The sequence below is a fragment of the Ambystoma mexicanum genome, chromosome 4q, assembly GCF_040938575.1.
Source record: "Ambystoma mexicanum isolate Mex_15411 chromosome 4q, UKY_AmexF1_1, whole genome shotgun sequence".
NCBI classification, from domain to species: domain Eukaryota; kingdom Metazoa; phylum Chordata; class Amphibia; order Caudata; family Ambystomatidae; genus Ambystoma; species Ambystoma mexicanum.
The window spans coordinates 791,430,002-791,502,090 of record NC_090928.1 but is presented as its reverse complement, the minus strand read 5'-3'; the positions used below and the strand labels follow the sequence as shown (position 1 = coordinate 791,502,090).

The window sequence follows — 72,089 nt, the reverse complement described above, 5'->3', positions numbered from 1 at the left end:
TCAGTTGGATGTTCCTGTTTAGGATCATCAGAAGTGTGAGCTCCTGTATAGTTGTACAATCTCAACACTGGGGCAACATGGATATGAATCATACTTCCTGAATCTAAATGATCTCCAATCTGGCTGAAGGTGACATTATAACTGCTAGGGGTTCAATGATGCCTTTAAAAAGGAGAACGTAGAGAGCGCTAGTCGTTGTTTTGGGCCTTTTCTGTGATGATCCAACCAAGGATTTTCCAAAGAGAAATTGCCAGACAAGTATGTATGGACCCTAGAGCGAGGAGAAATATCAATAGGCGAACAGTCTGGTATGTCTAAAGCAACTAGATTATATGACAATTTATTGGGCTCTTCTGACAACTTCCTATTGCTTCTTCTGTTTCGATTATGTCATCAACTCTTTTTTAATCAGGACTGAGAGTTTTTCGACATATTAACTATAGGAGGTGTCTGGAGTGTGTTTCCTGTTCCTGGCACTACAGTCTGTCTACCGTTGTTACTGTGGAAGAAGGAGCTAATCATCAAAAACCCCTTGGCTATGTGGAGCGTAGCGGAGTGTGCAGGAGTGTGTTTCCTGTTCCTGGCACTACAGTCTGTCTACCGTTGTTACTGTGGAAGGAGGAGCTAATCATCAAAAAACCCTTGGCTACGCAGAGCATAGCGGAGTGTGCAGGAGTGTGTTTACTCTGTTCCCTGGGGTCCCTGGGGTCCCTGGGGTCCGTGGGGTGCATGGCTTTTTAGCTGTCGGCGAGCTGCAGTTAGCGCCATAGCATCCTATTAGACCTATTTAATTTGACGTGATCCCTGGGTTCCTTTTGCAAGAACTCGTACGAAGGTCAGCTGGGGACAGCTTGCCGACTAATATATGCAACTGGATACAGAGCCCGCCAGAACCTCGTTAGTAATGAGGACCGGCACGCGTGTAAAAACACGAGCCCAAGCAAAACGATGACAGAATGTGGCATTATACACATTAAGTGGACAAGCCCTAGATGGAAAACTCCAAAGCGAAACTACACAAGAAACCACACAAGAAATCCCCCCGTCGCTCATTCTACCTCGCCACGCCTCCTAGCAGAACAATCGCTGGCTCCTGGTGAATCGAGCAGGGGGCGAGACTGGAACTCTTCTACGCGGACACCGCCAGAGGTTGTTGAGTCGACCGAAGAAGGTGAGAGCATGAGTGAGAGTGATTGCGAGGTGGTGGAGGAGGGGGAGGAGGATGTTGTGGGGCATGTAGAGAAAGAGCCACCCACAACAGAGGCACTATCAGTGCTCTGCGACGAGGCTGTGGCGAGAAGCGAACAACTGAGCAATTTGGGAGGGACTACTATTCGTAGCAAACTCTTGTGCTCCGTACTGATACACTGCGCCCCAATATCAGCAGGCTTCCTGTTCCCCGCCACTACTGAATTGAGAGTGGAAGGAACGCAAGAAACAAATATGTTCAAACCGGAAGAGCGTGAGATTTCTGGGTTGATATCAGGGAAATTTTGTGATCCCCAGGGCAATCAGAAGGAACAACGGAAAAAAGGCTTCAGAACTGGGTATGCTGCACAGAACTCTGAATCAGAGATATTAACATATGCAACAAAAATGATCAACCCTTAAGGAGCCTGTTCAACACCTTCAAGGTTGATCAGAAAGGAATTAAGTTGACAGCTGCTCAATCAATAGTGCCGACGTCACCCCCAAATGGTGCAATGATAATAACGGTTCCTGCAGCTCAATTGAAGATGCCAGAAGAGCCGAGTACATTAAAACTATTAGCATGGCTAAAAGTTGCTGAGCTGCATAAGCCAGATGTGAAAAAAAAAGAGCAGCGACCACGAAGACTAGAATGCAGGATCAAATCCTCCAGGAGACGGTGGTAACGAATAGTAGTCAAATACCGACCCTAAGAAAAGTGAGCGTCATATCCAATGAGAAGACAGAAGAAAGAGCTGCCGACTGGGTTACTCCGATGTCTGGAAAGTGAGATCGGCTGAACCAATTGTAATGCAACCTCCTCATCGTAGAGATTCACCAGGGATTGCGGACAAGGTGTTAAAAGATCTGACGGAGCTGAACAACAAAATAATGCACCTGAGGAGGCCATCTCGATCGAGTGCTAGTGGAAGCTCAAGCCCCAGCCTGAGCGGATGCAAAATATGGATAGGGCATTCGTGAAGTATTGAGCCTGGAATGCAATACACCTATGTTTGATGCCAGGAATGATGAGATCCTGGCCTCCCAAAAAAGGAACAGGTGTACAGTAAGTCGAGATGATGAAGTCAGAGGGTGCCCTAAATGTTTTAAAGGAAGAAGGAACGAGGGTGCAACTGATCAAGATGAGGTGGATGATTCTTTAACACCTAAAACAACTAGAGAATGTTTAATTGGCTCGACTTCCTTCGAGTCAGAGGACATTGCTAGTCCTGCCTCAATAAGTAAGAAAAATCAACAGAGCTCGTATTTGAAACGAACGAGAGAAGTAAGGAGTGCAACGGACATAGCCGCCCTCCTGGATAAGATCATTTCAAAATTAAGTCCAATCCGGATGTCAGCTACAATGATAGCGGTGGTGCTGTTGATGAAACTATATGAGAATCTAAATGAGAACTTTAGAGACCAAACAACTTTGATTGCTCTACTCAACTCCAAGATGGTAAAATTGGAGTTGATTTGAAAGAAATGACGTCACAGGTTGTAACGACGAGGAAAGGCAACGACATATCACTAGTAGCCTTGAAGGAGTCGATAAAAAACAGTTCTGAAGATAAGAGACTCCTGGCAGAAGTCACGAGACAGGCTCTTTTATTGTTGCAAAAAGACCCTGATGGCAGGTGTGTAAAGGACCAGAAATGACAGTGCAACAACAATTTCCCCCCTTGTAGAAACAGTGATCGAGATAGATCCATCCACAAATCCAATAAGTGCGAGAAGTCAGAAACATTTTCCTGAAGACGCGAGAGCGATATTTAAGACAAACTTAGGGGAGAATTGCTGCTACGAAAAAGATTTAACGATCACCGCTGAGGTATCGAACAAGTCAACAAAAGAGAATGCCCAAGAGGAAAGATCTAATCAGGTTAGCATGAGCAAGTCTAGTAGTCCAAATATGCAAACTGCAATTGAGGAGCTTCTGGACACTCCCTCGACCGCAAAAGAAATAGGAACAATTAACATGTTGCTAAATGCTTCTATTGGTAGACAAGGAGCTAGTGTCTCGCAAACAACAACACAAGAAAGCAAATCTGATGCTGACGCAAATAAAACTAAAGAAAGAGAGTGGTTTGATATTTTTGAAAAACCCAAATTACAGCTGGGTGCTACAAAGATAACTAATAGGTACAAAGTAAACAAAAAAACAATAAAAAAGCCAACGAACAAACTAACACAAAGAAACAAAAATCCTCAAAGCTCTGCAAACTTCTTCAGAAATATTAAAGCTCTAAACATCACAGTGAATGCCACTGAACAAAGGAATAAAAAAATTATTGAACAGGTGAATGCAGATCAAGCAATAAATGTCCATCTGAGTGAAGCGAGAAGAGCAAAGTCCAACGCCGTCCCGGTTATAATCGCAGATGATGATGATGAAACCAAGGAGTTACTGAATATGTCAATTTACTGTACCACCGGCGAAGATGTGATAGAGGATGACAACATGATAAATGCAAAACAGATAATCGATAAGAATACCATTCAATGCGATCAAGATGATAACCAACAACCTCCACGGACGCCTCCACGAGATGGCGAGAAGGAGAGAGGAGAAGGCCTGATAGGAAAAAGGATTTTGGCCAGTAACACCAAGGAAAGTTCTCTCCCCAAAGAGGAGTGAAAAAGAAAATGGTGGAGAACCCAAAATCTTCCTCACAATAGAAGAGAAACAAGAGTTGAGCATACAGAAAACAAAAAAAAGACTTAGGTTATCTACTGTAACAAAGAAGAAGAACTACGAAGAATTTGAACAAAGTACTAAGAATGATGATTCTGGGAAAGATGATTTGGGTACAGCGAAAGTGTCAGAAGACCCTATTATGAAAATAGCAAATAAAGGTGACGGCCAAACGGCTAACTCACTAGCTTCGACTCAGAAAGCTGTACCAATAATACAACCGTTTAGAATTTTTGTTGAAAGAATTGAGAACAGGAAAAGCGATGCCCCTCTGAATAGATATTCCATCCTGCAATTGTTTCAGACAATTTCCGTCCTGAAATCCATAAAGAGCTTGCAAATCGACAGAGTGGAGATTACACCTGATTCAAAAGAAAGATTTGTGCTGTTACACATCAACAACAAAAAGGTTGTGCTAATGATAATGATGTGTGAACGACAACTGCTGAATGCAGGATATCAAATTTATGAGGCGGACAACGTACTGCTGGGGGACAAGCATGAAAATGCAAAGCCCGTAAAATCACCACAAAAAAATGAGAAGGAACTCCAACATTGTTACAGAGACCAGAAACCAAGGCTAATGTAAAGTTGTCTCTAGAAGCGACTGAAGATAAAACAGCACCCTCATATGAAGAAATAAGATTAAAGAAAATTAAAATAACAGTAGAGAATACTTCGTGTAGGAACGCAAACTGATCAATTAGCGAAGAAAAGAAAAACAAACTGGACGAGTGTAACAACTGGGCCTGAAGAGAAAAATCTTTAAATGCACCAAAGAAGAGTTAACGCCATGACAAAAAGTCAAAATTGGTGATAGCCACGTGGAACACGATAGGCCATTCCCAACTCCTGTGATCGACACCAGAGACCCTAGTAAATGCTGACGTGATATGTATGCAAGAAACTTGGCTTTCAAAAATGCCATGTGTTGAGGGCTTTGAAACCATACTAAATCCGGCTATCAATAAAAACAAAGAGAGCCCAATGTCATGGCAACTAATCCTCGTTAAGAGAAAAGGCGGATTAAGAATTAAGTCAGCAGAGTGTATATCCTCGTTCCTCCAGGCAGTCCTCATTGAACCAGTAGAGAAAAACGTGATGGCATCTCCATCTTTCCATGTAATAAATGTATATTTGAATGCAATATCAAAAACCCATACAAAATTTGAAGATGACCTCCTCAATGTCATTGATAATATCTTTATAGGAGACCCGAAAGCTTTCATTATACTATGCAGTGACTTCAATATGAGACTAATCGAAAATGAACATTCCAAGACGCTTATAAACCATAAAGAGAGGTGTAAAAGTGAGAGCTGGTTGGAAGAAATGTCAAACAGAAGCCTAATTATGCTGAATGGTGTTACAAAGGGTGATATCCATGCAAAGCCAACCTGGGAAAGAGGCCCCCCAAAACTCGATATTAGACTACATATTTGTCTCTGAAGAGCTATCAAAAGAAATCGAGTCACTGAGGGTTACTGAGTCCATCCAAAGTGATCATAATATTGTTTCAATAGATTGGAATAGGACGAAACTACCTGAACGCGAACAATGGAAGCACCAGCTCTCGTTGGAACCTGGTAGGAATAGGCTACATTTAAAGAACAAGGATATTATAGCAGTAACCATTTATTGAGACCGCAGGAGTCTGATGGGAAAACAGACCCGATTGAATATCAACAACTGTTAAATCTACAAAACCAAAAAGAAGAACGCTCAAAATAAATCTAATTATCAAAGGCACCAGTACGATCCTGAGGTGACCCGAAAAAAAAGAGAGATAAGGAAGCAAATAAGTGGAATTATTGCGTAAAAAAAAACGGAATGTAAGATTATGATAAAGAAAGTGAAAAACCAATATAACAACTGGTGTAAAGAACGTAGAACGAGAACGGAACAACGAGATGCTGAAATAATGTTGATGGCGCTGAACCAAAAGAATTTTAGAGGCTTCTGGACAATAATAAACGAGTCGACGAACAAAGAAAAAGCTATTTTAACGAGTATGGTACCTGAAAAAGAGTGGGAAACCCACAACACAAATTTATTCAAAAAGGTGGAAAAGTCAAGTTTCGTGAATGAGCCTCTAACAAGTCCCTGGGAAATAAAGTTTGATCGAGATGATATTCGGTCTATCATCAAAAAAAGTAGTGCCTCGAGGGAAGCAGGACCGGATGGTATATCCAACGCTGATCTGAAAGAGAATATTTAGAAGTGGACCGAATTTTGTAACACTTTGTTCCAATTAATAATCAATGAAAGAAGGATTCCATCATCCTGGAAATCCGGGATAATTGTACCAATTTACAAGAAAAAAATGTGTAACGTTGCTGCAAATTATCGGCCCATTGCTCTAATTGACGTTGTGGGGAAAGTGTTTGTAAGTTTGTTACTTACCCAACTCACAACATCGATCAGCCAGCAGAAGATCTATGACGTTTGACAATCTGGTTTCATCAAAGAAGTCGGATGCATTGTTAATCTCTGCATCTTGAATCTGTTGAAAATCGATGCCATCAGAACAGGGCAAAACGTATATTTGGCGTTTATCGACATGGCAAACGCATTTGATGGTGTTGATAGAGAAACGCTGTGGTCCAAACTCAAAGAGCGAGGGTGTAACGAGAGTCTAATTCAAGCCATCAAAGAATTATACTCAGACACATATATTAAAGTCTGTCTAGACAGTGATGGAAACCTGACAAGCCCTATAAGAACGGAAAGGGGTGTGAAGCAGGGGTTCCCCCTTGGAGCAACGCTCTTTAACTTCTATATAATGGAAGTGGTAATGTTCCCACCGCTGATAAATGGAGTGGAGGTACACCACATTTTGTATGCTGACGACATGGTTATTTTGGATTGTACACCCATCGGCCTGCAAAGAAAATTGTTAGCTCTGAAAACCTTTACTGAAGATCTGGGTTTAGAGATTAACGTGACAAAGTCTGAAATCCTAGTCCTAGAAAACCAAAGGGGAAGGATGAAAAGCAACCGAAAAGCAACCGAAGACTAAGTTGGGCTCTTGGGACAAAGAAATTGAACAAAGTTTCTCAAACAAGATATCTAGGAACAATTATTAATTCCAGCATATGCGATGAACCCATGAGAAGAAAACTGCTAAGCATTTGTAAACAATGAACAACTCAAGGTGTAATAATACAAAAATGGTACATTTTCCTGCTTGCCAATAAAAAGATTCTATGAAAGCAAAGTAACTCCAACTTTAATATATGGAGCGGAGAATATGTTTGGATGCGACGCAATGATTTGGACAAGATGTGAAGGTTTCTTCTGGGAAAAAGTCCTGCAGATTCCACAAAGTACGCCGACTGTCTGTGTTCTGTACGAAGTGGGGATCTCCTCCCTAAATGCGAGAATAACATGGAATAAGCTAGCGTTATTCAGGAAAACCTATATAGAAGCAAATTTACCACCTTTGAACATTCTTATGGATAATAATACGAGAAGGAAATCAGCACTAGTCGATTGGAAGCAACAATGTAAAGACATTTTGAACCTGCTGTGTTCAGATGAAAAAACACTCTGGTATACCCCAGAAGTAGTAAAAAGAAAGTTTCTAGATCTTGATTGGATTGATATTGGTGAAAGAAGAACAAATCAGAAATCTGTGCAAAATTCTCCACTGGAAGTAAAAAAAAGTGGCATCCTGCCAAACTATTTGACTATTGCACCCTGTAAATGCCTAAGAAGGCTATACTTAAAATTTCCTTTAAATAGCTTTGAAACTAAAGAAATATTGAGAAATAGTTGGCTGATTTCACCAGAAAATACAAGGAGAAGATTCTGTGCATTGGGAGAAGAAAATGTAAAACATCTTGTGCTTACATGTGTCGAACTGAATGACCAATGCGAGAACTGTTTAATGAAAGAGATGACTCGATACCAGACATATAATCTGGAAGACTGGTGGAGACAATTACATATCACCGAATGCAAATCACTGCTAATAGCAATGATGCGATTCTTAGACCAACTTCAAACTCTGTTAGAGTCGACCGCAGTAAATGGCACCTGAAAGTAGATTGAGTAAATTAAGAAGTAAACTTGAAAAGAGTGTATTGGCTTACTATAGTAAACCAGTATATATTTAGGTGAAAGTTGGATTTTACTATCCTTTTTTTTTAAAGTAATGGAAAAATAAAAGTTAATTTTGAGATGAGTATTAACTATTAAGTATGTGTGTTGAGTTTTATATTTCAAAAGTTTGTATAAACTAAATTAAATAATAAAATAAATAAATCATTTCCATGTTGCTCAGTTTATGTTTGACAGCTTTTGCATTAAGTAGTTTTAATATTTACCAATTTTCTGTCACATTTGGAATTGTGCTGTTCACTTGCAGCTACTTTCTTTGATGCTCTTTGAATTCCTTGATACAGATGGATTGCTTTTTTATATTTTGATCGTTAGGCCTTCCATTTATGTATTTTTATTTACTTCTATCCAAGAGGAACTGTGCTTTTTTGATCACAAAAGAAATAGATAAGAACAAATTTGATGGGATACAGTGAGATTCTTACAATGGGGTGAGTTTGAGGGACATTCTGATCTGGTTGTGGAGAGGAGTAAATGGAACTGTCTCCTGGGTCAATACATAAGTAGACCTACATAGATTAAGAACAATGAACATTGGACATTTCTATGTGCAGGTAGGCATTATGGTCAGCTGTGCATGGGATGTGACCATGATGGTTGAAGCGCTAGAGTGGAGGCAGTGGAATTGAGGGACAGGTTAGTGGTGAGGGAAACATTTTAGCTAGCAGGCAGATAAGAGGTAGGCTAAGAGGGTAACTTAGAGGAGAGGAAGTAGGCTTTTGGTATGGTTTTGAACACATCCGTGTTGAATGTTTCTCGGATGTCCAGGGGAAGAGAATTCCATGCAAGTGGAGAGAAAAGAGAGAAGACGTGGAAGCCAGAAGAAGCACAAGGAGGGCGAGGAGCCACAAGGGTAGTCAAGGTGGCAAATTGGAAATTACGAGAAGGCTTGTAGAGTTGGATAGAGGAGGATAGATACAGTGGTGCCTTACCGTAGATAAAATAGTGAACAAGGTCCTGTTTTGCATTGTCAGCCATCCAGCCTGGTGACAGTATGAGGAAGTAGGTGTGTAGTTTGGGAGCACAATGAGAGTCCTGGTAGCAAAGTTAACAATCTTATCGTTCGGACAGAAAGCATAGTTGGTCAGACCAAAGAGGAATCTGGCACATTAGTCCAGTGTAGAGAAGGCAAGAGTGGTTAGGCAGTGTTTGGCGGTGTTGAAAGGAAACAGGTGTTTGATTTTCCTAATATTTAGGAGGTTGAGGCAAGCTGCTGTTGCAGTTTTGGAGATGAAAATGGAGAAGGTGTGAGAACGGTCATAGATGACGCAGAGGTTTCTAGCTGAAGAAGGATAGGGAGAGTGTCAGGTTGGAACTGGCTAGTGAAGGCAAGTTCCTTTATATGCACATTCTAGTGTGAATACAACCTTCTGGGGAAATAAGCCAGGAGATAGCTTTGCAATTATAACAAGGTTTAATATTGCAGAATACAAATACCAGCAAAGGACTCTGCTGCACGAAAACGTTCTGGTTAGTCTGAGAGCAAGCAGAAGCTCAAAAAGCCATGTGGCATCATCATATACAGTAAAAACTGGTGCCACTGATTGGCAAGACCAAATACATGGGCCTGCTCCATAGTGGATACCAGGCTACTATTGGTTAGTTTCTTTGCCATCTATCAGGCTCCAAATGGGTCAGCTGGGCACTTCCCGCTAGTCTGGTGCAGGTCGGGTTGCTCATAAAATACAATGTTACATTTATACTAATACGCTAAACCTACTTGTTCCATCACTGTGGCATGCACCTGGGCGGCTCTGGGGTTGGTGCCAGGGGGAAGGAAGGATGAACTACAGTTACGCTGACCCACACATTCTGAGCTTCATTGATACCGCACCACTCCTACTCAAGGTCACCACCCTGGGATTGATGTACAATTTATCCCTTCCAGTACCTTGTGTTACAAAGGATATGTTTTCACGCTGGGGGTGAAACAGTCGTGCATGCTTAGATCTTGTATGGTTGCTTGATTTGTGCTTGGATAGGGGGGTCATTATCTTATCATGGAATGTAGGGGTGTAAGGGTCAAGTCAGTAGTGTGGGGCTGGCTTAGGGCTAGCTGGGTGGGGGTTAGAGACCTGCCAGCAGCTTAGTGGAGATGGATAGGCACTGTGCAGAGCCTCATGCTGTCTCACGGTCTGGCAGGGCACATTCCTCTGAACGATACTAAATGTTTGCAACAGTGAAGGGAAATGGGGTAAGAGGACTTCTGTGAGAACTGGTGGCGTGGATTAATTCTGCCTGAACAAAGTTGGGCCAAGTGAAATCTTTCCAAGGAGCACAGCTGGTGCAGCACAGTTATGCAAGCCTGTGCTTTTGTCATAAATACAAAATAGCATTTCTTTCTATGTGTCTCCTAATACCATGCATCTACTGTTTGTGCTATATTGTTTTTCACACCGAGTTTCCGAGTGCAGTTTCCTCCCCATTACACACTACACTATCTCATAGGGGATTTGCCTTACCTGAAAGCCCTTATGGGAATGTGATATTCTCATTGCCATCCCAACAACAGGCAGTGGAAGAGATGAGAGAGTGCCTTTAGCAGGGAAGAAGAGCACCTCTGTTTTTCTAGAGTTTAACATCTGAGTGAAAAGCCATCCAATGCTTAATGACAGGGAGATAGTTTGCAATTTTGATAGAGAGATCCGAGGAGAGTTTAAGAAAAATGAAGAAGATTTGGGTGTCATCCACGAAGTGTTGTATGACAACCCAAAGGAGGAGATTAGTGCTCCAAGAGGTGTGGAGTTTTAAGAGGTGCTGACCCAAGACAGAGCCTTGTGGAACACCAACAGTTAGATGTTGCGCAAAATGCATAGTTTCATTTTTGAGTATTTTCCCGTATTCACCAATATTTTTTGCACATTTAGATTTGTGTCGGTCACTGTTTTTCACTGACAGCTTATCTTACACTTCACCATTTTACAAAATAGAATAAAAGAGATTGTAAATGTCCTTGTTTTCCCTTTGAACATTTATGGAAACAAAAGACACTCTTAAAATCAACATTTAACAACTCTCTATCCAGATTAAAGAATTCCACAAACTTCTTCAAAATGGCCACCACTATAACAGTGCTTTCACCACAAAATAGCTGATAGACACCAGGGTGCTTCTGACATGTATTTTCAAGATCTCTGGCAGAGATATAAAACTTTCTCTAACTAGACATACACGTGAGGAATGACTGTCAGCAAGCAGCTAGCAGCAAATAATGCAGAAACAAAATAACTGAAGGGTTCCCATAGTCAGAGCAAAAATAATGAATGAGGGGAAACAGGCTCCCATCTATCAGGAGAACAAGAAAAAGGTCCAAGAGTGCAGCAAAAACTGCTGGGAGTCTTACAGGTAGAGGGGATTTTAAACAACATTGAAAAATCTCCTTAACACAGATCTAAGACCGGTGACCTGCCAATGTACTTTAATGGTGTTTGGATTCCTTTCCAGAATCCACATCTGAGTCAAATCTCAGGAAGACGCTTGAGGAAATTGTGAATATGGTGACACTTTGTGATTGGGGGTGAGCCAGCCTGATTGATAAAATAATATGAATCCAATGCCGATATTTCATATTTAACCAGAGTGTGTTTTTGCTGCACCACTCCCCAACAACAGCATTTAACCTTTGTTCTGACCCAAGATGTTCTTCGGTGGTTCCACTCCAGACCAGCTCATCCGCAGAGCTTCTTCATAACCACAGAATCTGTCAGTGCATCACCTGAGGTCGCAAACCACCACTATAGACCTCCAACCTTACAAACACTAATATTATCAATGGCCAGCCTTCCATAACACTCAAAGATTTCTGGTCAAGTGTACTCCCATTTGAGCGGATACTATTCCCAAGTCCAACTTTCTACTAGATAGACCTATTTGATTTTGGATATTGCTTGTCAACCTTACAGGTAGGTGATGGCACTAAACTTTAAAGAACAGCCTTTCCAAAAATGTACTATACCTTCCCACATGATCCAGAAATACGTTATTAACATCCCTTTGTGGATATTTCTTTTTTCAATATTTTAAGTGTTACACTTTACCTTGAAACCCCACTGAAAGTGTTAGACTGTATCTTCAAATTAAGAGTTGACCTTGACTATTTGGACATTGCCTCATCGAGGTGAGCCAGATAAAACTTGCAGGAAATGCACTATCCTGACTATGGGTCAGTGACTCTCATCCCCTTGAACACAGTTTAATACCTAGTTATATCCTACATCCCAACTCTCGATACTTCAGCCAATTTGACAGTGTCCGCTGCAAACCAGACAGACGGTAGATCCAGAAGAGACTAGTGTGATATCTTCCCAGAACCGTTGAGGGTCTGATGCCTGAGCAGATAAAGAATCACCATGTGATTACCCTATGGAAGTGGTCATGAAAACATTTGTATCCAAAATATAATAGGACATAGACCTTTTCTTAGATTAGGAAGAAAATGTAGATGTGGTGCTAGAGAAAACGTGAGGCACCAAATCTACATCAGTTGTCTGCAACCCTTGGCATGGCAAATGTTTTGAACTACAAATCCTATCAACACTAACAAGCGTAGCAATTGTGATGGATCATGGGAATTGTAGTGCAAAAGATCTGGAGAAACACACATCGCAGAACCCTCACTACATTGTGTCACTGTGGAGCATGCCCTCAGATTGTATGATAATATAGAACCTCACGCAGAAACGTATGATTAAAAAAATTACCCTCAAGATAATGAAAACAAGCATGAGGGATCCAATGTTGGTGGAGACTCAGAACTGGGCTTATCAGGCAGCTTCAGTGTATTCACTGAAAATGAAAATGAGGATAAGTCATCCCTGATGAGAGAGTTGGAAATTCACTCAAAGAAAGCCTCTGACTAACTGATTACCCTGTGTTAACTGCTGCTGCAGGAGACAGGCACGTATGAACATGGCAACTAGGCACAAAGTACCCCCCTCGCCCTTCAGGGAAAGCTCAGATTTTAACTCACCATGTCTGATGCTATTAGTGTATTTGGTTGTACATGACGTTGACTAAGTCACTCTCCTCGTTTGCACATTACACGTCCATATTTCCCCATGGTCATTTTCGTCTATAATTTTTAAATGGGTATTCCCACAATTCCCGTAATTCACCCATGCTCCACCACTTCATCTTCAGCTTTCCTACATGTCCAGAGCTCTTTTAGGTAGATCCGGTGACACAAAGTAGAGCATTTAATTTCCTTACATGTCTTAGAGCCATGCCAGTTGACTAATGTTGCGTACGCATGTGCTTGTGGGTTATAGAACAAAAGGGATCTTCTTGCCCCAGTCAACTCACATCTGTAGTGCCCTTCTCACTGTCCCAGTGGTGCATGATATATATGTTTCCAACTCCTTGTTTGATATATGCGTGATTAGGGTTTTGAGGGATTGAAGGCACATAGGCTTTAAAGGAACACAGCTACAGGAAAGATTTAGCGTTAATTAGAATTAACGTTTAGAATTAACGTTTGAATAAATAAAACTCCACTGAAGTGGTGAAGGCAGTCATCTGGCTGGTTACCTTCTGAAGGATTGCAGAGCTATCTCAAGTAGAACAAGGGAAGCAGCAATCGCTGGATTTTGTTGTGCAAGCAAAACTGGGATTGCTAGCTCCAGCTGACTTAGAGCTCTGTCTGTACATGGCATCCGTGGCTGCTGGCACTTATCTTTTTTTTGTCCAGGGTCTCAAGTGCATCTAAAGATTTATAGATTTGATTAAACGGGCCAGACTGACCTGCTCCCGAGAAATAAAACTTTTATATGGTGAATTACATGTCATTACCCATCACATTGTTCAGTGTGGCATGTCCTCCCCAAATCTATTTTCTTTTTTCTTAAGCGGAGCCCTACAGCATAATTTACGTCTGCAATTAATCACATTTTTAGTGGTATCCCTGCTTTACTTTGCCTAGAAAGCTTCCCCTATGCTTAATATGTCTACCTTCACTTTGCCAGGCATTTACTTCTTCATGCCTTTACTTTGTCTGCCTCTTCACATTGTCGCAGTGGCAATACAGATGGTTAAGGTTAGCTAAATGTTAGGGTTGGGTTCAAAAGGTAGCGGGGGGTAGATTATGGCGTAAAAAAGGGGTGTACAAGGCGTCTTCCCCTGTAATGACAAAGTAAATACTGGGGAAGTGACAAACAGAAGTAGAGGTATGGAGAAGTAAATGTGCCTAAGAGAATGCAGTGTAAGTAAAGACATACATCCGTATTTAGTGTATTGATCAGAACAATCTATGATTGAGGGGAGATTGCCAATGCGGGCTGCGGGTGCAGCTTAAGACCCAAGGAACAGTTGCTTGCATGGGGTGTACTGTCAAAGAAATTACTTTAAAGAGGATAGTGTGCACCGCACACCTTACTGTATTGAAGGTAAACTCAATGTTTGGGAAAGTTATAGGTCTAAGGATCCATAGTGTAAAGTTTTAAGGGCAGGGGACAATGAAACAGTCTTGGCATTTGGATCGTCCTGGCATTTTGGATAGACGCAAAGCAAGAAGGGAAAGTTCCCACAATGGAGGAACTCATGTCCCCTGCACACTATCTACAGTTGGGGAGAGCCAAGTATTCAAGAAGAAACTATCAACAAGTTCAATCGAGGTTGACTTAAATAGAGATAATTAAAGGAAAAACAATGTCATTACATATCAAGTTAATTGTGCATGAAGAATCATATCTCAATATAGGTTACAGTTACACATCATACATTTGAAGCCCTGATGAAGAGCATTCTTGCTTGAAACACATTGGGCATCTGATTAAAAGAACAACATGTGGAAACCACAGTACCTTGTGTACAAAACCCTTTTTCTTAACATATATTGAGATATGATTCATCATGCACCATTACCTTGATATGTAATGAAATTGCTTTCCCTTATAACTATCTCTATTTAAATCAACCTCGATTGAACGGTATCAGGTAATAAAATTGCGGCAAAAATGCTGTGGTTTGACCCGGTAAAGGTGTACCCCATTAAACCATTTAAGAGGAGCGGGGTAGCAGGGGTGTCCCCCGTATCTTTTACATGATTGTGGCGGCAAAACCACAGCATTTTTGATGCAATAATTGTATGCACAGCCATTTTTGGCATGATTTTAAGACATGGAACCGATTGAACTTGTTGATTCTTTCTTCTTGAATACTTGGCTGTCTTCAGCCATAGATAGTGTGCAGGAGACGAGAGTTCCCCCTTTGTGGGAAATGTTCATTCTTGCTAAGGAAATTACTTTAGTCAGTAACCTTTAGCATGCTAAGAGGCATCAATGGCCTGTCGATGTTTCTGTCACCAATACACGCCAAGAGGGCTATCCATGTACCCTGAGAAATTATCAGTATCACCTCTCCCCGATGAGGTTATCACATGCTAAGAAAAGATAATGTTACAATACGATGGTAGGTTACAGCCTCAGTCTTTACTCCTCAACATGTCCTGGAGTATTCACTGGACATCTGAGAGTACTGAAAAAGCAAGGGAGTGGTGGCCACATAGATGCAGATCCACATATCCTGCATTTAGTCAAACCTGGTGCTTTGATAAGAATCAATTAAAGAGATGTAAACTATCGCCAGGGCGATCCGGCAAGCGCATGACTTACAACCGAAGTAAATAAGTAATGTTTCATGAGCCAGGCAATGGTAAGCGAACAGAGGAACAGCCAAGGGAACAGAGATAGGTATTTGCAGTGAGATGTAAGGGTGTGTACACTGGAGATGAAACAGATGGGATGAAGAGATGGCGGGAAAGTGTGGGTAGTCGTAGCAGAAGAATCGTGTGTGCCAATTAGAATTCATGGCGGTTGGTATGTTTTTTGATGTCACAGTGTTGGAAGTGCCAGTGGTGGGGGCAAGGAGGCAAAAGAAGGGAAGCCAGAGCGAGCACAGAGCGGTGCAGGAACAGGCAACTTGAGGTGGGTGCAGCAAAAGAGGGTACATGATAGGGAGTGGCAGGAGATGAGGGAAGCACTGCAGTGGCAATCATTCTACAAAATGGACTCAAGAGCGTTGCACCATGCATGGTGTAGTAGGTGCTCTGACAAGGAGCTGAGCAGTCAGTCCAGTCATATAAGGTGATAATTCAGGGTCAATGTTGATTTCACAGTCCCTCCTATCTCAGTGAGTGTTGCCCCACATAAAAAGATGCCAATAATTACAATTCTATATCACTTTCTGAAAGATTGGAATCTTTCAAACGTTAACCACAATCCCCTGCTAAGTTTAAAACACCCTCTTATGAGCATCAATGTTCCCTGTAGATAAGCAGATAAGCAGCCTCCAGCAATAAAACACCTCATTTCAGCACACACATGTTTTCAGAGGGACACGAGTTTCATTTGCATTTACCCATAATCCTCACAAAATATTTTAACATTCACAATGCTTATTCTCAAAATCCCTTTATGCAGCAGCTGAATAAACCACATTTATTAGCCATTTTCAATCCTAAACTTCAGCTCATTCCATATGCCGGTTCAGCACATAGAAGAGACATCTGGCCACTATGCACATCCTGGAACCATCATTCAGCACAGCACCTCAGACAGGGAATATCATTTAAATGGCTGCTCACACTGGACATCTGCTCAGCTGTTTACAAATGCACATTTCTCTAGTATCCCCAAATAAGAGCATACTCCTGTTGAGCTTGAAATTTAAAAATGCCATTCCACAATAAGAAAACATGTCCAGGATGGCTGTACAATATATTCCAGCCTAGACACTGTTCTGCTTAGTTTATGCTTAGTTCAAAATGGCGCAGATGCATTGCATTCTGGGAGTGCTCGCAGCCATGTTGGATATTTACTTCACTCCGCAGTGAAAGGCTGCACACATTTTGCTGAAGTGTTAGATTCACAGTGCTGAGACAAACATGCTTTTTCAAACTTGGTATGCAGTCAAGGCCATTTCTGCTGCGAAAAGCTAACGTTGTTATGACTTGCTACTGTTCTCCGTGGAGCATGATTTTAGAGCAGGGAGGCCCTGCATTCCTTGGGGGGGAGCTCTCGAATTGACCCAGCTGGCAACCGACGGCTGTCCCTCAACTGCGCAGATGCAATTCCAGAAGGTTCGAGAATTAACTCCTTTTTTTGGAGTGCCTATGTAGGCGGAAACCTGGAGGGGTCAGGTGAGACTTCAGCCAGAGAAGGACGCTCTGTCTGGCCTTCCTGTGAGCTGTGGCACTCTCGTCCTGGCTGTCCTCGGGGTCTTCCAGCCGCAAATGGGCGAGATGACGAATGATAATACGCTCACGGTGATGTATTCTTTCTTTGACTTCTTTACTTTTTCTGTGATCTATGTCCATGTTAGTTTTATGAGTCATTTTTATGTACTTGTAATCTTTGAATAAATAGCTGTAAAGAGCTGATTATCTTCTAAATCGTGCGTGGCTGTGAGTTATTGTGTCTGTCTGTTTTTGGGTTGAAGTATTTGCTGTATAATTGCATTGGCGATTTATGGTAGTTCCGTGCACTTATTAGAGAAGAGCAATACAGACACGTAAAAACACTGGTTTCCTTGCAAATACAGTGAAAATTTGGACTTTCCAGGCCCTTTGATATAAAAGTGGTTTAGTGTTTTCCCTTTGCACCCAGGTAAGTGCACCCACACATGTGAGGTACCGTTTTTGTCGGGACACCTGTGGGAACGTGGAAAGGTAGGACATGTGTTGTTGCTGAGGTGTTTCCGAGGTTTCCTGGCGGTAAATGTCAGATCTCTTTTGAGTCCCACTGGTGTCTCCATTTCAGAACTGCATGGATTCCCTGTTTTCCTTGGGGGCTGTTTCACCCCAGCCCCAAATAGGTGGATTGGCCACAAGACCAAATACAATACAAATGTGGCTTTCCCTGGCCCTTTGGTTTACCTGTGGTATATCGGTTTCCCTTTGTGCCTAGGTAAGGGCACCCACACATGTGAGGAACCGTTTTCATCCGGACACCAGTGGGAACGTGGGAAGGTAGGAAATGTGTTGTTGCCCTAATGTTTTGGTGGTTTCCTGGTGGCAAATATGTCAGAATTGTTTATTTTTCCCTACATTTTGGAATTTGCCAGGCCTTGTGGGTAATAAACTGTCATGTGATTCATGCAAGTGAGACCTCGTTGGATTCCCACGGGTGTCTTCTTTTCTGAAATGCATGTCATTCTCTGATTTCCTTGGTGACTGTGACACCCCAGGCCCAAATCTGTGGGTTGTCCACAAGGCCAAATAGAGTAAAAAGGTGTCCTTCCCAGGCCTTTTGATGTACTAGCGTTTTAGCATTTTCCCTTTGTGCCTTAAAAATTGCACCCACACACGTGAGGTACTGTTTTTGTCGGGACACCTGTGGGAACATGGGAAGGCAGGACATATGTTGGTGCCTGGCTATTTCGGGGGTTACCTGGTGGTAAATGTCTCAAAATTGTGTTTTTCCCCCTACATTTTGGACTTTGCTAGGCCTTGTGGGTAATACATTCTAAAGCGATTCACACAGTCAGACCTATTTCCATTCCCACTGGTGCATTCTTTTCAGAAATGAATGGGGTTCCCTGTTTTCCTTGGTGGCTGCAACACCCCAGGCCCAAATCTGTGGGTTGTGCACAAGAGCAAATACAGTAAAAATGTGTTCTTCCCACTGCCTTTGGTGCACCCATGATTTAACCTTTTCCCTTTGCGCCCAGGTCAGTGCACCCATACTTGTGAGGTACCGTTTTTGGCAGGACATTTGTGGGAATGTTAAAAGATAGGACATGTGTTGTTGCCCACATGTTTCAGTTGTATCCTGGTGGCAAATATCTCAAAATTGTGTTTTTTTCCCCTACATTTTGGAATTTGCAGTGCCTTGTAGGTAATAAATTGTCATGCGATTCACACAAGTGAGATCTCGTTTGACTCCCACAGGTGTTTTCTTTTCAGAAATGCATAGGGTTCCCTGTGTTCCTTGGTGGTTGCGACACTCAAGGCCCAAATCCGTGGGTTGTCCACAAGACTAAAAACAGTACAAATGAGTTTTTGTTAGGTCATTTGGTGTACCAGTGGTTTAGCATTTTTCCCTTTTCACCCAGGTCAGTGCACCCACACATGTGAGGTACCATTTTCATTGATTGGGACACATGTGGGAACGTGGAAAGGTAGGGCAACATGTGTTGTTGCCCGGGCGGTTTGGTGGTTTTCTGGTAGCAACTGTCTCATAGTTGTGTTTTTTTCCATACATTTTGGACTTTGCTGGGCCTTGTGGTTAATAAGTTCTAGGGCGATTCACGGAAGTCAGACCTCTTTGGATTCCCATGGTTGTCTTCTTTTCAGAAAGGCATGGCGTTCACTGTTTTCCTTGGTGGCTGCAACACCCCAGGCCCAAATTTGTGGGTTGTCTACAGGTCCAAATAGAGTAGAAATGTGGTCTTCCAAGGGGCTTCGGTGTACTAGTGGTTTAGCCTTTTCTGTTTGCGCCCAGGTAAGTGCACCCACACATGTGAGGTACCGTTTTTATTGGGAAACCTATGGGAATGTTGGAAGGTAGGACATGTGTTGGTTCCCATGTGTTTCGGTGGTTTCCGGGTGGCAAATGTCTCACAATTGTGTTTTGTTTCTACATTTAGGACTTTGCTGAGCCTTGTGGGAAATAAATTGCCCCACGATTCAAGCAAATATGAGACCTCGTTGAATTCCCACATGTGTCTTCTTTTGAGAAACACATAGGATTCCCTGTTTTCTTTGGTTGCTGCAACACCCATGGCCCAAATCTGTTGGTTGTCCACAAAGCCAAATACAGTAAAAATGTGATCTTCCCAGGTCATTTGGTGTCCCAGTGGTTAACCCTTTTTGCTTTGCGCCCAGGTCACTGCACCCACACATGTGAGATACCGTTTTCATTGGGACAACTGTGTGAACCTGGTAGGACATGAGGACATGAGTTGTTGCCTGGGTGTTTCTGAGGTTTCTTGGTGGTAAATGTCTCAAAATTGTGTTTTCCCCCCTACTTCCTGGACTTTGTTGGGACTTGTGGGTAACAAATTCTAGGGTTATTCATGAAAGTCAGATCTCTTTGGATTCCCACTTGTGTCTTCATTTCAGAACTGAATGGGTTCTCTGCTTTCCTTCGGGGGCTGTGACACCACAGGCCCAAATCTCTGGATTGCCCACAAGACCAAAGACAGTAGAGATGTGGTCTTCCCAGGCCCTTTTGTGTACCAGTAGTATTGTGTTTTCCCTTTGTGCCCAGGTAAGTGAACCCACACATGTGAGGTACCTTTTTTGTCTGGACACCTGTGGTAAAGTGGGAAGGTAGGACATGTGTTGGTGCCCACGTGTTTAGGTGGTTTCCTAGTGGCAAATATGTCAGAATTTTGGAATTTGCCAGGCCTTGTAGTTAATAAATTATCATGCGATTCACGCAAGTGAGACCTCGTTTCATTCCCACGTGTGTCTTCTTTTCAGAAATGCATGGTGTTCCCTGTTTGCCTTGGTGTTTGCGGCACCCCAGGCCCAAATCCATGCGTTTTCCAGAGCCAAATACAGTAAAAATGTGGTTTTCCCAGGTTCTTTGGTAAACTAGTGGTTTAGCCTTTACCATTTTCCCCCAGGTCAGTGCACCCATACTTGTGAGGTACCGTTTTTGTTGGGACACTTGCGGGAATGTTAAAGGATAGGACATGTGTTGTTGCCCACGTGTTTCAGTTGTTTCCTGGTGGCAAATATCTCAAAATTGTGTTTGTTCACTACATTTTGGCTTTGCTAGGCCTTGTGGGTAATAAATTGTCACGCGATTCACGCCATTGAGACCTCGTTTGATCCCCACAGGTGTCTTCTTTTCAGAAATTCATGGGGTTCCCTGTGTTGCTTGGTGGCTGCGATACTCCAGGCCCAAATACGTGGGTTGTCCACAATGCCAAATACAGTAAAGATTTGGTTTTCCCAGGTCCTTTGGTGTACCAGTCATTTAGCCTTTTCGCTTTGTGCCCAGTGCAGTGCACCCACACATTTAAGGTACTGTTTTCATCAGGACACCTATAGGAATGTGGGAAGGTAGGAGATTTGTTGTTGTACAGCGGGTGTTTTGGTGGTTTACTGTTGGCAGAATATCTCAAAATAGTTTTTTTTCCATACATTTTGGACTTTGCTGGGCCTTTTTGGTAATACATTCTAGGGCAATTCACGCAAGTCGTCAGACCTCTATGCATTCCCATGGGTGTCTTCTTTTCAGAAATGCAAGGGGTTCCCTGTTTTCATTGGTGGTGGCTGCGATACCCTAGAACCAAATCTGTCGACAAAGCCAAACCCAGTCTTCCCAAGGGCCTTTGATGTACCTATGGTTTAGCCTTTTCCCTTTGTGCCAGTTCAGTGCACCCACACATGTGAATTACCATTTTCATCAGGACACCTATGGGAATGTAGAACATTTGTTGTTTTCTCCTGGTTGTGATAACATTTTCATACATTTCCTACTGCGGCTTGTTACCCAACCCTTTCATTTCCCAAATGAGGCCTACATTTAGTTGCTGCATTGGGCACTGTGCGCTTTTGTAATTTGCGCATTTCAGATATCCTTCAAAAGTTCTGCCTGTGCTCTTATAAAAAAGGTATGCATGCAACTCTTATATATAGCCAGTAAGATAGCTCAGTGGGTTCAGCGCTCGCTGCTGTGATCTGAGCATGATCTGCAGGTCGTAGGTTCGAATCCTGGCAAGGCCAACTCAGCCTTTCATCCTTCCGAGGTTAATAAACTAGTATCAATTTTGGTTGGGTGATATTGTATGTAAATATGTGCTTTGTAAAGTGCTTTGGATTAAGGAGCTTTATAAATTAACACATCATTATCAATTCTTCACCACATTCATTTTCAAATGCTAAGTACATCTGTTTAGACCATCAACATAAACATCCTGTGTACCATGACTCTGTTTTTGGCTCGTGGTATTGCTTGTTTTGTGAAACATTACGAAAAATGTGTGATTTCCTAACTAGAGTTGGGGGAATGTAGTGGTGCATTGCTTTTCTCAATATTCACAGAAGCCATTACCTTACAAGTGCAAACATGTCCGACACATACTCTTTTTATCTGTCACTTTTCCAATTTGCACCCAAACTATGAAAATTTCAGGTACATAGTTGTTGACTGACCTGCACAAATGACCCCTTCCTGAACTTGGAATTCTGTCTACTTTTCAGGAATGTGTGCGTTTCTGTGTTCCCATTGAGCTTGCCTACCCTCCACTTCCATTCCGTGCAAGCATGTCCTATTTAAAAAAAGGGAGAAATCACACACCTATCACAAAACTGATGGTAACTTTATGAATTTATTTTTGTTGTTGTTTCCACTCAACCTGTTCTTGAAAGCTTCTAAAATGGTGAATTCAGAAATATAAACCTTTTGTTCCGAGCTCTTACAAGAAATGTACGAAAAAACACAACATTTGGTAATTTTGTTTATTATTTCACACCCCCTTACAGCAAACAAAAATCCTTATGACGGCCTAGATGTGGGAAGAAAAGGATGCAAATGTGGCCGGGACATCACTTGTAACAAAGCAGTTACAAGGGATTGAATGCTGACATATCAAAATGTCCATAACAGGTCTCAGCATTGGGAGGCAAAACTCTCAGCAGTTAAGGAGTTACATTTGCGATGTGAGGGAAAGAGGAAAAATTAGGTGAGCAAAAGAGAGGCAAGGGTGATGGTGGTGGGGAAATAAGTAGTAATTAGAGAACATGTTACCTGATTGTGAGATGGCACAAGAATAATGGTGAATGGATAAAAGAGAAGTAGGGATATGTGAAAGGTTCAACGAGAGGATGACACGTAGAAAAGTGGGGTCACTAATTAAAGGGATGTGAGACAGGGGAAAGGAAAGACTTTACCCATTTGCAGAAAGAGTGGGAGAAATACTGACGGCAGAAGGGGAACGGAAAACTACAAAAAGGACGGCAGAACATGGGGAGGCGGATTTAAAAAAAAGAAAACTGGTGAAAGAGAGGGAAAATGCGCGCTTGAAGCGAGTGTTTCCGAACCCCTGTGAGAGGAACACTCGGATAACATCTTTAGTCGTTAGAGGGAGGTATTGGCACAGTGGGCGCATGTGATCTGCCATTATCTCTTCACCCCATACCCAGTTGCTTTATCTCCACTTCCCTAAAATATATAATATAAAGCGATGCATGTCAAGCAAGGCCAGGCCGTGCGACACAGATCTGAGAGCAGGCTTCGATAGCAGGTGAGTGAGCGGTGTATTATCAGCCACTGGGGCGGTCTGGCCCCTCCTGCAACGGTCCCAACATGTACCCAGGTCATCAGGTGTGGATGGAGAGATGTGATGCATTTAAAACGGGGTTCAGATAATAAAGGAGATAGTGAGGAAATGATGAAGTGGGAAGATGTAAAGAAGAAGTGACATTTGTTTCTAAAAGTGGTTGGTGGGAGTTTAAGTTGCAATGTCATGAGAGATGAATGCAAGCTACAAGAATCCGAGCAGAGGGAAGTGGTTTCTGATTGTGCAGGAGAAAAAATGTGATTGGGGACTGGGCGATTAATATTTTGGTGGGGCAGGTTTGGAGTTGAGGATAATTGAGTGTAGGATGAGGGTGATGAGAAACTGAGCATGAGAGTGGTGCAGGGGCAGGACTGTGTTGATGAGTTTGTCAACTGACAGCTTTTGTTATTTATTAGAGACATCTCAGCAAAGAGAAAGAGCACTCATCCAAAGCTTATGTAAGAGAACCACACAGATATGCAGGCCGAGAGAGGGCACAATCAAATACATTCTCTAACACAAGCCAAGATATATTACTACTAATGCGTAAATATGATTATAGTAGCAGACATCCAAGATGGCGCATACTTTATTTATTTATTTATTGGATATTTATAAGGCACTTATACAACAAGACAATGGGGCTCATTATTAGTCCGGCGGTAGCCGTGCCGGGAAAAAATGCCACGGCTTCCACCCGAGTCATATTTTTTCTGGCGCCTGGCAATGTGGAATCACCAGGGCATTACAGCCCCGGCAGTCCCTCCAGCCAGGTGGCAGAAAAAAAATATTACCCATTCCGATTGAGTGCAATAGGACTCAATGGGAATGGGGAGGACGGTAGCACCAGCACCGTTAACAACGGTGCCGGTATACCGTCATGGTCTGCGAGCGGGTGCCATTCCGCCTGCCAGGTCAGACCTGGCGGGCAGAAATGCACCCTCTCGCAGAACTCTTAGTATGGAGGTACGGTAACAACGGTGCTGGGAGCTTACCGGCACCGTTGTTCCAATACTGCCATAATTATTATGAGGCCCAGTGCTTCAACTCTCCACAAGGCACAAGGGAAGGGAACATAGGAGCAAATAAACAATAAAAATGACAAATTAATACATACATGGAACAAAGGTCATACAAGGCCTTGTGACATTCAGAGACTGCAAGTGCAGTGAAAACAAAAAGAAAAGAGGAGGTGGGGTGGGGTAAGTGCTATACGGTTCCTCTAGGGGAGGAAGTGCCAGAGGTGCCCATTGGGGAGGCATCAGGTAAGTGGATGGGCAGAAACATGCCAGGCGAGGAGGGAGGTCTACCACCCAACAGGTAAGTGCATAGCGGAGGAAGACCACCCAACAGGTGGGTGAGCGCCCAGTGGGCAGTGCAGGGGGAATGGTGGGGGTGATTGGGCAGGAGGCCAGGATCTTATTGGACTCTTGAAGGACCAGGCAGCCATTCTCAGTGACAGAGGGGAGATAAAATAAACCCACCACTACATTAATGAAAAGACTGCGATCTACTCAAAGACACCAACACACACAACAAATACATATGCAAAGAGGCAAAGTCACACACCAAGAAACTGGCAAAATTTGCAAAACAGACAAAGGCAAAAGACTACCCACGCAAAGACAGAAACCCCTCGCCCACACACATATGGACAGAAATACATATGCCAATCTCTCCACAGGCACATATGCAGACATCAACCAGATGTAACAGAATTACATTTACACATGCACGCTGGGTAAAGGAAAATAGCTATAGCTATAAAACTAAACAGACATGCGAACTTTCTCAACTCATCTTTGAAGGAACACAGGCATACACAGCCCCAAAAAGACGACACACGTAGAGGCACTGATTCTCCAACTTGCATGGGTAGAGGAAGTCACAGGTCCACAGTCATACAGATTCACACTCATCAATACATACACACAAACCCACACACAAGACACACACACATTTACAGGGAAAACCACAGAAACAATTTCACACAAAGGCAAGAATAAGCATCTCATATATTAATGATAATACTCTAGTTCATCAGCATTTGCTCAGTCAAGACTACTGCATTGTTATGCACAGAAATTAGATGAAAGGAGACAAAGGCAAACTATTATGCACAATGAGATTACCACACAAATCAACACTAAAATACACACAGATTACAAGAAAATAAATGAAAATGCATACACACAAATACAAAAACCCACTCCTCTCAAATCTCCTCCAGAGAAAGGCCTTAGCAGGGAAGCACTTTTAGCACAGGTACACAGGCACATGTCTATCCACAGCAGCAGGTGACACCACACAGACAAGTATTCAAAAACAGTGGTACAAATACAGACACATCAAAACAGAGAACCAACAGTACACAATTCCCTAAGAAGACGCCAGCACTCATATCCAATAGACACATACCATCATCAGAGACTTAGAAACTGGACTACAGCATGGATCATCTAGATCCAGTTAAAGAGTTCAACCAAAACCAAGCATAGCTTAGCCAAAAACAGCAGCTATTTATAGTTCCATTTGGCTCATGGGCTCTCTTCTAGCACCCAAAGCCAGCAACATTCCAACTATCTTAATATGTTGATAGAAATTATCCACCTCATTCATATTCTCTGAGCTTGAAACAAAATATACCCCCCTGGAACTTGGGTGCTAAGCAACATTCTAATGCTGGATACAGAGACTTTGTGTGGCAGTGTCTCCACTTTATTTCTATAGACGCTTAAGTTACCTTACATGAACTCAGGAACTAAGTGAGTAACGTGTTACTCCTGGATTGTGTTCTTCCTTTTGCGTGGATGCCTTTGTTGTCAAAGAAATCCACAGTTCCACTATTCAAGAATCACTGTACTCTTTGTTTGTGTTCCCCCTGGAGAGCTCAATAACAATGGACCTGTATGTTGGGGATGTTTCACAAAACACTTCCAGAGACATATGAGGGGTAGTGTCACCTAGGAGATAGTATGGCGATGCTGTCTACTAAGGTACACCTTTTGTCAAGCATTCCCTGAATCATCCACTAGAGTCTGTTTTTATCTTCTGACATAATATGGCTGCTACCACCAGAATAAAAAGCAATTTGCATTGAAACCTTATTTCATGACTGAAAGATTGTATTAATAGCATAAAAAGAATGGAGTTAATAATCTCCAACCAAAAAATATGTTTTTTTTTTAACTTTTGCATGACAAGTATAGTAATGGAAAGTTTGAACCTTCATCAAAAGTGTAGTCACTCCAGAAACTCCATAGATCTCCTCTGTTGTCCTATTCGGCTAGAGACTTCCAGTTGATAGGATGGAAGGATTAGCTTCAGTCATCACAATCTCAGCTCATGTAGTACGGCCAGAGCCATTAAGGAGGCATGTCAATGCAGTTCTCTAAATGGTCACCATCACATGCGAGAGGAGATTTAGGTGTGTGTGCATGCTGTACTTTCGTTATTACCAACTGCAACAGGGTTTTCTATTGTTTTATTGTCAGTTCTCTCCATTATTGTTTTGGTCCCTTACTTAGCAGGCATAATTATATACTAGTTTCAACGTAACCTTGCTAGTTTCACGCATGATCAAGCTTCAGTTGCTGCTCCACTGGAGCGTTAGGTGTGACATTATAACTTAGTGCCTGTCCCACTCTATTAGATGATGATGCTGCTCTACCTCCATAATTGACTCTACATCTCCTCATCACAGCCCTTCAGCTTCTCAACTGTCAAAGGCTGCTGCATCTTGAGCTGTCTGAGCTGCGACTCCATCTTGACTCGATACTCAAGTTGTTTATCCTTCTGCTTGGAATCCCCACTTCTCTGCGGCTTGAAAGTGTACTGGTACGTCCTTGGAATACCCACTTCTCTGCGGCTTGAAAGTGTACTGGTACGTCCCCCATAATCCTCAGCAGAGCTGTCTGGGTGTAGAGTGTTCCCCTTTCTCCCTTTTCCTGCCTGAGCTGGAGGTTCCTCCCTTACTTGTCTGCATCATGATGTTTCCTGCTCTGCCGCAAAGGTTCTCCTTGCTAAGCCACTTGACTTGTTATATGTAGCCTGCGGTGGAGCTCTGAGAGGAAAACCCCTTTCTGGTTAATCCTTCCTGTTGGCCTGCCAACATTGACCTCCTCACTTTAAGGCTATTGTCTTCTCTCCTCAGCCCCTGTTGACTCTGCAGTGACCACTGCTTCTAATGCAAGTTTCTGACACATTTGACTCTGCAGATGTTTTCAACTACAACTTTCCTCGGCCCGAGCCAGCATAGTCAATGATAAGTGAATATGGGAGTCATAGTCAAATCATCTGAAGAGTCACACGTTGCAGACTTCTAATGTGATGTGCTACTTGTTGCTTCCTGAAATGTACTAATCATGTATCAACTTCATATTAATCAAGTTAAGTTCAGCAATCTTCAGTTTGAAGGCTCTGCTTTGGGCTCAAGTGGTGGAGCCTAAAATACTGTAAATGGTTAGGTTTACACTGATACCGGAGCAGAACAATCTTCTACTTTACAGTGTTTATTACAGGTTACCCAAGGGTATAAGTACAGTTTGACCCCTGCAGCATCTCAGGGTGTCAAGGAAGAAATGTGTGGTTTATGGTCATGTTCCCATTTTAGATTTGAATGACTGCTCTTAAACTGCACCTGCAAAGCTGTGGCGTCTTTTTCTGCGAAATAGATTGTTGTCTTTCAAATTGTAACGTCCCTGAAATAAAAAGAAATATAGATATACAGTGCAAATTACTCCCTAACAAATAGTTTACATGTAATTCACCAATTAAGAATTACAGTACAAAGGTAAATATGCAATAAAAATGGTAGTGTTGGAAGTGATTGGAGAAGAAGCATTCTAGGTGTAAACTACTCATAAACAAGCGAATGCTAGGAACAGGCAGAAATTAGAAGGCAGCGAACACAACGACGAGTATGATTATGCCCCTTTCCACCGCTTATCTCTGCACAATGGTAGTTCGAATCTATCCTCCTGAGACTTCCTGCAATGCCCCTAAATCTATGTTGGGTGAATGGTGCCGACCTTTTCCCAATCCATCAAACCCTCTTTAGAAGCCAAGGTTAAGAAACCTTGGCTTCTACCCTGCAGCCCTCCGAACCAGGCACCTACGTGATAAGAATAAAGTTCCCCTTTGCCCTCACTGACTTGTTTTGGGCCTTTGTATAGATTAATGTCTAGTAAATACGATCATTATCTAGTTCATTTTATATAATAACTTGATTGTTGGAGTACTGGCAGACTATGTTGCTGGACATCAGCATGAAAGACATTCCTATAACTGGGGACTGTTTCTTTTCTATGTAAAGGATCATGATGCCCATGTGGGCTTTGCCCAAGATTTATAAAACTGTACAAATTCAATCAAGAACATCTTGGTAGGCGCAGGCTAGGCAGAGTCAGGAGTGGTGGGAGATCTTGGCGTAGAACTAGAGGAAGGATAGAGGGATGCTGCATTGAATTAATGAATATGTCTTGAAGTAAAACAGTGTCATCCTCAACAGCATATGGAGTCTGTTGTCCTGGGCAATTATGTATTTAAGGTGCAATGAACTGAAAACAATTCAGGAACTGCATCTTCTCCTGGGTTGGTCTCATACTGGATATAGGCTTACCAGTTACGACAAAGCAGTGATTTATATGTATACATAAACCATTATCCTACAATCAAGGAACATTTAATCAAGATATTCAATGCATAGTAGATTAAAAAAAAACATTTGAAATACAAGCTGAAGTAAAATCTGCACTCTGCATACAGTGTTTCACATGTTCTACTGTAACCGAACAGGTGGAAATAAATCGAACCACTAAACGTGACCCAAGCCCAGGAATGTGTTGAATGGTACAGAAGATATCATGTAACAATGTTCAGAGGCACCTGGTGACAGAAATAGATATTGATGGATTCAGACACATTTTATTTTAAAGAGTATGAGCAAAACCACCACTGCCAAAATGACAGCAGAATTCGGGATGATGTTCAAATTAGTGTCTAATCTGATGATTTGCGGCGTAAACTGATACGAAATGGCGGTCTGCATATAGTCTTGGTGATTCTCTCATCTATACATCTTAGGACCTTTATTCTCTTCCCCTACAGAAGACAAGATGAATGCTGTCACTGTGTCATTGTTGTTGGTTCTCTTCCTGGGTGCAGTTACCAGCAAGGAGGCATCTGGTAAGACATCCTCCCGCTCCGCTCATACTGACCATAAGGAAGAATTAATCCAACCATTTTTGTTACATAAACAAGCGTGGACAAAGACACACTTTTTTGGGGTGGATGAACGTGTTTATCACTGGATGGAGGGATGACTGGATGGACAAGACTTATTTTGTGTTGGATGGATGGAAGCATGAATGCATAGTTGGGTGATGGACCTCATTAGGGCGATATATGTAATTGTTTCAACGCGTGGTTTTATTCATGTGGATGGATGTGTTAATGGATGGATGTTATTGTTCAAGTGGATGAGTATCATTGTTCAAATGGATGAGTCTGATTGGATGACTAGATGGAGAAATGATGGCTGAATGGATGCAATTGTGTAGAATGATGGAATGGTTACATTGCTTGAAAGGATTGATGTAGGTGATTTGATAGATGTTTGAGTTTGATTGACTGGATAAATGAAGATGATTATATGGGTGAAGGTAATGCTGTGAATGGAAGTATATGTGTGATGGCAGGGCGGATGAGTGCATGTTGTTGTGTTAATTGATAGGTGTGTGATCTAGCATGGATGAATGAATAATTGTGTGTTGGTGGAGGATTGACAGATGAAGGGTCATCTGGTGCCCAGAAGGTGGCAGAGTCAAACATCGCTTAATGAAACCAGATACATATATTTCAGCTTCCTGTGAATGCAAACTATATTCTAGAAATATATTCTGCTAATAGAACCTCACTGCCAACTTCTATGTCAAAAACAATAGCCCACTTGAAAAACAGGATGTACAGCACAAAGGCGTAACAGCTTCCACCAGAAGTGAGGCCAGCATAAAGTGGTAGCTCTCAAGCTTCCACATGTGTAATGATTGTACTATGGCATCACTTTGCTGGACCAGCCTGAATTTTACATGGAAAGGCAGTGGATTTCCATAAGCCTCCTAAGTCACTCACTTATTCTCCACACATCGTGTACATTTCCCTTAATTTCACGCACCCTGCCTCAACATGTTTAATTCCCAACGTCCATGTCCCCATTTTCCAGAAGGCGCTTGGTATGGTGGGTTTAAATGCAGCTATTGGCCTCGTAGGACCTGTGTCCACCACTGCATTTGTGCAGAAGTAGGTCAGATATTGTTCCAGAAAGTACACATCTGTGTCGCATTGTGTGAAAGGGGAGGCTGGCCATTTTGAAAGTTAAAGTAGCTGTACTTTTTAAAATAATAGTGATTGAAAATAGTATTTTGCTTCATGTTGGAATCACTTTGGTAACAGTCAGACACATTCAGCTACTAAAAATAGCTTACACCAAATGCGTATTTATATGTAAATAAACAAAACAGTAGTCATATTGGTACATTGAAGGGGTTGCAAAACTGCAAATTAGGCATAGAATAAGCAGTTCCCAGCCTCTAACCTTTCAGGCCATTCCATCAGTCTATTCTTCTGAAGTGGCAACCTGGCACTGCCACTTTAGCAGTCCCACATCTAGGTGTTGGATTTTATTGTCATCTCTGCTACTACAGAGATATATACTTTTTTCACAATCACAAGCAGTGTAACAAATATGACGAGACGAAGAAATATATAAGTGATAGCTACTGTAGCCCTCTGATATACTTCGTCCATTTTCACTCCTCCTTGTCCTCTACTTAAAGGTGAAGATACTCAAGATGAAGAATACCTGCAGGCCAATGGAGATCCACGTCCAGAGAAAAGCAACTGTGAATGCCCTAACCAAGAAGACAACGTGATGCCCAATAAAGTAGCAGCATGTACGAATGACAAAGAGGGAATACCTATCACACTTCCCGGAACACGCAGAGATTCCAAATCCATCCGCTATATCCTATACTCTTCTGGCTGCACCTTTGAGCAGGCTCAGGTGAGTCCTGGGTGGTTCCAGGGAAAGTGCTTTTTAGAACAGTTGTTTTGAGTCTGGTGTTAATGTGTATTTAATTATTCAGATGATTGGTGGGGAAATTATCTGATATCCACATTAATCAAACATTTTTATTGGATGAGCATTGCTGAGTTGAGGTTATAGACACAGTGACTTCACATTCCAGAAAAGTATATGGGGCCAAGTATATGCGGATCACTATGAATATGGCGGTGTGGGAAAAAAGTGGCGGTAACGGAATTTCCGCCACTTTTCCTGCTCCGTCATACTATGAGTATGGCCCTGGAGTGGGGGATGTACCTCCAACATCATGCTGGAGGTAAACCATCCCACTTTCTGCCAAGAAATCGGCAAAATTGCTGATGGTAATTCTGCCTAAATCCCAAATGGAGTCCTAGGAACTCCAAATTAATGGGGACTAACACTGCCAACACCAATTGTAATCTGGTGGTAAATCCACTGGACAATGTGGTGGTAATGGTAATTCCTATAGCAAGTATTCCAGCGGATTTACTGCCGGAATACTGCCCAACTCGTAATGATGCCCTATGTATTTTGATTAATAACTGGCTGTGATCGCAATCACTGCGCACAGAAAAGTGGGGTTCCTGTCTGATTTAAGTTAATTAAACAGCCAATTGGTACTAGTTGTGTATGTTTCCAAAGGGATATTTCATAAACAAGGCTCAATAAATTCACAAGAAAAGAAATGGAGAAGGTTACACTGGGTGATTCAATATTCACTGAAAACAAATTCAAATAATACTAATGAACAATATATGAACTTTACACAAGCACCTGAGGGGGCAATGTATTGTTGACACAACAACACCACCTCAAAGCAAAAACTAACCAAGGAGTGCTACCATCACCAGGACCAAGTGACATGTGAATGAAAAAGACAAATAAGCAGGACTTAAGGATAAGAAATGGTTTACACAGGGCCCTAAGACCGGCTGGGCTGTCCACCTAGGGATGCATAGACATGTCAGCCCTTACAATTGAAATGTCATCAATATGTGTGATTCCGTTAGAAGGGTAGATATTGGCAACTGAATATACCTCTATCCCTAGTTATTATTGAAAAGCAAACACTATAAACAGGTCTAAAGACAGTGTTGTCTCGTCTTCTAGAGCTTCGGCTAATGTTTGCCAGAATGATGTATTAGGGCAAAGCCTTTATCATGGTGCATGGAATTCTGCTTGAGATGGTAGTAGTTGTAGAGACTTTAAAAAAAATATACATCAATAAGCATGTGTGGCCTGCATTGTATTTGCACGTTTACATGAATATTGCAATACGATTTCCATACATTGCACCCCAACTCCCCAGTTGAAACAATTGTATTTGCTAGCTTGCTATACTTAATTACATCAAGCATTATAAGAACAATTATAGGCAGATATTACTCAGGCACCACGTATAAGACCCAAGTTGAGCCCGGCCCATACCACCCCAAAGCACAGAAAGGGGAAGCAATTCACACTGGACCTTAAATTCAACAATGATCGCCCATATTCCCAACATCTTACTTAATGGGTCAGTAGTTTCCTCCAGATGGTTTAAAGACTGTCCCATGGCCACTCATGGGCACTGCAAAACCAAACACACAACCAATTCAGTGCGCTCACAGGCAGTGTCCTTAATAGCTCCACTGTGCAGAACAACACATCAAAGGTAACTGTACCCTATTCAACAGTCCAGGTCTGGGTCAGACTTCACATGGGTATAAATCCCCTCTCATGTTTCGAAACAGTTTCCTCTAGCGGCAAATATGCTGGAGAATGGGATGTACTCACAATCTCTACAGGGATTAGGTGCAGCAGCCTTGTTTAGAAGAGCAAGGCGTTTTTATTCTTTGCATTTTTTCATTCAAAATTTCATTATAAAGTATGTGGGTTTTTTATTTTTGTTTTCCAAGTTTCATCATAAAACTATGAAAGTATCTGCTTCATTCCCTTGGTGCTTTTCTAAGGAAATTCATCTGTTACGGAATGCCTGTGTTTAATAATTGGGGTGTTTAGTTTTCAGGGGCAGACTTAGCACTCAGAAGCCGACTGGGCCTTCCAATGATCTGTCCCGCCCCCTTCCCAGTCTGTTTACATGATAGACAATACCAATGATCCATCCTTGCTTGCAGGTAGGCACAAGCAGTATGGGCTTTCTGTGCATTGTCCAGCTGAACATTTGCCATGGCTTATGGGGGTCAATTTCAAAATGATGATTGGCTCCCCCCTTGCCTACAGTTGGTAGGAGTTATTGGGAATAGTCTGTGGCACCGTTGGGTTTCTTAAATAGGAATGGATACAAAGAAATGCAGCCTGAAAGGATGTAAATGTCATGGGGCTGAAAAACTAAGCGTCCACTGAAAAGCTAGCAACTGCTCTGTCAACAAGGTGCTAATATAAGAGCGGAAGGCAATGAGGTGATTGCAGTCTGTAAAGCGCACATTTAAAGAACTTGAATTAGGTTGACTTAACATAACAATTGTGCATGCTTTAACACTACGTTATCTGTGGAGAGCCTTTGCTCATTCCTGCATATCCTGAGAAGCAGCATACAACATTGAACACGAGCTGTTCCAGATATAACGTTTAATGGTGTTAGAAAGCACATAATACATGTTTATGCAGGGTTGACTTTCTGTTCCAATCCCTGTTTTCAAGCTGAGCGATTTCCATTCTTTGACTTCCCTGGGGCACTGCCCTAATTTCCCAATGTGTCTTTCCCATTTTGCACCCCACCCCATCTTGCCCTGATCTTGGTGTCCCTCGGGGCCTTTCTGTCCCCCACACCCGTTTTCCCTCCCTACACAGGGTGGTCATTTTTACAAAATTGTATGTCATCATACACAACGCTCTTCCGTGCCAAATCCACTTGTCTGGTAATATTACTGCAAAAGACATGTGAACACATACCCAGCACAACAAAATGCTGTTAGGCATACATGGCACTGACGTGTTTAAATTCTCGTCTGGGCCGCTCCTGGGATTTTAGAGGCCCTGTTCCGCAAAATTTATGCAGACCCTCTAATTTGCATGACATGGATTGACATGATCAGAAGCTAAATCACAAAAAATAACATTACAATCAGTGACATTAGTCTTTAATGTCACTGATTGCAAGATTGCAGTAGCAGCCTGCCAAGATGTGTGGACCTAAAAGCAATCTGATTTAGTTTTAAAAAACAAATTGATTGTGAAAGAAAATGCAATATAATATCATCTGCATGAACCATTATTTTACGAAACATGCAATTTTATACTCCCCTCCCATTTATTATCACCCACCATTTGCACCTCTTCAAGGACAAAAGTCCTTCCCAACGAAACCTTGTGGTTGGGTCATCAACCTCTAATCTGTTTATTGAAATTATTTGTTGACACAAAGCTGGAATTCAGGGTGCTGGGGTAGGAGGGGTAGTCCAACAAAATGCAGTATAGTTAGCCACCCTACAGACACACCCCGTCGCTGAGTCCCAACCTTGGGCTTCACCTGGGCTTGTGTAGCTACCCTCTTGGTATGAGATGAAAAAGGAGAACTCACACAAAGGAGGATTTCCTCACCAATGTGGATCTTTTTTGCCCATTTCAATCCAACCTCATCTAAGTGGCTGCATTTTAATTGTTTCCATTTTCATGTACCAGGTGTATCCTTCTTCTAGAAGGCATGTCATGTACAGTGGCGCAGCTCTGACTATGTACAGGTGGGCCGATTGGGCAAGTGCCTCCTCTCTTTGCATCACAAATATGCTCCTATTTCACTCTTGTTCTTTTTTTCCCTCACACAACATCCTTTTTGGCCCGCTCTTTTTCTTAGCAGCTCTTTCCTGTCCAATATACCCCACTCTTTCCATTGCTCTCCCTCCCCTGATCGTTATGCCTATTATCTTCCTCCTGTGCTTACTTAATCTTCTTAACCCTCCTGCCTTCTTCTACTAAAGGCTCTTTTTCTAAAGATCCTGCTCTTTTCACTCTTCTTTTTCACTGCCTCTTTTACCCCATCATATGCCATTTGTCCTTCCACTCCTGCACTTGCCCTCCCCATTCCTCACTCACTTGCCCACCTACTGTTCCTTCACCCGCCCTCCCTCACTCTTAATTTCTCCCACATGTTTTAGACCCCCTTTACTCCCAATTCTCCTTCCACTCCAGAACCCCTCCTTTCTCCATTCTCCAGTTCCCCTCCCCTGTACCCTATTCAAACTATATTTACTCTCACACCTGTGCCTCATTAACTATTTCCCCATTCTCCTGTCCTCTTTCATTCCCCATACCCATTCACTGTTTTTACCTCACCCATTAACCCTTCACTCTCCTCATCTCCTGCCGTCTGTCAATCTCTAACTCATGATCCTATTCTCCTTCACGCTGCTCTGTCCTGTCCCATCAGTGGCCTGCCCTTTCCAACATTTTCCCATTACTATTCTGCTCGTATTCACTCTTCTTTTCTGTTTGCTGCCATGTGGCAGGGCCCTGTGGAGCTGGAGCTGATGTGGAGGCAGTGGTACGGAGTGAAAGGATCTTTGAAGTGCCACAAACAGCACCCACAAAAAACGAAAATTATGTAAGACTTAGTATGTTCTCGAGATTAAAAGGTGCACTCCTCTAAATCAGTAATGTTTAATAACATCACACGTGTTTGCAGTGAGAACACCATGCATAAAATGGATCTGCAAGATGTAGGAAATATTCTGTTATGCCACCTCCTGTAATGTCCCCCACCATTGCCCATGTTATTGCCCATTGTCTTGAAACCTACAAGTTTTTATGGTCTTGATTATTCAATATTAGCACTATTGACAGCAAAGACATGCATATCAGATGTGAGTACAATAATAATAAATACACGTGGTATAAGGATACTTCTGAAGGAGTGATTTATCCAAAATAAATAACGAGTGCATATTACCTATTCACTTAGGCTTCACTTCTATCTCAAACACCTTCAACTTCCCACCATCACATTCCCTCGAATTATCACCTACCTGTGTTGGTGGTCCAGCGGTCTCCCAAGAGGAAGTGCAATGCACTTTTTTATGTGGGCATCCGCATGGTGCTATTTTGTGCAGTGCTCTTCCACCAGGCAGACAATAGGCCGACAACAGTATTTTTTCCATAGTTCAGATTACTGCCTGTAAAGCAGTTTTTGCTGCCTGAATTGTTACTACCGGTGTTAATTGTACCAAATGGTAATTACCACCATCTGTGACCAAGTGGAGTGAGTTCAGGTAGTGGACAGCATTTCCCCTTATATATTGAGAATGCTATTGAGGCTGGTTGTAATTGGCATGTACCGCTGTCAGCATTCATACCACTGGTTGCGTAATGTGTCCCTCTTTGTTAAGGTCAAGATATCACTAGAACAAATATTACACCAATGGGCAATTGTATTGGTAGTGATAACGTTCTCTGCATAGTCAATACCAGTTTCTTCGAGTAAGGCAAACGATAAGGCTTACTCTGAAAAGTGAAAGAAATGTCTAAGGAAAATGCATTTTTAATGTTTGATTCATGGAGTCGCCTTCACAATCCAAAATCTCTGACTCACATGCATCCATAGCACAGCCCTTTCCTGTGTAAACAGCAACTATAGAGTCAACTGGAGGGGCAGTAAAGTAACTGGGATATTTAGCGTTAATAGACAGAGTCATTCGGGAGCGTTGCCTATGAGTATGTAATGTTATATTAATGTAACTTATTCCATGCATCACTGCCGTTTTTACGTTCTGCAGGCACTCGTGTGGATCTGACAAGTAATAGGGAATGATGGATTTGTTAGTGGGAAGAGTGGCAGAGAGCAACAGTGCTTTGTGGTTCTGTTGGTTGTTTCAGTTTGGAACAAATAGTCACTTTGTGTGAGTTTGCTTGTCGGTGGTATGGGTTGGTGGCCGTTACGGTGCTTGAGTCCATATGGAAGCTCTTGTCCGCCTGTGGCGCAGAGTGGATTGACCGTGTTGCAATTGTGTGAGTTATAGGATGTGGTGTGGAGTTTTGCTGCTTGGTTTTAGTGTAGTAGATGTGGTAGCCATGTGTGGGTGTCGTATTTGGTCGGTGTGTGTTGTGTCTGCTGGAGTATAATGGGTTTTAGTAGAGTTAGTTAGAAGAACAGCGGGTCCTTTTGCAATTGTTGCATAGATTGTTTGGTGTTTAAACTGAAATCCACTGTGTCGTTGTTAACAATGATGGCTCTTTCACTGGTAGGCCAATCTGCTTGGTTCACATGACCTTGGAATCCCAAGCGGAACCAGGTACTTCATTGCGTATGCTTTAGTATTGAAGATGCGTGCTTCTCTTAAACCACGATTTGACGTTTTAGGTCAGCAAACCAGAGAGCCATGTTTTTTGTGCTTTCCTGAAGGTCAGGTGTTCCTCTATTTTGCCTATTTCCTTCAGAAGTGAATTTCAGAGTTGAGATGTTTGAAAAGGCTGTTCCACCATATTTAATTTCCAATATTGTTAGGATTCACAACATATGTCATTGGAAGTTTGCAGAGTATCTTTTGGTCTAAAGATGGAGATTTGTTTTTGCTGGAATTCTGCCCCTTGGCTATTAGTTTCTTCTTAGATTTAGTAATGTTCATGGACAATCATCTAGAGGACATATCGTTTTTGTAGGTAGACTAGATGGCTCTTATGGCTCAAGGTTTTCTCAGCATTAACGCAGAATGATTTGTATAAGATCGCAAAACAAAATTGTGTGTATTATACATTGGGTAGTTTTAGTAGTAAGGCTACAAACTGAACTGAAAAAATGTTATCAAATACATTAAAAGGAACTGGGGCAAGGATGTGTACCTGCCCTACACCACAATTGATTCCAAAACGATTATCAAACACATTTAACATCGACAGAACAGATGTAACTTTATATTCACATTCATCATTTGAAATAGTGGGAATGCCTGCCCTATCTCGATCATATGTAATCCTAATGTAAAACTGTCCACTGCACAAAAACATACAGCTGGAAATACACAAGTCTGGAAACCATCTAAATTAATGGGTACTGTGGATCAGGTTTCTTTCAATAGAATATCAAACAGCTTGGTATACTTTAACAAATCAGGATCCCATCCGCATTGTACAAACCCTGCCACATTCTAAGACATACATTTGACCATTTCAATGTAATGTAGAGGTTGCCGTTAACACGCCCCTTTGTTTATACAGAGGGTGAGAATTGATTCTTGAAATGCAAAAGTAGGACATAAATTAAATACATTATCTTGAGGGGTCACCTTCCTCCACTCTTTGCACGTGTTTGAGTTTTGTAAACTGTTCTCACAATGTCTTCCTCTTTTAAACCAAACCCGTTCAGTGAACCAGGCACACGAATGGAGAGGAGATGATGATAATGATGAGATGGCAACATTGCCTATCCCGATGCTTCCGCTTGTGCTAGTCTGCCCTGGTCTCTCTCTTGAGTAAAATCCTTAAGTGTAGGTCTAGCTAGGTCCTTCTGTTTGTCTAACACATTACGGGCTAAGGTTATTTCCCGGGATTGCTTTTCTATTTTTAACAATGTTGACTCCATTATATTCTTTTTGACACTTCAAATAAACTCAGCATTTTGTCACTATACCGTTTAAGTGGTTCTACCAAGGGACAATCTACAGTAATGTGTACTGGGCTTTAGGTTCAAATAGGTGATCAGTAACCTGCGTGTTATCCATTGCACATGCATTATCTGTTCTATTGTTTCTATGAGGGCTTCAAGTCACCATTAGTATTCTTTAGAGATTTCTGGACGGAACACATACCTCCAATGGCATTTGTCATGACTAGAGCAGCGAATAACTGGGTATCTTACAATTTCACCTTCGCCTGTGCATATAGTCTTATCTATGCAAACCTTATGTGCCTCCACATCCCCCTTAGTGGAAGATAGAAGTTGAAAGAATGTTCACCTCTGCAGTGGCGTCCAACTTCCCCTCGAGCATTGAGCACACTTTATAAAATAAATATTCCATAGAGCCCTTTTGTGCAGGTGTTTGAGTTTATGTTTACCTGTATGTTCTGCTGGTGGTGAGCCATTTGCCTTTTCATTTTACTGCACCAATTGTGGTGCAGGTTCCATACAAACCCTATTCCTTGGTCAAAAGATCACCCCTCCAATGTCCTTCGCAAGAATGCTATATTCTTGGCGACTTTCCCATGTACGAATGTAAGTGATGGCAATTATCACCCAGCTAGTAGATTTTAATCTTAAAAGTAAAAATACAATTTGAAAATTTAAATAGTGGAGATGAGTGGAGACAAGACTGTGAGGGGGAAAATGACAAAAATAATGTCAAAGAAAAAGAAAACAAAAATATTAAGTCACCCTTTTATCCAATGAGCGATTGTGCACAATATATCTGCCAGTTGCCATTGAACGAACATTCAACGAGCCTCACATGTGATGCCTACAAACGTCTGAGGTACCCTTTACCCGTGGTGCTAGTACCATAACATGAGTACTAGCTGATACCTATGTGAACTACAGGAGCTGCCGGCCCTTGCCTGGGCATGATACAGCGCTGATCCACTAGGGAGACATTTTGAAACAAATCCCCTGATGAGTTCTCCAGCTTCTGATTACTTTGTTGTAAACTAAACAGCTTCCACTTCAGAAACTGGCCACTTTTGGGCCGCTGTCCGATGAAGTGCTCACAAAGCAGGAACAAGTTTCAATTGAAGGTTCCTACTGGTCCCTCCTGAATTCTAACGCTCTCAAGCTTCCTTCACCAACTACTTTGTGGCATACTCAACAGCCCGCACTACAGGAACTGCCTACCCTTGCCTGGGCGTTATGCAGCATTTACAAGTCAGGAAGAGGGTCTAAACAAGGATCCTGCAGCAATCTCCGAAGTCCTAGAGCTCAGAGTTGATACTTACGGAAGAGGTTTTGTAGTAAGGTTCCTGTTGATAGAACACTCCAGCTTCCTCCACCACCTACTGAATCACTAACTCCACAGCCTTAAATGTAGAAACTGCCCTCAGAGCGGCCTCAACACCATGTAGCTATCCCGGGAGGATAGCTCAGCGGCAGCGTGCGCGTCTTGGAAGCAAGACGACACGAAGCAACAACAGGTTCGATCCCCGGGTCCGCGCTTAGAAACCTCTGGGTGTTTGAGCGCGTTATAAATACGTAACTAAGAAAAAAAAACAATTCCTGTAACAGCGCCTCGATGCCTGCGGGCTGTGTGAGCGCTTTATAAATGTAAAAATAAAATGTAAGGAAATGAAAGGCAGAATTCATTTTTTACCTGTTGCTGTGTGCTCTGTGAGAGTGGGGTTTGGGATGTGTTGGTCTTCTGTGAGAAACAGCAAGGGACACTGCCCCTTCAGCAATAACTTGATATATGCTTGACAAACATTGTTTGTTTTGTGAAAGGTGTTCTCCTGATGGGTAATAGTCCCAGCAGGGCCACTGAGTGCAGCACCTGAGCAAGTTAGACCTGGGTTTGATATGGGTGTCAGCCAACACCCAAACATGTTATAAAGGGGAAATGAGTGCCTGGATGTTTACAGACAGTATTTGCTTGGAACCGAATGTTCATGCCTACTATGTCCTTTATCACTTTGCTTGTGGTAATGATTAGATTCTCCAGACTGTCCCCACCCTTCGTCTGCTAATCCCAGATTCTTGTTGCACTTGTTGTACAATGCATCTATTTGAGAATGAGAGGGAGAAAGAGAATGAGTGTGTGCAATAGAAAGAGATAGAGTCTGAAAAAGAGAGCGAAACGGGAACAGAGAGAGAGTGACAAGAAAAGAGGGAGAGAGAGAGAGAGAGTTTGACATTCGACCATGGCAAACGGACAATGTGAAATGAGAGCTGTCCTCAGAGGCCAGTAATCAAAGAGCAGAGAGAAGACCATGCTATTTTGCCTTGTTAGGCCTTTTTCAAGATTTGCTATGTCTTCAACTATTTTGTATTGTTTTTCAAAACGTGTCATTCCTTTTCATGCCTTGATATTGCCATGTTATCATTTGCAGAAGAACCTGCCAATCAAGATCTCCAGTTCAAATTCTCAATTTCCACGCACAACACACATAACTACTAAGCCACCCACACATGGGAATTGGACCCTAAATTGAACAGCTCTGCCAACCGACATCACACATTGGAACACTACACTGCTACACTTAACATAGAACACCTAGACACAGACCTGCATTCAGCGCTCAAGCTATTTGCGGTCTGCATACAACAACACACATCAAAAATATGTTGCATATTCACTCTCTTCCCCCTAACCTAATTCACCCCCTCTCTTTGAATCCACCATAGGGCCTGGAAACTATGCAAATGGCAACACAGAAGAGTGTCAATCTAAGCAGAAAACAATACCATAGAAGGATATATGAGAGTATTTCTCTGTAACTAGTATTTGGTATGGCCAGTAAAATATGGTATAGTCACTTACAGCCACTGAATGAAATCATGTCCTGCCTACCAAGAAATATAAAACCTTTTCTTTGGTATGAGCACATACTCAGTTACAGACACTGACTATAATCTTCTCCTTTGATCTACAAGTAGTAAGAAATCATTCACAATAACAGACACTAAATATGATCTCCTCCTGTCTATCAAGAAATGTAAGACTTTTTCTCTGCAACTATTATTTGGTCTGGTCACAAAAAGAAGGTACAGTAATTTACAGTGCCTAAATATAATCTTCCTCGCCTACCAAGGAATATAACATGTTTTTTGAAACTAGTAAAAAGGTATGGCCATTGAAAGACATCACACTCAGTTATGAGTGCTGAATATATTCTTCTGCTGAATATCAAGGAATATACAACTTTTCAAATCTACAATTGGTATTTGGTATGGCCACTAAAAATGGTGTAATCACTAACATTCACTGAATGTAATCTCCTCCTGACGACCAAGAAATAGTAGACTTTTTCTCCTAAACTAGAATTTGGGCTTGATACTAATATATGGCACAGTTACTAGCAGCCACTGATTAAAATATTGTCCTGTCTGCCAAGAAAAATAACACTTTTTTCTCTGCATCTAGTTTTCGGTAGGGCCACAAAACATTAATGCACACAGTAATACACACTGAATATAATATCCTTCTTTCTCCAACGAAATATAAACCTCTTTTTCTGCCACTTGTACTTGATAAAAGACTATGCTCTCAGTTACAGGCACTACTTCGCTGTTATTAGTATTTGGTATGGCCATTAAAAGATGGAATGCCAAACACACCCCTCAGCCAACAAATGTAATCTTCAGCCTTCCCCAAACAGTTATGCGGTTTTCACCTATTAAGAAACATTTCTCTGACTGCAACTTTCCCTCCATTTATGGACCCTTTTGTTACAGTTTCCTGACCTGACATTTGCCAGTGGAGCACAGCCTTCATCTGCACTCCCCTTGCCTTTTACTCATTGTTACAGGGAAACTGACATGTCATCCAGGCTGTGTTTCGCTTAGTCTTTCGACTTTATTTCCTCCATTGGTAGCATTTTATCAGTACGCAAAGTACATTACTGTACCATGTTTTAGGGTCTGTGTTTTCTGGCCCTAGTCATCCTCTAAGGATTTTGTATTGATTGAACAGTGTGCCTAGGAACAGACTGGTGGCAGCAGAATCTTTTCCTTGTATTTTTACAACTTTTTACCAAGCCATACCAGGCTTACTGCGTTTGGCTCATGACTGTGGCTAGCTTCCATCATGGCTGCGCCACACAGTCTTTTGTCTTTTCCTTTGGCCATTTTGTCCTTTGCCTTCTCCCTGGTCTGCCTGACCCAGAACATCCATATGTTGGCATGCAATTGCCCGTGAAAGTCACTTCTTTCATGAGCTCCTGCAGGTCAAGTGTGTGGGTACCCATGAATTGGGCTGTGACTGTCTGATCACAATCCACACTACTGGTGCCAGGATGTCAGGGTGTGCATGAGAGCATGAAGACACCAGTGGTCTCTGATTGAACTACTGCTGGCGTGCATGAGTGGGGAAGATCATCTCATTGAATAGCTGGGTGCAAGCACTCGCCAGACTTTAGATATGAGGATGGGTCCTGAATGCCGGCCAGCAGATCAGCAAAAGGTCCAAATCGACCTATAGACAGAACAAAGTATCCAGAAGAGCTCAGCAGATACAAGGACTATCCAGAACCACACTGAAGATGATTGGCACCCTGAACTCACTGTTGTTCCAGTAGAACACTGCTTTGCACTCCTCAACCTCAGAAGACCTGGAAGGTGCTTCTAACCTTTGGAGTGGTGGGACTAATCACTCTACATACCTCCTGGTTAATCTGCAAAAGAGCTTGTTCGGAAGTGTCCTGGGGCCATCCAGCAGACTGTCCAGCTCAACCCTTGTCCACCCAGAACTGCAAAGCACCTTTTTACCGAATGTTGTTGTCCTAGCCTCTTTGGACACGAGAGAGACGGCTGTATCAGATTGTGAGAGTTGGGTGCCCCTGCATCACTGTGCAACACTGACGGTCACTGAACACAGTTTTCCTGCATTTCTTCTTGTGCCCTAAATCCAGCTGCACCAGTGTTCCCTTTTGTTCTTCAACCAAATCAAGAGTTAAAGCTCTTGTTACAAACTGGACCTACATCTGCACCTGCATGCCTGTGCACTTTGAAGTTGAACCCAGGGCGGGATATTAAACCTCTGAAGGCCCTTTCCAGGCCTGCCAAGTTTGGAGCAAAACCAAGCTTAGGGCAGTGAGTACTGATACCACTTAGCAGTGGCCGCTTATTCATCCATACTGTTTTATGCACAGAGGATCCCTTGTGGTCCTCTCTTTGGCTTGGGTAGCCCCTGCTTCCTGAAGTCCTCTGAAAGGTAGTAGTAGCTTTGTTTATCGCAGCGGATCCTCTCCTGTCTCTTGGAACCTATTTTCACCTTCAGAATATTGTCCCTAACTTTACCAGTGTCTTCAAAAATGTACTTTGCGACTTTTACGCTCAACCAAGCGCTTTTACGTGTACCTCGAACATAGAGAACAAGCCTTCATTCATTGTAGGACTGGACTTATAAACTTAGGATTCTTACCGCTGACGTTTGTCTATGTTATAAAGGTTATTTAATGTATTCCCTTGCAGGTATTGACATAGTTCTTAACCTTAATACATTGACTGCAGTGATTGTATATATTTTAGATAGTGTATAATGTATTCTTGGGCCTAATAATTGATATATTTGTGAATACTTATGTCTAATGGTAATTCTTGGTGTTTCACTGTGTGTGCTCATTGAAGACATCTAATCACCCTCACTCCTCTTGAGATTTAGCCTTGACTGCTCTCCAAGCTACCGTGAATTGTTCTGGCTATCTTCCCAGAAGTGTCCCCTGTTTCACTAACAAGGGTGACCTCTTAAACATTGTCCATCAGGGCAGAGTTTAGAAATCCATTCTCACACCTATCCACACTAACAAGAAATGCCATATGCATATATGTCATGCATGGTGGTCACATGGATGCACGTGAATGGAGGATAGCACAAGGGCAACGCGCTGGTCTTGGAAGCAAGACCACGCGGATCAACAGAGGTTTGAATCCCGGATCCGCGCTTAGAAACCAAACTCAGGTATGGTATTAGGCGCATTATAAAAAACAATAAAATAAATTAGACTCAATCGTCGTGAAAATAAGATGGCCTCTCTCATTTCAAACATGTCAATCAAGATAATTCGATTTAAATTGTTGACCTTTCCCTCAACTAAAACATGCTTTAATGTTTCTGGCTCTCCCTCAACTCAAGCTTAATACATTTCAAACTCTCCTTTAACGAAAGCCTCTTCCCTCTTCTGCTCTAGCCAGTCTTTGCATGAAAGGCAGACCCCAAAAGTAATACATTCCTGTTGTTTCTATACTGTTTGCACACACCCAAAACACTTTGTCTAAATTACTGATAATGTTCTGAACAACTTGATTCATCAAATATAAGCAATATTTGGGCATTCCAGTTAATGTCTGAAAGGTTTCATACATGCTTCCCTAAATCGGTTTCCTTTTAAAAAAAGGAAATTAGTCCCATATGCTCCTGCCGTATTTCTTACACCATAATAGTTTGCTAAATCCTGTAACAACGTTGCACTTGATTGTTTGCCAATGTCATTAATAAATACATTCAGTCTCAGACATGTTATTTGCAACATTCATTTGTATGAATTTAAAGCTTCACCACATATCCCAAAAGGCAATGAATTTAAAATTCCCCTTTGCACAATGGCAAATAATTCTGAAAACTCAAGCACATCCTGGTAAAACCTCCATCTGACACCTTTTCGAACTCCAATGCAGTATGCAGTTCTTGGGGTGTGTTCTCCTATGGCAAATGTGCGTACCTCTGAACTAATAATAACTTGAGTGAACAATGAGTTGGTAAACATCTAAGAGTTTGTAGAGAGGGTTAAATTAGAAATTGCATTTTTAATAGATGAGAATGTGCACTCGGTGTGTGCTTTTTATGTGTCTTGGGATGCCCTTGTTTCAAATGTTTTGAATACTGGTTAAAGTTGTACACAGCGGATTACGTTCCAAAGGATGATATTTTGCATGATTTCCTTGCCAAACTTACAGCCCTACATTTCGGGTGGATGATCATGTTGCTCTTGATAGAAAGATTATTGTTGATGAAAACTAATTAGATAAAGCAAGTGCCCTGGGGTAAATGGCTTTCCAGTAGATTTGTATATGAAATATGGACATGTCTTCTTTGCAGTTATGCATAGGCTGTATGCATTGTGCACTTCTAAGATCCATGAGGAGGCTGTCATTTCTGTGATTCTGAAAACAATGTAACCCCCAACCACTGAAATCCATGCTCAATTCAAGCTTGAAACTCATGACTTTGATATACACATCAAGGTTAAATGGCATGATGCTGAAGCTCTTTGACACCAATCAAGTACAATTCATATGGCAATATGAAGGACATGATAATAAGAGAGTATTGCTGGACATTAATCATCTTCACAAGAACAGCCAGAGACATTGAGTGGGTGTAAGATTAATGCTGAACTATAGTTTGACTGGGTGGAATGGAAGTGTTTCTCAGATACCTTGTCGGCGTTTGCATCAGCCTTATCCTGCTCACATTATTCAGAGCAATGCCTGCAAATGTACCTGTGTGAGTGGATGCTAATAAATAATTTCCCAGCCAATATAGCAGCAGAGGTGTACGAGTGAAGGTTGTCCGCTACCGGCATTCCTGCAGTCATTCAGTTCAAGGAAAGAATTGCTGGCCTGAACTGTAGGTGTATAAATATTGGAATACAAAAAGGGTGCCATTTTTTTGCAGCAATATCATGCCTTGGAACCTCCTGGGGACACACCCGCAATCCCCATTTTTTTTTTTAATGGAGAGGGGTGGACCCCAACCACCCTCGCACCCATTTACCCCATAAATTATCACCATAAATAATATTTGTTTAAGAGCTTTGTTAGAGTACTTCAAGTGTCATTACACTAGGCCCCACGCTACGTAACCGTTGTATGTCTCACCGCCTATCAGCTTCCACATGAAAACATGGGAATGGGAAGGTATTTTTTTCTGCCTTGGGAATAGGAATTTGGTGAGTGACTTGTAGGAGGAGGTTGGTCAAAGGCTTGTGCATATATACAATTAATGAAGGTTGATAGAATCATAATGCTGACTCCACAGAAATGTGTCTGTAATCTTTGCTGGACAAAGGGGACAATGCCATAGTGGAAACTGAGTGCCTCCAACATGTGTTGGTCTTGTAGGAGGAATGTGGGCATAAACCATCACCTACTTTTGGAGTGCAACCATCTGGAGGACATCTGAAACATCGACATCACCCATTTTGAGTTGGTTGTTGGCTGTGTTTTCCTAGATGTTCAATCTTTATGATCTTTGGTGCCTTCCCATCCCCTTTGAGCCTCCCTAATGGAGGCAGGTGTTGGGTATTTCATGACTTCTAGGAAACATTCAAGTTAAGAATGTATTGAACGCTTGAGTAAGCTGCCTGCAAGAGAAAAAGTTTCACATGACAGAAGCAACTGCCAAAGCACAAATGAGGATGTATAGACACCCATTAATGGTATACATGCCTAACTGTTCTCTTCTGCAGTTCTCTAGTGTACCTGCGTTTGTGTATTTTAGCCATATTTTTCTCCCTCCTCCACTTGCTATCCACCTATACGGCTAGTATAATGTCTTGTGCCCTCTTAATAAAGTAGCAGATCAGTAGTTTTATGGTCAAGTGTGTGCATTGTTGAATAGGTAACCTTACCTTGGTCTCCAACACAATATTCCATTCTTATATGGTTGTATAGGTTGTGGTACTTTAATTGTTGTTGCTGCTGGAATTCATTATTATATATGGTCCTGTGACATTGAATATAGTGTGCTTTAATTATTGTTGTGTTGTATACACCAACTGTGTCTGGACTTGCTCTTTATTTTGTACTTTTGTTTTGCTCAATAAAAAACGTTTTCAAAAAAGAAAAACAAGAGTGCTGCGTAATAAGGGCCTGTGATGTTTACAAATACGTGATACTTTTGTTGGGGAGCTGTATGATCAAGTGTTTGATATTGTTGGGTTGCTACAGAACTAACTGTTAAGGGATTGGCTTATAAGGGTGTTGGGTGGGGTGCTCATGGCCAACATTTAAGGGTGTGTTTAGGTTGACTTCATGCTTGGTCACAGTGCTTTTGAGGAGTTGGTTGGCTGCCAGGAGTTCAGAGTACTTGGTGCTGGCGATTGTATGCTTTGTTGTAGTAAATGTGGGCCAATGAGTGAGAGCACATCTAATAAGAATGAACATGGCCAATACCTTGCTCTATGAGATGGTGCCCATTCAGGAGGATCTACATTCAAGTTTAAGCTATTTTGCCCCATCAGAGTACAAATACCCATTTGCGTATCATTTGATTTTCACTAAGTCAGGTGTGGCTGAGGTGTAGTATATTTCTAGACACACATTCAAGGGACTTGCGTCTGTATTACCCTCACTAACATGTGGTGAGGCATAGTAAGTGTGTGTTTGTCTAGTGGCCAGTCATTAGTGCATGGATGACTGTTGGGGAGACATTAGTGAAATCCAAAACTTCAGGGATACTTGTTTGGTAGAAATCCAAGTGCTAAATGATATGATCTGGATATTTGGACAGTGTAGCCTCTATAGAGTGGATATCATTGAAATCAATGTATTTCAAGGCTCAAGATGCAGTATTTGCTGATCGGTGGATAGGTTGGTCTTGGAGGTCTGGGTATTGGAGAGAGTGCCTGTGTCAAAGTACTGGATGGCTGAGAACTGGAGTTTGATGTTTTTATGTGGTTCCAGTGAATGCTGGGATTTGATGACCAGGGTTTTTAAAGGCTGTATATTAAGTATTGGAACCTGCATATTGAATGCTTAAAGTATGGATTCTAGTGATAATTAATTGTTTCGTATAGACTATGCAACCACAGTAGTTGCCATTTTTCACATCAGTGAATAACAGGTGGCACTGTTAACCAGTTTGATCATACACCATTTCTTAACCGAGTGAGGACAAAAGAGTCAGGTAATGCAAATATCAATAAGAAGTGTTATTTCGCTGTTTCACTCACTGAGCTATCTGACTTGCTTTAATGCTAGCTTCTACGTTTGTGACAGTTAAATGCTGAAAAGAGAGTTTGTTAGAGAACGAGATTTCAGAGGTTTTCTCTTCGGGTGTGGCTCTGAATGCCACATATTAAATATTGACTATTGAATGTTTTCTTTTAAAATGAAAAGGCCAACTGAAATGTCATATAGTTGCAAAAAAAAATGAAAATTTAATTGTATTTAGACACATTCTTTTAAAAATGCACAATTATACATAATATGCCTTAAAAATGTATTAAACATAACACATCAAACCAAGGAAGAGGTGTTCAAACACAATGCAGGAGATAAGCTAACACAGCACTTGATGTAATACTCCTAAACATCAAACTACAGTACTTTCTAGTCTATATGTACTTTGACACACAATGGGCCTCATTACGACCCTGGCGGTAGAGTGATAACTAGTGCTGCCGGCGCTGTTATCACTCAACCGCCACATCACGGGTGCCCCTATGGACTCCTGGTCAGACCAGGCGTGCAGGGCAGCACCGGCGAGCAGATCAGGATGGTAGCAGCGGTACCTTTATGAATGGTACCGTTGCTACCATCCTCCCCATTCCGGAATGGCCCGGTAAGTCGCCTTTTGTGAGACCTGGACCCGGACCTGAGTTTGAGGGTAACCATGCCCTTATTAAGGCTACCCCCAACCTCATAATGAGGCCCAATATGCTATTGCATAAGCACCTCAATCTAATTGAATGCCCCAACCCAACATGTGTCTGTCCTTACACCTATCAATGTTGGACATTCCTCAGGAGTACCTATGTTTCAAATGCATAAGTCTCCATGCACAAACAATTCATCAGAATTGGAACGTCCACAAAATGTATGTTCCTCCTGCTTGCTGTTGTGATCAATCATTTCCCAAATGAATTATCATAACTCCTGTGGATGTCTATCAAGTCAGTACAGGTATCTGCTGATCTCATTTCACACAAGTACATGAAATGTACCCATCCACGGTCACCGCCAAAATGCTTGTCTATATATGCTCAGCAGGATCTCAACAATAATGGTCTCCATTCTCCATATTAGTACTGCTTCAAAAGGTTTCTCTGCATATAAATCTTGCTGCTATTCTCTGACGTGCGGATCAGATGCTATGAAATTACAATGTGTACCAGAACGCCCACAGCTATCGATTGAATGTAGGAGGGGGTGCAGTTTAAGGGTTAAGAGGTTGGAGATTTGTGTGCTAAATAAATGTATGCTAAGGGATTGGATCCTTTGGCTGGATGTTAGGATTTGGTCCTAAATAGAGGATACTGTAAATTGGGAGATGTTAGAGCTCTAGAGATTGGAAGATTGCATGCTGGAGGTGTGGAAGCTGATGTTATCTAATTTGAAGTGTGGCATTTAAAGCAATCAATGTTGAGATTGGATCTCAGGGACTGGGATTTTTTGCTGATACTTAGGAGCTGGAAATTGGATGCGTGTGTTCTGCGCTGTCATTTTGCCTTTTTCGTTTTTTATTCATAAACATTTGCTTCGAAGGTAGAGATACTGGGAACAGGCTGTCTCCTGTTTTTAGGTTTGAAAACTAGTTTGGAACAGGGATTGTTTGGATGGATGAGTGTTGAGTGATATAGATTTTCAATGAATGGACAATAAATGGTTAAACTTTCTCAGAATTTGCGGATGTGTACCTGAGGCTTGGACAATGTAGAGACAAGATTTGTGGGAATGGGTTAAACAAGGACATTTCCACATAACTCTTTGTTTACACTCTGTATAAACTCTACTTCATGAATATCTTCTTGATCATTTTTTATCCCAGCTTAAATGCCAGAGAATTGGAATTGGAGGGAGGCTTGTGCCCATTACCAGTCTCAGTGTCAATGAGGAAATCCAGAGACTAGTCCATCATACGAACAGATGCATTTCGGAAATCTGGATTGGACTCCGCAAGCGTTGTGGTGTAAGCAAGGAATCATTAACAATCACCTCTAGCTGTCAATTTTCTGCATAATAAATGTCCACTGTCTCTGTCTTAAAGTATGCTTTTCACGGTAGGGTGCTTCCACCCTCACCTCACCTGATGATTTAGCCTCCTACTTTTTCTCTCTGCCCCTTTCTGAATCTCTTTATCTCTGTCTTTATAAATGATCCTCTGCACTTATTGCCTATGATTATTTATTCTTTGCCCCCATAATTTTTGTTATCCCTAATTTTTGCCTATAATTCATAGTATCTCTCAATTACCTCAGTCTGTTGTCGTCCCATAATTTTTGCTCCTTTCTGCAGTCACTTAATCCCTAAAAACACATTGCTCCACCCTCCTTTGGCTTTTTATTGCCTTCCCTTTCTCTATGTATTGTATCTTTGCCCCAAAACTGGCTCCCTTTCACTAAGTCTTGATTGCTTTTTTGTTGTATAGCTCTTGCTGTTTCTTTCTTTACTTCAATATAACATACCCCCTTTTATTTACCACTTTCTGTCCTAGTTTGCCTTTCTTACTTCACTCACTCTAAAGAATTTTAACTACATAATTATTGTATCTCTTTCTTTCTCCCTCCATCACCATTCATTCATTCAATTTAATTTACATTTGATTTTGTATAACCTACAAATAATTGTAAATAATGAAAGTGGGTTTCAAATTACGATCACTAATCACATGGGTAACTAAAAGGTAGATAGAAAACTATGCAACAAGGAAGGAATAATCAGAAAACAGTTTGAGAGAAATATATTTACCCTGACAACGTTTATTTCAGGAATATATTGTAGGCATGCTAGGCCATTGGGTCCACATAATATTTCAACTGTTTAACTTTCAGCCATGTTTCTTGATCAATTTTATTAATTGTACTAGTAAAACCAATATTTCCGTATTTCCTTCCTGTTCCAGAAACCACAAGAACTTAGTTGTTTCTGAAGTATTCAGAAGTATATGTTGTCCATTTTATTCAAATATTATTAAAGCAACAAAAAAACACTCTGAGGATTAAAAAGGGGACACAGAATTCATCAGTAATGTGGCTGTGGGATTATTACATTGGCAGAGGTGTGAAACAATAGAAATACATGAAACAATATGTTGGTTTACATATTTGTTCTAAAATCAGCAAAGTATGGATTCATAGTGTACTTCCTAATTGCTGTTTTATTGCTTTGCTGCGTTTCGGAATTAGAATAAAGGGGACCTTTTTCACTTTGCCAACATCATATGAAAAAGGATAAACACGTGTTGGACACAGTGTGTTTCAGCCCACAAGATTCTTAGCTTTTTCTCTCTCTCTAGGCTTTCATCAGGAATAACACATACCTCTAAACCAAAACCAATTAGTAACAAGTGATTCACATTATTTATTGTGCATAAGGGTCTGCCGTATAGATGGGGGTATCCTGCTACCTTGGCCTCTTTCAATTATTGGTTTTGCAAGGTGGCATTCATTCCATGAGATTTGAGGTTCTGCAGTGACCTTCAACAGGACCCTCTGAGCATGACAGGGCTTCACCTCCAATTCGAGGACTCTAAAGTCTTGCAATATGATGATGTTTCACATCGTAGGTTCTTAGAAGACCAGAGACAGTTACGTCTGGAGTCTCTACAGTCTATAGGCGCACTAAGAGTAGAGAGTGACAATGTGCGTTTTACCTCTTTTGTTTCAAGGTGTGTAAGTTTCCTTTCCTGTATAAGAGTGTCTCAGTCCATGAACATTTTCCACACATTAATCAATAAATCATGTGCAGATTTAATTCATAAAGGTCTGTGATCATGTTTCAGCCTAGCATGCACTCACTCAGGGTTTCTGAGCAATGTGTCCCCTACACATCATACATAATAGCTGACCCTTAATTGGCTGATCTCGAACATTTTATAAGGGGCCCCCAATTAGATGACAAAATTCTGTTTATACCAGGTTTCTGCCAAATTGATATTAATGCAAATATAGCTCTAAAATGTTGATCAATTAGCAGCGGCTTTTCAAATATATAATGACCACCACATGGCACTGATTCTTATCAAAAGGAGAAATGAGCATGAGGCTGGAATACAGCTATTCTCCAGGTTATGAAAGCTTCCCAATGGCCGACAAAGCTAGGAGCACTGAACAGTTTGACAAAAGATACATCATGCTACGAGATGTGTAGAATAAAGTACGATCCTTATGTTTTGAAAGATACATTTAATTACAATGTTGTTGTCCAGCAACAGAGGATCCATCTTTTGAGAGTAAAAAATAAAACACCAAAACGTCTTTATAAATTAGAAATATAGTCTGGGCAGATGATACAGGAATAATCTCCTAGTACACACAACACCCCTTTACACAGCACATTCTCCATTAAAGTTCATTGCAGCCTCTGATCTTTCTTAAGATAATGACACAACTACATAAACAATCCATGAATCTACTTTTTACAGAACCCATTTTCTTTTTACCCATGATGCCACTCCGCCTTATTCAGTTGAGTCAGCTAAATTAATCACATTTCTCTTTTCCTACTTTCCTTCTCGGCAACTAAAATCTTATCCTCAAACCCGCGGTTTGTTTCCCTCTGACGGACCCTGTCTTGGGCTTTAGCCCAGCCATTTGCTCCCTCCCTTTTCTTTTCCCCCCTCTTTCTTACTCTAGCTGTCTGTCTCGCTTTCCCTCAATGTCTCTCTTTCTCTCTATCTCTCTATCTTTCTCTCTATCATGGTCTCTCTGTCTCTTTCTCTCACTACCGTTCTCCTCTTGCTCCATTTCTTTTCATGTTCCATCGTTTATCCTCCTTTCTTTCTCATCTTGCTAATCCGTAGAACTGCATCCATCTTTCATTCTCCTCATATTCCTTGTTTTACGTGTGTTTATGATACCTCTGCTCTTCTTCCTTCATGTCACTTATTCGGACCTTTCCTTCGCATCTCTCCCATTCTCCATCCTACAATCCACCCTTGCTCACTGGCATTATCTCTAGAGTATTATTTCTCTCATTACTTTCCCAACTGTCTCTCTCTCTCAATCAACTATTTCTCTTCGCATTTTTCCCTGTTCATCACGTTTCTTCTGTCACCAAAGCCTCTTATTCCTTCACTCATTCTCTTTTTTCATGCTTCCTCTCTCAATTTCACTTTCACGTTTACTGTACTTTTCTCCTCTCATTCTCTTTCTCTCTTTCTTTCTCTCACTCTTGCTCCCTTTCTCTCTCTCTCTGTCTCTCTCTCTCTCCCTGAATCATCCACACACCATGTGGTTGTGCTGTCGTCTCTCAATTTTCTGTTTTGGCTCCCCACGCTCCCTTTCTATCAGCCTGTACATGTTTGTCTCTCTCAATAGTGTCTTTCACTTCTATTTTCTCTCCTTTCCCACTCTCCCAATGCCCCCCTCTCTCTGATACTCCAGCCTCCCCCTCCTCGTTTTGCTTGTCCCCCTGCCTTTTTCACAGGTCCTTGTTTCTCAGTTATTTCCGACTACCCTCATGTATGTGCATTGTATATTTGTCCCAGCTTTGATAGGATGGTTTGCTTGAATTGTATATTTAAACGTCTTTCCTGTGTTTTATTTCAGCGCAATCATTATACTTATACCAGCGGACAACGTTCTACCTACAGGAACTGGGCCTATGGACAACCTGAGCGCTGTGGAAACATGTGTGCGACTCTCAACATCCTCAGTGAGTGTGACGAGGAGGATAGTGAGAGAGACAGACAGACAGACAGAAAGACATACACACAGGCAGATGAGAGGCACACGAACTTACTGACTGGGGAGAGAGAGAGAAGAAATAGCTAAATGAACTGATGATAGATGATTGTAATAGCAATGCGTGCATAGACAGGCATGAACAAGGTCATGAAACATAACATAAAAGCAGAAGTGTTACACCAAGCAGGGTAAGAGAAAGAACACAATAAACACAAAGGGGGACTGGAGATGGGTTTGATACCATGTACATTATCCCAAACATGCTTTCAAACAACAACTGCACAGGTTACGTCAACTGTTTGTTGTGTATTCTTTATTTTCATTTAATCTAAATCACCCTCCAACCATACTAAACTGAGCACTCTGTGGTTGCTACCCCTAGGTACTGTAGGTGTGCCACCTTTCTAAGGCGAGGGGACAATGAGAGTCTGACTCTATTGCTCAAAAATACATTTAAAAAGAACAAAGGGACACTCTAGCAAGGATCGCTATTACTCTACTTTTTTTGAACTTGCACTGTTTAAAAACAATGTTTACTTATACAAATGTGTGCTAGAATAGTGCACATATTTTAAATTATGAACATGGGGTATCCCATTATTGGTGGGGAAACCCTAAATGATATTGGGTGACCGGTTTCAGTGGCTCATGTTAGTATGGCCACTTTCTTCTGGAACTAAGATGCTTCACTAGTTAATGAGCATCAATTCATCTGACACCTACGCATTCTTGCCTGGCAGAGTGGGTGATCACAGCACTCCATCCGGCTTCCTCTGCCCTCCTGAGCCTTGGGAAGGTACCGTGACCTGGTTTTTTGTTCTGTTGCTAGTTTTGTTGTTCCTCGAGGCCGCCCGTGCTCCTCTTTTCCCGGCCTCCCTCCCTCCCTCCCTCCCTCCCTCCCTTCCTTCCTTCCTCCCTGTGTCCCTCCTCCCCACCCACCTCCCAACCCGCTGACCCACCTGATTGGCTCACGGAGCCCCGTTGCTGTGTGTAGTGTGGCAGGATGTTTCACCGCACTCGCCATTCTTGCCTGGCAGAGCGGGTGATCAAGCACTCCATCCGAGTTCCTCTGCCCTCCTGACCCTTGAGAAGGTACCGTGACCTGGTTTTTTGTTCTGTTGCTAGTTTTGTTGTTCCTCGAGGCCGCCCATGCTCCTCTCTTCCCGGCCTCCTTCCCTCCCTGCCTGCCTCCCTCCCTTCCTTCCTTCCTCCCTGTGTCCCTCCTTCCAGCCCGCCTCCCAACTGGCCCACCCCCGTGATTGGGTCACGGAGCTCCGTTGCTGTGGGTAGTGTGACAGATTGTTTCACCACGCTCGCCATTCTTGCCTGGCAGAGCGGGTGATCACAGCACTCCATCCGAGTTCCTCTGCCCTCCTGGGCTTTGAGAAGGTACCGTGACCTAGTTTTTTGTTCTGTTGCTAGTTATGTTGTTCGTCAAAGTTAAACGTTTGATACACACTTAGACTGCGCCACCCACGTTTATTACTTGAAAAAAACGGTCACTCTTCTTTCAGTAATGTTGGAGCAAATTTAATTATTGGTAATCTCCCATTGCCCATTTGAATGTTGTTTACACGTGTTTCAGCCTCTCAAGGGCCTTTTTCAAAACAAAACCTTTTTTGAGGTCAAAATACTTATTAAATAATACTTTCTATTGGGATTCCATCTCTCAAAAGTCATAGGTTAATCCCTTATTTAATAAGTAAAAGGTTTTGTTTTGAAAAAGGCCCTTGAGAGGCTGAAACACGTGTAAACAACATTCAAATGGGCAATGGGAGATTACCAATAATTACATTTGTTCCAACATTACTGAAAGAAGAGTGACCGTTTTTTTCAAGTAATAAACGTGGGTGGTGCAGTCTAGGTGTGTATCAAACGTTTAACTTTGTAACCAAGGGAAGGAGGGGATTGGTCCTTCCCTAAAACAACACACCAGCGCAACACCGGACTGACAAAAGTGTTATTTAGGTCGCTGGGTCAAGTAGCTGCGCCCAGAACAAAACCCCAAGCATAAATCAACAAATGTTGTTCCTCAAGGCTGCCCGTGCTCCACTCTTCCCGGCCTCCCTCCCTCCCTTTCTTCCTTCCTCCCTGTGTCCCTCTGACCCACCCACCTCCCAATCCGCCCACCCCCTCCTGATAGGCCTCCTCCCCCTTTTCTCTCACCTACCCTGGGCAGCCTCTGCCCGGCAGCCCCGCAGCTAGGGGCCCCAGGCAAAGGGCGGCTCCTACTTGGTGACTCCCTGTTAGTGTCTGCAGGTGTCCGCAGGGGACGCCTGGGACGCCAGCAGCCAGTTACCTTCCCTCCCACCTGCTCGTGTTCCACTTCCAGCTATTTTTATAGTGTGCCTGCACTGCTTAGTACTATACAAATTTCATTGTATAAACTAGGCCTTTCTGTCTCCCATTCAGGAATCTCAAACTTAGGTGTGCTTTCTCTCCTTTTATTGCTATAACTTGCACTGTACCAGTATTTAAAACTTAATATCTGCGCTGTGAATACTAGGCCTTCTGTTTCCCATTCAGGAATCTCTAACCTAGGTGTCTCCCTCCTGTCTTTGCAATAATGTGCTTTTGTTAGCTCCTTAATCCTGAGTGTTGTCGTTTTGGCCCTGCCGAACTTGCCTACCTCTTGTTGCCTTGTCTGCCTACTCTTCATCCTCACCAGTGTCTCCCCCTCTCCCTTTCACCTCTCTCCTCTCCCGCCCAACCTATGGTGCTCTCTGTCTCTCCTATCTTCTCTGTTTCTCTATTGACTATCCTGCTCTTCTCACTAAATCTGGTAGGAAGAAGTTTAAAAAGGACATCTTGGTCTCCAACCCAGGCCTCCCTATCGCTGACACCTACACCAGTGTAACTCTCACCGACATCCTCTTTGTTGTGCCTTCGCTGGACCTATGGACCCTTCAAATGGTCTCTGTGCTCTCACCTTTCGCCTCTTCTCCCATTAATGTGGCACCCGTTGGGACGCCCTCCTGGCCTCCTTCCTCTCCTCCAAAGTCATCATTAATGTTTACTCTAATGGGACCATCCTGGTCCAAGGCCCTCAGGCCAACCTGCACCTTTTAGATAGATGCTTCCCACGCCTCATCAACTTCCTCTCTTTTCCTGCTGTTCCCCCTGCCCTTTCTTTGGCTACCATGCCTTCCCCCTCCCTCTCTGCCCCATTCACACCTTTGCAGGGCGTACCTCTGATCTGTACCCCTCCCCGGAAGTCCTTCAAGGAGGGAAACCTTCTCCACATTGCCACTCTTAACCCTCGCTCTCCTGTCAAGCATTCCTCCGACATCTGCCGTCTTCTCGAAGAACTTGACCTCGATGTCCTCGGTCTTATTGAGACATGGTTCACGGCCAGCTCTTTCAACAGCTTTGACACGCTCCTACCCGACGGCTATAAGATCCTTTACACACCCAGGCCCAACCGCTCTGATGGGGGTGTAGCCCTTATCTTCCCCTAGTGGATTCCTGCCTCTGTCACACCTACACAGGCCTACTCCTCTTTTGAATGCCTCATCTGCAGGCTCTCTCTCTCCCCTAGCCATTCCCTTACTGTGGCTACTATCTATCAGCCACCTGGTCAGATTTCTCCCTTCCTCTCTGAGTGGGCGGACCTCTCCTCCTCACTCCTTGCCTCTACCACTCAAATCCTCCTTCTTGGAGACTTCAACATCCACCTGGATGCATCCTGACCCCGCTCTGGACACTTTCGTGACCTCTGCGACTCTCTCTCACTAACCATTCTCCCCTCTAGCCCGACTCATTCTGCAGGGCACACTCTCGATGCTCTGATTTCTTCAGACCTTCCCCTCTCTGCCCCTCTCTCTGCTCCTCTCTCCTGGAGTGACCACTTTCTCCTATCCTCCCACTTCACCCTGCCTACCCCTCAGGCCAAGCCTCCTCCATCACTGCCACCCACCTTCTCGGTCATCTGACCCATGAAGCGCGTGTCAGTTGAGGCTTTCGCCACCACCTTCTCACCCCCTCCTCCCCCTTTGGTTGACTCTCACCCTGACACACCCCTCTCCTCGCTCCACTCTTCTATATCTGATACTCTTGATATCCTTGTCCATGTCATGAGAATCCGCCTGAAGCCCAAAGCCAAGTGTAATTCCTGGTATGACTCAGACCTCGTCTCCCTAAAACGCAAGTGTAAGGTGGCCGAGAGGAAATGGCATGCTTCAAGTTCATCCTCTGACAAACTGGCCTGCCGCCTGCTGCAAAGACAATACCGGCTCTTGGTCCTCACCAAGAAGAGAGCTCACATCCAAGCCCGCACGTCTGAGGCATCTAACAACTCGGCTGAACTCTTTAAAATCTGCAAGGAACTGGCCAATCCTGCCGCAGTCTCTACCTCTCCTGTCCCTTCCCAGGCCCTCTGCGCGGCACTGGCTTCTCACTTCATTTCAAAAACTCAGGACATCCTGTCCTCCCTCTCCTCCTACCGCCTCCCTCCTCCTATTCCCTGCTCTTCCTCTGGCTCTTCTGCCGCCACCCCCCCTCCCTCCTTCTATGCCTTTCGCCTTTTCTTTGCTGACAAGGTTTCCAGACAATTCTGATCTATGAAAGTCTTGTCAAAACAGGCTCAACCTTGTTCCTCCAAAACTATCAAGGACCACATCGACTCCCTGGCTCCTGTCCTGGCTGACTTATGCAATCACTCCTTCGCCACTGGAGTCTTCCCATCCCCCCTTAAGCACTCCCTTGTGCACCCTCTTCTTAAGAAACCCTCTTCCGACCCCTCCTGCCCGGCTAACTATCGCCCCAAACTCCATCACTCCATTCCTGTGCAAGCTCCTGGAGAAACTGGCCATCTCCCAGCTTAATCTCCACACTGAATCTGTGGGTTGTCTTCATGACCATCAGTCTGGCTTCAGAGCGGCCAGAAGCACAGAAACTTCTCTGCTGAACATCCGTCAAGACCTGCTCTCCAACCTTGACTCTAAAACCCTGTGTGTTTTCATCTTGCTTGATTTCTCTTCTGCCTTTGATACTGTCAACCATGCCATCCTGCTCAACCGTCTCCGTGATAACCTGGGTATCACTGGTCTGGCTCTGGTGTGGCTGACTTCTTTCTTCTCCACTCGACCCTCCCAGGTCCAACTTGGGTCCTTCCTCTCTGACATCTTTTTCTCTACCTGTGGTGTCCCCCAGGAATATAACCTCTCTCCCTGGCTGTTCAATCAATATCTGGCACTCCTTGCCCACCACATCGCCACCCTCTGCCCCAACTTTCAGTGCAATGCGGATGATACCCAGCTCATTTTCAGGCTACCCTCTGCCTCCTCCTCTCCTTCCCTCATCTCTGACTGTCTGTCTGCTATCCAGGAGTGGTGTGCCGCCAATGACCTCTGCCTTAATGCCAGTAAGACTGAGATTCTACTCATCGGCACACCCACTCCCTCCTTCCCTGCAGCGCTCTGGCCAGCCTCTCTTGGCCCGCTTCCTGCTCCTACTTGCAAGGCAAAAAACCTCAGGGTCATCTTCGACTCAACACTCTCCTTCTCTCCTCACATATCTGACGTCTCTAAGAAGTCACACTACCAGCTGCAACTCCTCAGAGGTATTCTTCCCTTCCTCTCCTTCCCCCAGAAGCTCACGGTCTCCAGAGCCCTGGTTCTCTCGAAGCTGGACTACTGTAACAGCCTCTATCTTAATCTGCCTGCCTCCACTCTCCGCCCTCTGCAACTCATCCAGAACAGGACTGCGAGACTTGTCCTTGGCCTCTAGCCCAGGGACCATATCTCTCCAGGACTGAAATCTCTACACTGGCTCCCAGTGGCTGCGAGGATTAAGTCCAAAACCCTCTGCATAGTCCACAAGGCCTTCTGAGGCCTGGGGCCTAAATACCTTCAACTCTCTCTTCCTAAATATCTTCCTTCCCGAGCCCTTCGCTCATCTATCTCCAACTCCTTCAGGGTCAGCCGTTTCTCGAAGCAACGAGCTGGGGGTAGATCTCTCTCTGCAGCAGGGGCCTCCCTCTGGAACAGCCTTTCTGCCTCCCTGAAACTTGAGGAGAACCATCTTCAGTTCCAGAAGCACCTCAAAACCTTCCTCTTTGCTTCTGCTTTCTCTCTCCCTCTCCCCTGCTAAATTCTTCACTGAAACTGCACTGAACCTGCACCAGGGCCACTCTCACCGACCTCGGTCCTTGGCCCAGCCACTCTCCACTTACACTGCCTCCCTGGCAACCCCTGCACTGCGGGACTGTCTCTGCATCCCTACAGCTCCCCCCTCCCAGCACTTGTCTGCACTTACCTTGCACTTGCCACCAGCCTGCCCTATTTATTTATTTATTTATTTTTATTCTACTTACCCTGTTCAGCACTTCCCCCCTCCCCTTCCCCTTGCACTTTTTCCCTTCCCCCCTACCCCTGCACTTGCGCGATCTGAATGACACCTGGCCTAGTAGGATCGTTGTCTGTCTTCCCCTTGTTCCCCTCTCCCTGCCTCATCGCGCCTTGAAACACTTGTGTATAGGCGCGTTACAAATGCCATATCATATCATATCTGGCTATTGAGTTTTGCCACTTATGCATCTTCTCCCTGGCCTTCATCATCCCCTCCTTCTGCCAATTGTGTCCTGTCTGTTTTTAATATAGTATTGGCCCTTCTCAACAGCCTCTGTTCTATCTTCTGTTGAATGTCTTCCTTTCTCCAGGACCACTCTTTACCTGTGCCTTCCCCAACCACCTCCAATCCTCCCTTTCTTCCTCCTCTCCCTCCTCTGTCCCTCCAGCAACCCCAACCTCTCCCTGGCTCTGATGTTCCCATTTTCCCCTTTCCACCTCTCTCCTCCTACATCTGCAACCTCTCTCTGTCAAGCCTCTCACTCTAAATCCTTTGTTCCTCTGTTCTGATCCTTAACTCTCTTACTTTCTCTCTTAGCTTTCTCTTCTATCAAGGCCATTTTCATCTCACAAACTTTCCATCCTCCTCCTGGTCGCTCCTTCCTGGCATGCCTACATCACAATCCCCACTCCTTCCTCCAGCAGTGTCCAGCTCTTCACTGCTCTGCTTCACATTCTCCAACGGTTTCCAAACCTCTCTCATCCCAACTGAGGAAACAGAGCATCTTTTTAATGTGGGTATAGAATGATTTGGATAACCTTTCTAATTGGCTGGTTGGTGTCTTCCTGGTTTTCTCTGAGCATCATTGAACCTTAGTCCCTTGTTCTCCTCCTTCTTCTGTGAGCAAGCCCTCCCAGACCTAAACCCGGGCGAGGAAACTTTCCCACAGGTATTATTATTTCTACCATATACGTTTTGTATTAAGGTCCTATCTGTGATTCCTTCATGATTCTGTGGAAGCATTTGAGCTGTCAAAGTAAGTGTTAATTTTCTTGCCCATTGAGCCCTCTTTTTCCAGGGACAAATCTTGATGCTGAGAGGAGAGGGGAATACCTGCACATCTTCCATTGGATAACATGTTCAGGGTGTCCTCAGCTCTCCACATATCCTACCTTCCTGTGATCCAGTTTGGGAAATCCCTAATCTGTTCTTCAGCCTGAGGGGGCAATGCATTCTATGGTCTTGATGAACTTGTACATATTATTGTTTGTGGTCTTCCATGTGAGGGTACTGCTTACCCACCTCCTGCTGGGATACCCCTTGAACATTGAAAAGGTTGGAAAGGGTTTCATAATGTGCATTTATACAAAAATGTGCAGTTTCTCTATGAACCTTTTCTGTTTACCCATTCCCACCATGCAATTGTTATGGGGACATTTGAGTATGCAAAAAAATCACAGCTTTTGTGACAGGCTGAGTTCCATATCCAGTTTCTCCTAGGGGAGTGACAATTTAAGGGCCTTAAAAAACTCGAACAATAAAAAAAAACTGGGATTTAAATGTCTAAAACACTTTTAACCACTCCAGAAATGTTTAAAGAACAAGCTGTTCTGCTGCTTACGTGTGGATCAGCCTGATTTCTCCCTCTGTCATCTAAGCACAGCCCAGATATAAACAAGGGGTAAGCTTGGCATCTATAAGGCATACAATCCTCCCTAAAGAGTCTAAGGCCTAGATCATCCCCTCAACCGCTCTTAAAGTTTCTAAGATTCTGACGGCCTACAAAACATGAGGCTGCACACAAGTTCTTTTTATTTTGTTGTTGTTTTTAAGGTGTATTATTGCCTACAAGCTGCATCAAACCAAAAGGGAGAATGACAAACAGAGCAACAGGATTTAGGCACCAAAGGAATTCAAAAGCAAGAAAATGTGGTAGACAGATTCAATACAGAGAAGCATTCCTGGTGCATAGGTTATCATAAGTTGTCATAGGAGGGATAGTAATATATACAATCATGGTACAACGAGAGTACATTCCTAAGATAAAGTTAGACACCCTAATAATGTAATTTATAACAAGTGCATTATTGTACAGGGCTCCAGTGTTTGACTAGTGGAGTCTCAAGGGGTAAAGTTTTAAATGAGATGCTTGCTTTCAGACCCACGGATGGGATCCCTATGTTAAAGGATTTCCACTTATGGGCGGGTGGCTTTGTTCAGAAGTCATCCCAGGAGGTTTTTTCAGTGGAGTAGTTTTTACTCCTGACGATGCTTGCTTCAGAATGAGAAGGCAGCCATGGCAAACAACCTATCTTCCAATAGTGTTTTTTTTTCCTTTTGGGGGCGAGTTTAGATTCTGCTGAGGATCAAAGTTGTCTGCCTAACTGGTGGGAGTTTAGAAAGGTTTAAAGATATTTCAGGCCTTCAGAGGTTTGGATTCTGTGCAATATGGATAGCAATTTGAGAGCAATATTGGATTCAAGTGGAGAGATGTGAGGGCTCATATAAGAATTCTCCTTGTTTCAGGCCCAGGATCATTGGCGCTGCAGAATTGGAGTCTTGTTGTGACCTAGGTATAAACTGCAGTAACATTTAAGGTCGGAGAGGTCTAGTGCTCTACTAAGTTTGATTATTTGGGCCATAGCCTGGTGGAGTTATACTTTCTAAGGCATGCGAAATTGTAGTGGGATTTCTGAGTTATGTCATTTCTTTATGGCATATACAAAGTCTCTTGATATAGTCTTATTTTGACATTGAGTTGACAATATGCATATTATACAATGGAGTCCTCCTATGCTCTTGAATGGCAGCCCCGAAGTAGGAATCTGGGGAAGCACCGGGGCACAATGCTGTGGTCCCATTGCATAGCAGGGGCAGTAACATAGGGACTACATTTCTCAGAATCCTTTTGTTTTCCAAACACCCTACCGGAACCACAACTATTTAGCCCTTTTACCAGAACCCATTAGCAGACTTGACTAAAGTGCAGGAGGAGCAAACCCTGTCCTATCAGGAAGTTGGCACAGGCCCCTTTACATTTAGAACAGCACATTATAAAGCTAGGAATGCTGCAAAACCCAAAATCCATTTCTAGTGGCCCCAGTGGAGGTTTTTAATTTTGCAGAATCCACCAACCCAGATTTCAATCAACGAGTTTCAAACACTGCAGAATTTGCAGATCCAATCCTAAATCCTCCGATAAGAAAATACCAACATCACTAGTATAAGTAGTTGGATAACATCTCTGGTCCCACAACACCCCAGGCAGCATTTGTATAGTGCTGAAGTTACATATTTGAAGTCATAGTTACCAATTCAACATAATGATAGAGAATTGCAGAAAACAGCAAGTCAAAGTAAGAGGGGGCAATCTGGTGAACTCCAAGATGATGGCTCCACCTCAATAAGACTGTTAAGTAGCCCCACTTCCTGTGACTACAACAGTCACAAGAAGGAAGCACTTTCAACCAATTGCAAATAAGTCTTTCCCACAGGCTAAAGGTGCAAACTATCCTCTTGAGAGCCAGCCTATGGGAGCAGCTGAGATGGTTATGTGATGTTCTGTTATGTTAACACTGAGATAAAATCTAAATGCATATATAACAAAACGTAAATAACTTTAAAGAAATAACAACATACCTTTTACATCAAGCCTAATATCTACATGCACTATGTTTCTATAATGAATGAAAACCTCCCCATCAAAAGAAGGCAGAGACCTCAATACGCAATCCTTTTGCTTTTCTAAAGACTTTGTTTTCTACGTCAATAGCAACGCTGTCAGGAGTTGGCATATCGGCAGCAAAGGGGTGCCAAAACCTTAACATATGGTAGGGAACAAACCTATTTGCTAAAAGTGAAACCCAGTATGCCTGAGACTTTTAGTTATCATAAAGAAGATTGTTCAAGAAGGAACCATTATATTGTTCATTAAAAGCACACATCCAAGAAATCATTTAGTGTCCATGCCTTTGTGAGTACCACCTGGCCATATCCAAACACCACCTGTTCCCATTCCCATTAAGCTCTCATATGAACTAACACACATACCACTCACAGGCACACAAACACACACATACACATAAGCATTACCTTGCTCTCTCTGTCCTTTGCTTTTCATCTTCCGTCTCACACACATATGTACATGCACATATGTTAGGAAAGATTACTCTTTTAAGCAACGTTCCCTCCATATTGTATGGACCCCCAAACTTGTTGCTGTTTTTTTATGTCTGTGCTGACTTTTTACAGAGAAGTGAAGCCTTCAGCTTCACTTCCCTGGCCTTTTGCTAATTTGTTATGGGAAAACTGACTAGTCCTTCAGACTGTCAGTACTGGTAAACTAGGTTTCTGTGTTGTCATTTTACTTTTTACCTTATCTGGTAACTGTTTTACATGGTGCACAACATCTTACAGTGCAGTACGATGGGGATATTTTTGTGTCACCCTATACTCGTACCTATGGGATTTTGTGTTACTTTTACATTTGCCTAAAGACAAGCTGGTGGCAGCACATACCTTTTTACCATTTTTACTATATTTTGAGTTGGCACACTCGCGTTTACCGCATTTGGCTGCTAACGGTGGCTACTGTCCTAAGATTGATGTGCCACAAGATGTTTCACTTGTTCTTTGGCCATTTTGTTCTTTGGCCTTCTTCCTGCCTTCTCAGGTTAGGAAATTCCTAATATGGTCATTTGTTTGCCTGGGAAAGTTGCTGATTTTGAAGACTAGTGCGTGTCATTTGTTTGTGGACTCAGGAAGTGGGTTGGAACTGTCTGGTCCCAATCCACAAACCATTGGCAGTGAGGCTGGTGTGCATGCATGAGTCAGACCCACAGTGATCTCTGATTGAACCACAGTTGGATAAGTGGGTTCTGAAGATCCTTTCTATTGGAGGGCTGGGTTTCATCACTCACCTTAATTTAGCATAAGAAGAGTAGTTCTATAGCCATTCCAGCAGATCAGAAATGGAGCCAAGAATCATGTATAGCTGTACAGCTGACTGAAGACATGTATAGCTGTACAGCTGACTGAAGACATGATGATGATTTTTGAAGAGGCCTGGTGACCTTTCCTGCAACTGTACTCATGAATCCCTGCTGGACTACTGGATTTCAGAAGACCCTCATCAGTGCTTCGCCCCTTGGACTAGTGAGACCATTAAGTCTCAACACCTTCTTACGATCCTGCAGCCTGGAGCATTTGGAAGTGACCCTGAACCACCTGGTGGACTGAGCAATTCTTAATTGGGCTACTGTGCTAGAAGTGTTAACGTTCCACATTTTCATCTGGACCTTCGGTGGTCACCAACTTGTCCTACAAGTCGCCTTCCTGCCACGTGTCAGCTTCCCAGCATCAAGGGATCCTGTCATGGAAGTCGTTTTTTGTTTGTGACTAGAAAGAGATCTGTGTGTGGTGACTGTCACTCGAACTGGCCATCCCTTATCTGGTAGAGTGTCCTGAAGAGCCCTACAATGGTGCCTGCTGCATTTCATCTTCAGAAAGGGTAGCGCACAGCTACTGGACAGACCAGAATCTTCCTAAAACCCGCAGCTCCGGGGCATCTTCTCCTGGATCAAACGGTGGGAAAACCTACCTGCAGCGACTCCCATTTGACTTGTCAACTCCTTTGGGAAAATTGGAGTAAGGGCAGTGAGTAGGTACATACCTTTCCAGTGCCCCTATCTCCTCCATTCTAAAAGTTTGGGAACAACTTAGATTTATTCCATTGTTTCGCTTCTAAAACGTTTGCCTGCTGCTCTAGAAGATAGATAAAGTAATTTACTTAACTGTAAACTCTTTTTAAAGTCTCCTTGAACCCTTTTCACCACCATAAGAACTCTTCGCACCTTTGTCCCTTCTCTTAAAGGAACTCTGTGAACCTTTGGGCACAAGGCCCCATTCAATTTAGGAATTGGACTTATAAAGTCAGTGCTTCTATTCTTGGGTACTGGTTTCTCTCATTACATAATTACATACCTTCCTTTCAGCTGTTTAGGTGAATTGTTTGCATTTCTATAACCAAAGGTGAATGTATATATGTTTTTATGTGTAGTGCTGTGTGATAATTTCACCTGCTTAATTCATTTTTCGTAGTGTGTGTTTGGGCCTTCAATAAGCCGATTATTTTTATACTTACCTGTCTAAGTAGAATCGTTGTGTATTTCACTGTGTGGGTACATTTTAGACCACTGGCCCCACTCACCTCTCCTGAGGTTAAGCCTTGACCCTACTCCATGCTTACCTTGATTGGCGTTGACTAACCTCTCAGAGTTCCCATGTTCACTGTAACTATAGTGACCTCCTGAAATCTGTCCGCAGTCCAAATTTGAGAAATCCATCTTAACAACATGCACATGCACACACACTTGCATGCAAAAAGTCAGATCAATATTCACTTAAATATGTAGGCATGCACACATATGCACTTAAATGTACAAAGGCACTTTATCATACATTGACACCTGCACTAATACACACAGAACTATGAACTAAAAGAGACATACACTGGCATCCACTCCCATGTGTGTGAATGCACACACACAGTCATTGCACACATGCATGCACAGAGCCATGCACACACACACACAAACAGCTTGGTGAGCTAAACAATTGAATACTTAATGTTCAGCTAATGTCAGCTCGTCATACCCCACTCCTTAGTGAAGAGCATTGGGAATTTAGGGGGAGGTGGTGTTGGAAACTGAGGAACATGACTTCCCATAAACCAGAACACTGACTGGACAGCACCCGCATCCATGCAAATGCCATAGGCAATTTTAAATGCTGAGTGGACCCCCACTAATTGTTTACATGACTGAGGACCACCAATGTGGCATCCGCTGGCTAATGTTGTGCTCAGATTGGTTACATCCTCAGACTCCGTCAACTTTTTTCAGGCAGTTTCTGGATGGCTGTAACCAGCTGATTTTCCTGGCCCTGCTTCCTGGCTGCCTCTTTGGTATATTTTGGTTTATTTATTATCGGATTGCATTAGAGGTAGCTATGCCTTCATTACTGGTTGGAGGGTGCAGTGTTATTACTCTCTAGGCCGTTGTGGCTATGAATTAGCACAGATTTGATATAGCATCCCCAGGCTCTGTCCCACAACTATAGAGTCAAGCATCACCCATGAAGGCAGAAGAAACTCATACATTCCATACTGTTTAAGTATAATCAAACCACCACATGCGACTCCACCAGGCGTGCTTGATCTGTGTGTGCATGCACATGCACTGGTGTGTGAATGAGAGATACAGACTTCTTTGGTGGTGCACACACAGTACAATATTTAATCTCATCAATCACAAGCTTCAACTAGCATCAGTTATTTCAATATATCTGCAATAGCTCTGCAAGAAAGCTAATCCTTTCACTTGAAAAACTTAAAATAGTGAAAGCGTGTAGACTTTTAGGTGTACCTTACCCCTTCTTCAAGCGCTGGATATTCAAGAATTGTTATCCTTGTTTGTAAGGTTAGGATCCCTATAAAAATGTGTGGCTGCTTGGTAGACTTGCATACGGATAGAGTCATTGCTATGTCAATTTCCTTCCCATGCCTTTTAATCTTCTGACGTAAAAACAATCTGATTCCCTGATTCCCTTCTACTAGCTAGTTTCCTGTGTGCTTCCAAAGCACACCAAACCACCTGTCATAGCAGACCTTCCTAAACTCATGCCACAGGCTGTCCCTCCTAGGTTACTGACATGTTTTTGTTGCGCAGGGCCTTGCACTCCAACACCACACATACACAACTAAACATTGGATCCCATCATTCCACATTAGAGTCCTCCAGTATAGCAACACATTACTCTCACCTCCTCTTTGATTAGTGCCATGTTTTCATCACAAACATCCATAACAAAGACTGCCCAAACCTCTTCCGGGTTCTCGGATTATTCTTACTAAAACAAAAAAAAACATGAACAGTCGTCCCCTTGCCCTCTGTATTAAGTCCATTCCACTCATCACTGTCCTGTTTCTTGGGTCTCTGCAGGTGGAAAATGGAGGTCAATTGACTGCAACCAGAAAATGCCCTTCGTTTGCAGGCAGTGAAGAGAATGAATTGGGCTTCAGCAGTGTCGTGGCGCTCTGCTACTCTCGACTGAAGTACCTGGGCTGCAGACTCGGGTCAGCTGCTAAAAGCGATGCACGAGACCCCACTGATGGCCCTTTTTCCTTGCGTTTTGACATACGCCAAGTTTCTTTCTGTATCTATGCCTATGTTCTATCACCTTTCAGGATGAAGACAGTGTTTTCGCCTTACTTGTTTAATCTTTTCAATGGATTAAAGAGTGAAAGAATAACATGTTTTTTTAATTGTTTTTTTTCCCATAATTGCAGTTTTTGTAATTGCCCAAATAATGTCCACCCTTGCCAACCCCACGACTTGATACAGTGCTCTGTTTTGATGGCACCTACATTGCTACCAGACCACATTTCCAAATGTACAATATTGTTCACCTTTGTGTCGCCACCTGTCTTGCTATGCAATAAAGCTTCATGCATTCAGCAAACTGACTACGATGGAAGTTTTGTTCAGGTTGATATAGAAACATTATTTCTTCGTTTGTTTTCTCCAAAGAGCTATGTGTGTCTTTTGTTCTTTCTTTTTGTTGTTCCTCAGATGGATCTAAACGTCTCCCGGCCAACTGTGATGGCATGCTAAATGCTGATATCTGGACCAGGTGCATAGCTGTGTGCAAGAGTCCAAATTGGTTCCAAGTGTGTTAACATTTGTATCAGAAGGTTTATGTGGATTGCATGCTACTCACCCTGGACATAAAGGAAACCAAAACACTGTAGTCGGCTTTCTCCAGGTTAAAACAAGCATTGCCAGGGAGCGTAGCCAAGTGGCAACCAAGATTGCGGCATAGATGAGGAGCACCCGGTGACAGAGAGTTGTACTTGCAAAAATGTACATATTTGCTTACTTGCTCTCATAAAAAATAAGTCTGGAACACTAGGGTAACAGACTGTATACTTCCACCTGAGTTTGGCACTGAATTATGATTTTTACTCACTTGGCGTTCCGCTGCCACAAACGCAACTACCCGACATAGCCTACCAATGCTGGTAAGAGTGCTCGTTATACCTCCACGCATCAGAAGATAATTATCTTTAGCTGGCGAGAAGTTTTCACACTCGTTTGCTCAGAGAAACCATTCCACCTCAAACATAAAAGCGGGAGCACAGCAACTAACATATCTTTGAGTTGTTGCCACTTAAAAAATACACTGCTGGCCTCCCCTTCTTTCTTTCAATCCCTCTACATGTTTGTCTGCGTGACGCATCACGTTATATCGTGGCTTCAGATTGCAAACCAAAGCCGACTCAGTGCTGACACCCGGTGCCCAAATAAACTATTACACACTCCCTATCAGCTCATAAAAGATCTTTACTGCTTGTTGTGTGACACTCCACAATTGCTATAGCTGGCACTACTAAACCTTTGTCAGATAATCCTACTCTCAACACCTGTATGGAAAAAATACTTGATGAGCTTAGTGGTATCTGCTCCTCAATTTCCACACTCGAGGCCAGATCCTCTAATCTACAAGAGGAAATGAAAGCTTTTAAGCTTGACATGAAAACTGTAGGTGGCAGATTAGGAGATGCCCAGGAAAAAATAGCCTTTGTTGAAGACAGAGTCAAAGGCCTTGAAAATATGCAACAGAAAATACACCAGCTGGAATTCGACGTTACTGAATTGGAAGATAGGAACCGCGGAGACATCGTCAGATTTTATGGGGTTCCACAAAAACTAGAATTAGGTGACCCTATAAATGTTCTCACCAACTGGATCCCCACAACCCTAGGAATTACTTTCAATCCTCCTTTAGAGTTACAATGAACTCACTGAAATTGTGAATCACACCTCGATCATCCACCAACAGTTCTATGCCCAGACCATTCATTGCATGTTTCCTAAGGTACCAACTAGCACGTCAAACTCTATTTGCGGCCAAGAAATGTCACCTATTTTGTTCCAAGGCCATAACATTTTTATCTCTCCTGATTTCTCAAAATCCACACAAAAGGAAAATATTCCTGGATAGGAGACCTCTTCTGAAAAACCTTGGCATTAGATATGGCCTACTTGACCCTGCTTGAATGATCATTACAATCCCTGATGGCCCCACAAAGGAATTCACTGACCCTAATGATTTTTTCAACTTACTTCAATCACTTCAACCTATCTGAATGGAAATCTCTGCTTCCTCAGAGTCTTCTACTTGTGTCTCTACATCAGATCATCACCCACATCAGCCATTCTTCAAAAGAACAAAGAAAAAACAAAGCAAATTCAGCACCCCACAAAGCAGGCCCAAATCGTCTGCATCTTTGGATCCCTCACGCAGCCCTAGCTGCTCCAAAGACAATTCTAGATTACCCATCAAAACTGGAGAACCTACTTTCTCTACATTACAGACTTCAATGCTTCTTTCCATTTCTTTTTGACTCAACCGTCTGAGGAATAGCTAAACTTCAATTGTTCTCCCAAGATATTATCTTTACTTAGCCTGAAAATTACCAGACATTATTTATATGTGCCTTATCCTTTTTATTACATAACAATTTCATTATTATCTCTTGCCGGCTGACTCTCTCCTTATGTCGCACTTCCTTTTGTGTGCCCTTGCAACCTCCATGGTATTCTTCACCTACAACTGACTTATGTGGACCCTTTTCCTCTTCTTTATTCGTATTTATCATCATGCACACATTAACTTGCTCTATGTCAATAACTATTATTTATGTCTGTTCCCTCACCTTCCTAAATGTTTCTCTCCTCACATATTTCCCTGGTTTATCAGTTTACCTCCAATGCAAAGCTATTAACATTTAATTTGCAATACAATTTTGACTAATGCACCACTGAATGCTGTCTCAGATGATTTTCACATTAACTGTCATTTAAACAGTCCATTTATGATGTAAAATGACTATTAAACTCAACACCTGGAATGTTAAAGGATTAAATCATAGGAGAGATTGTGTGTAGAGGTGCACTCAAATGTTTGTTTAAATTTCAAGTTTGTTTCAAACGATTACTAAATGATTGAGGGTATTTCATGTGCTCCTGGTCGAATGTTGGCTACAAGATCATAGTAAGGAACAATTGAAAAGGGTCCCCCGAGAATTTTGGAAGACAGGACCAGGGCACAGTATGGCAAATTATTTGCAAACTAGTTTGAAACAATTACACAATTTTGTGGTGTGTACAGCAATTTACTGATACACGGGGTAAGTACAGTGGT

At 42.7% G+C, this 72,089-nt stretch overlaps 1 protein-coding gene across 4 annotated transcripts; it reads left to right on the top strand.

Moving 5' to 3' along the window:
• Positions 1 to 23,091: 23,091 nt before the first annotated feature.
• LOC138467995 (proteoglycan 3-like) lies at positions 23,092 to 69,344 on the top strand. Of its 4 annotated transcripts, none has more exons than XM_069608354.1 (7): positions 23,144 to 23,197; positions 26,937 to 27,070; positions 29,342 to 29,419; positions 31,069 to 31,295; positions 50,678 to 50,818; positions 54,399 to 54,504; positions 68,825 to 69,344. In XM_069608354.1, the coding sequence occupies exons 3-7, from the start codon at positions 29,350 to 29,352 to the stop codon at positions 68,881 to 68,883; spliced, it is 603 nt and encodes a 200-aa protein (XP_069464455.1). In that variant the 5' UTR covers positions 23,144 to 23,197; positions 26,937 to 27,070; positions 29,342 to 29,349; the 3' UTR covers positions 68,884 to 69,344. The 4 variants fall into 4 exon arrangements, with proteins under 4 accessions (XP_069464454.1, XP_069464455.1, XP_069464453.1 ...); XM_069608352.1 differs by having other exon boundaries at positions 23,156 to 23,197; positions 26,886 to 27,070; XM_069608353.1 differs by lacking the exon at positions 26,937 to 27,070 and having other exon boundaries at positions 23,092 to 23,197.
• Positions 69,345 to 72,089: the final 2,745 nt, after the last annotated feature.

Excerpts from the sequence above, each read along its gene's own strand:
- LOC138467995 (XM_069608353.1), top strand. The coding sequence starts at position 29,350 with ATGAATGCTGTCACTGTGTCATTGTTGTTGGTTCTCTTCCTGGGTGCA. Across the intron at positions 31,296-50,677 it reads GCACCTTTGAGCAGGCTCAG|CTTAAATGCCAGAGAATTGG; the intron begins GTGAGTCCTGGG and ends TTTTTATCCCAG. Across the intron at positions 54,505-68,824 it reads TGCGACTCTCAACATCCTCA|GTGGAAAATGGAGGTCAATT; the intron begins GTGAGTGTGACG and ends GGGTCTCTGCAG.